Source organism: Humulus lupulus, chromosome 1 (genome assembly GCF_963169125.1).
Source record: "Humulus lupulus chromosome 1, drHumLupu1.1, whole genome shotgun sequence".
Taxonomy (NCBI): Eukaryota; Viridiplantae; Streptophyta; class Magnoliopsida; order Rosales; family Cannabaceae; genus Humulus; species Humulus lupulus.
Genome location: NC_084793.1, coordinates 212,340,318 through 212,412,406, shown reverse-complemented (window position 1 = coordinate 212,412,406; position 72,089 = coordinate 212,340,318). Strand labels below are relative to the sequence as shown.

General features: G+C 36.1%; 2 protein-coding genes across 2 annotated transcripts; both read left to right on the top strand.

The window, feature by feature from the left end:
* Positions 1-29,386: 29,386 nt before the first annotated feature.
* Positions 29,387-54,841, top strand: LOC133828766 (probable DNA helicase MCM9). The gene is made up of 14 exons (XM_062258873.1): positions 29,387-29,392; positions 29,639-29,813; positions 30,599-30,698; positions 31,201-31,298; positions 31,468-31,533; positions 31,639-31,731; positions 32,828-32,944; positions 33,568-33,640; positions 34,364-34,430; positions 34,989-35,070; positions 35,265-35,386; positions 35,475-35,542; positions 53,932-54,151; positions 54,257-54,841. The coding sequence occupies exons 1-14, from the start codon at positions 29,387-29,389 to the stop codon at positions 54,839-54,841; spliced, it is 1,872 nt and encodes a 623-aa protein (XP_062114857.1).
* A 73-nt stretch (positions 54,842-54,914) lies between these two features.
* Positions 54,915-55,439, top strand: LOC133828749 (uncharacterized). Its single transcript, XM_062258869.1, has one exon. The coding sequence runs from the start codon at positions 54,915-54,917 to the stop codon at positions 55,437-55,439; it is 525 nt and encodes a 174-aa protein (XP_062114853.1).
* Positions 55,440-72,089: the final 16,650 nt, after the last annotated feature.

The following is a 72,089-nucleotide window of genomic DNA, read 5'->3' as shown; positions in this document are numbered from 1 at the left end:
AACATGGAGGTGTATGTCGATGATATGCTCGTTAAATCAAAGACTTCCAGTAACCATGTATCCGACCTAGAAGAATGTTTTGGTGTGCTAAGGAGGTATGACATGAAGTTAAATCCCCAGAAGTGCACTTTCAAAGTTTTGTCGAAAAAGTTTCTGGGGTTTATCATCAGCACAAGGGGGATAGGGGCAAATCCAGAGAAAATCATATCGTTGTTGGAAATGTCTTTGCCTAGGTCACGCAAGAAAGTAAAAAGTTTAACTAGAAAAGTGGTAGCCCTAAACCCTTTGTTTTAAAATCCATTTACAAGTGTCTCCCATTTTAGAACTTGCTCAGAGGAAACAAGAAGTTTGAGTGGGCCGAAGAATTCGAACAGGCATTTTACAACCTGAAAGCTCATCTGGTTGAACCCCTCGTACTATCAAAACCAGCGTATGGGGAATGTTTGTTTCTATATTTGGCCATGACGGAAAATGCAATCAGCGTTGTGTTAGTACGAGAGGAAAATCAGGGTCAAAAACCAGTGTATTATGTGAGTAAAAGACTCCTCAGAGCTGAGTCCCGGTATCAATTAATACAAAAGCTTGTGTTCTGTCTTATTTTGGCATCAAGGAAGCTCAGACCATATTTTTAGTCCCACACTATCCACATCTTAACCGACCAACCTTTAAGACAAGTTTTGCAACAACCTGAAACGTCGGGACGTTTACTAAAATGGGTCATCGAACTGAGTCAGTTCGAAATATTATATATGCCACACACAACAATCAAAAGGCAAGCCCTCGCTGACATTGTGGCTAAGTGCACAGGTTTTTAGGACGAGCCGATAAGGGAACCGATGCAGGAATTGTGGAAAATCTTCGTTGATGGATCCTCTAATGAAAATGGATCGGGAGCTAGGATTTTCTAAAACTAAAAAACTGAACACGAACTATGATTGAGAAATTTCTAAAACAAAACCCCTGGATATAACTAGGTCTGAGGCCTGATTCCTAACAAGTACAATGTTATTAAGGAGACTAAAACCCATGGATATTACCACGTCTGAGGTCTGATTCCTAACAGGTACAATGTTATTAAACCCACTAAAACCCCTGGATAAGACTAGGTCGGAGGCATGATTCCTAACAGGTATAACGCAATTAGGTGGGCAAAATCTTGGATGCAACTAAGATATCAACTAAAATTAGTTAGTCGAGCCACCAAAAACTATCCCGATCTAAAGATAACCCCTAAGATTTCGAGTGTACAAGAATCCAAGAATTCACAAACATGAGAAAACAATAGAGTAAGGGAAACACAAATAGATCACAAGTTAAAATGTTTATTAAAAAACATATAGTTATCTCGAGGACGAAAAAACCTCGATCTGAGCTCGAAGGAGATTGTTTTAGTCCCTAGGGACTTAGTAACAAAATATAAAATAAAATAAAAAAATCCATTGAGCACCGTTGACTCGCTCGGAGGATGTCACTTCCTCGCCATCCCCTTCAGCAACATCAGAAGCCTTGATGGTCTTAGACGGTTCTTGTGAGAATCGAATCTTGAATTTGGCAAGATAAGGATCCCAAAACCCTGGCATCATGAAAGTGAAGTTCCCAGCTGGTTGAAAGCCCATCACTGGTAAATCATCTCCTCCATTTGATTTGATGACTCTGCAATATCTAACCTCGCCCTCTCGACCTCCTCCCTGGCTTTGGCCTCGACCTCGCCAAGCTTTTTTTTTAGGCTGTCATTCTCATTTTTGAGGAAATCATTCTCAGCCCGCAGATGGTCCAGTCGACGACCCACTTCCACAACCTGATTCTTGGCAATTCGCTCACCTTCCTGGGAAATAATCAAGGTAGCCTTTACAGACTGCTTGCTCTCTTGGGAGGCGACCAGGGCGACTTGGAGCTCATCAATCCTAGCTCGAACTTGAGCAATTCTATGGAGTTGAGCCAGGACAGACTGCAAAAGGAAAAGGTAAGTCAAGGTTAGTAAAAAAAATAGAAGGAAATAAAAAGAAATGCTAGAAGAATGAGAGGGGCTCACGGTGAGGTTCATGCCCATGGTGGACTGAAGGACATCTTCAGAAGTACGCTCCTCCATGGCCCTCAGATCCTTAACATTGGCCCTATACACATGGCCCACCATATGGCTTGCCATCTCGTATACAGTCCCCTAAAACGCTTCGGGGATCCTTGCCAGCTCAAGTGGCTTTACTGGGATCTGAACAGAGGGAGCTTCGCCTTGAATCACTTGGGGAACTAAAGGAGGTACATGTCGAGAGAGAGGAGGAGGAGCCTCGAGAACTATGACTATTGTCACCGGAGTTGGGGGTTGAGTGTGTTGTTGTTGTTCTCGGGTGGAGCTGGCACCTTTGTCTTTGACTGGATACTCGGTGGAAGTTCCAGTCTTGGAGGCATGTTTCTTTGGCAATCTAGGCCTCTTCACCATCGGCCCAGCTCCGGCTCCGTCAGCCTTAAAGGCACCCCTTAGACCCAAGGGGTTTGGCAAGTCCATCTCCTAGCCTAAAAAGTAACGAGCAGGAGATTTAGATACAAGGGATAGTTAGTTAAAGTAATGCAAAGGCAAGAACAAGAGAAAGAACCCTACCCTCCGAGCTAGGGGAGGAATCTACTACGATCAGCTTGAGGTTATGGATTGGAAAAGGTATAACCCCTAACTCTTGGATTACTGAAGGTGGGGGAGAGTCTAGAATTATTACATCCTGGGTCCTAAGGGGTTCAGGCTCTTCTTCCGAGCTATACTCATCTACATACTGCCTAAAACAAGGGGAGAATACACCCTGACGTAAGGAAGGCCATGTCCTACGATTTTTCCCATATTCCTAAAAAATGGAGAACCTAAACTTGAGAGTGTTGTCAACCACAATGGTGCATATGTGGTAGTTATGGTCATAGCGAATCACCAGATGATCCACACACTAAAGGAGTGTTGTCTTTAGGTTTGGCTCAGTAGGATGGAAACTAAGGAGCTGGTGGGGGTTGAAGTGAATTAGCCTAAAACTGGCAGCAGCCCGGTCTAGTTCTCTATATGGGTTACCTTGGCCAGAGGTGTCGGCTGCTACCATGGATGCAGCTCACTCTGGATCAGGACCCTGATTATCTTCAGGAGCTCTCCTTTTGCGCACCAGCAATGCCACATATTCTTCCTCTTTAGTGTCTTCAATGGCGAGCAAGACTTTTTGAGGAGGGGGGAGCTCGTGAAGAACGGGAGGTGGACCTCGAATCCTGATAGCCAGCGACTGGCCTTTGCTGATCAAGTTGCAGGCCACCATGGTAGCATCATTCACAACCTGACGGAAGTCCTTTTCCTTCGAAGGAAGACGAGACAAAGTCTCGTATTGACCCCCAAGGGTCTCAGACTGCTCGGTCCTCTTGAGTATAGCTACACAAGGACAAACTCAATTAGAAGGATTAAACAAAAAAAAAATGATAAGAGAATTCGTGTACAGAATTCATAAAGTTAGGAGACTTACGATGGCAATTGAAGAATTAGTGATCGCAGTTCTTGAACCCATTTGACAAAAAGAATTGGTCTTTATAGTCGTCTGGGTGGCTGGGGAAGTCAATAACGGAGGCCGAGTTGGGGAAGCGAGTGGGGTAGTAAAAGTCGTCACCTCGCCCCTTCTGATCAGGACTGGCCTTGAGGGAGAAGAAGTACATAATATATGTCGGGGTGGGGACCTCCCACTCATGCCTCATAAACAGATATTTCAACCCTGCCAAAAGTTGATACAATTTTGGGGGAGAGCTAGAACGGAGCCAGTTCGACATAGTTCAGAAAATCTACGAAGTACTGATCTAATGGGAGGAAAGTGCCTGCCTTCAGGTGCTCATCACTCCAAGCCCCAAAGTCATCTTGCAGAGAGGCACAACTCTGCTCTCCTTCCAACGGAGGTCGGGTGAGGAGGCCATCAATTTCAATCTCGATCCCATGGCTCAATAGTATTTTGTTCACTTTCCCCTGCAACGTTATTTGGGACACGGTGTACACGACCTCAAAAAAAGCATTGGGGTCGACAACAAGTTCCCTCTCCACCACTGGGACAAAGTGAGAAATTGGAGATTCGGATGTGATCTCTTTGCCTTTATTCTTGTTTTGAGTAGAGGAGCTTGTGATGTTTTTCTTTGTTGGGGCCATGATTTAGCTCGCTGGAGGACAAAACGGCCTATTAGTGATGACCTAAGACAATTACAAGCTACGGCAAAAAAGGTGTGACCCGAGGGTTTAAGTGGTTTAATTGTGACGAATCAAAAAATTACACGAGGTAAAATATGTCCTAGCATCAACGCGTGGTCCCACACATAGTCCTAGGCGATGCGCTATGAATTCGGGAAATTCCCTCATACTTCGGGATTCGTGTGTCAGATTCGTCAGACCCACTACTTTTCTTTTGAAAAGTGATTTAATGCAAAAACGCTTAAGGAATCGTGACCCTTAAGCTACCCAGGGCCAAACCTAAAAACCTCTCAACTTCTACATCCAAATAGGTATCCTAATCTATTCATCAATGACATTTTTCTTGCAAAACCTATAAAATTTTCCCAGTTTTGACTACCTTATTTCTAAACAAGTTTAGTATCGTTCTTTTAGCCTAAACAAAACCCTATTTAAACTCAGACATGGCCAGAACACAAAATGGTACTGAACAAAAAATGTTTTTCGAAGCTAAAGATTCACTGGAAAATAAAGAAGTGAAAGATTCAAAGCCAGATGAGGATATACTTACAGTTTATACGCTAGTTCGATGAGAATGTTGATACGTCCACAGGCAGAAGCTTGAAAGCCTCTGAGAAACTGAAGTGTGGTGAAGGGTCATGGAAAAGGTTTGAGAGAAAAAGGAGATTTTAGTTTCTAAAAGGAAATTTTTTGAATGCAAAGGTTGTAAGGTTCAGGTCTGATCTCTCTATTTATATATAAACTTTGGGAAATAATTCAAACCATTTGATTAGGTCAACTCGAGATCTAAAGGCCAGGACTAAATGACCTGTGCGGCGGCAAAAAGTTGACAGGACAGTTGTCACAGTCTTCGAAACCCGAGAAGACAGCAATTACAGATGGCCATGTGTACAACACTAGAGTAGTAAGCAAGCACGATTTTAGATGACAGAAGCCTAAAAGCTCCTACTGTGCATGTCAAAAAGCGATGATGTCAAGCACGAGCAGGAGCTTGGGGGTAAATGTTGTACCCTAAAAATTAGAACGAGTTTAATCATTCAGCTAGGGGTACAGTTGGCAGATGAATATATGGGAAATTTTGACGAGTAGAATATATGGCTAATGATGATGTGAGCATCTCGAGTTAAGGCTTGACAGGACGGCATTCAGGATATTGGCAGGTCGCCGCTCATGGTGACGATCCAGTTCGAGACATGTAGTGGTCGTATCCCCTTTAGGGCACTCTGAATATGTTCAGCTCATGGAAACCTAGTCACGATGCATGCTGAAGGATCCTGAGAGACTCGGAGACACTCTATACGCGCATTAATGCTCAGATTGTATTGCACATTTATTATTTATTGTCAGAGAAAACATGAGTATATTCTGTTAGGCAATCATATCCCTATGTAAATGGGAATTATCTATATTAATTGTATACCATATTTATGCACACAGTTACCCAAACCTGTCCAAAAAATTCCACTATAAATATCATAGATAATGGACAAGAAAAGGGACGGCATTTTTGTATTATTGAAACTGTGCAGAAATTGTGAGAGAAGAGCAATAATATTGTCTAGTGGACTAGGTGGATTTTAACTACTGAACCACGTAAAATTGTGTGTGTAAGAAATGTTTCATATAAGTTCATTACGGTTTGCAAATAAACACTAATACTCTTATTAGATTTCTAAATCTACTGTTGGCGAAAAACCACGTCAACATAATGTAATCACACATTTCATGACACCGAATGTAACTATTGATATTCTTCTTTTTTTTCTCTTCTCACATTTTTTAATTAATTAATTATTATCAAATATAATATTTTGATAAATTAACCTAAATATCCTCATCATATATTAAGAAATAATAAAAAAATACCATAATTCTAAAAGAATTAATATATCACTTATATATTTCTATTATTTTATCATTTTTAATAAAAAAAATACTTTAATTTTTAGAATAACGAAAATTGAATATTTTTATTTTACTAATGATTTTGATTTTAATAATATAATTTTTTTTTCTTTAAAATTAGTTATGTTTATGTTTTGTTCTTATTTTGATTTAAAAATTATAAAACTTAAATTATGGTTAAGACTATATTCTTACTTATTATTTTTTAATTAAGAGTGTCAAAGATAAATATATATATATATTTAAATAGTAAATTATAAAGGTGGAAAAGATACAAATAAAGTTTTTACTAATGGGCAATTTAGTACTTAAAATTATTTGAAGGTGTGTGGAAAGAATTCTTAAAAAAATTATGAGGGGTTTATCTTAAAAGGATTATGGGAAGAAAAAAAAATTGGGGTGTAGATAGAAGCACCTGACACTAATTTAAACTTTTATTGGCTTTATTAACTTTTGATATTATTTTATTATTATGAATTTATACTATTTTAGTTTCTTCTAAATTCTAACATGCACTCTATTAAAAAAAAAATAGAGTTTGTATTATGTCAGATAGTTAAAGTTTAGTCCCCTGAATTTGATTTTTCCCAAAATATTTTCAAATATGACAAAAATGCTTTAATGAATTCATTAGTTATACAAAAATAAAAAAGAGAATAATATTATTTTAGATCGTCTGTTTTACTAAATAACGTTTTAAATCCTATAATTTGAAAATTATTTTTTTTGACTATGTATTTTGTAAATTGAATCAAAATAATCTCCTAAACTTAATTTTAGTCAAAATTGTATAGAGCTAGCTCACAATAAAATAACTTCCTAATTTGTAAAACTCAATTCTTTTCATCAATAACAGAGATTTGTGGAATAGATTTCATTAATAGTTTGTCCACATAAAAATCGTTCAATTTAATTATCATAAATTTCTTAATCATTCTCTTGTATTAGGTTGACAAAATTTTACATCAACAATTAGTAATTACATTTGAATTCTTTTTGTCATGTTTGAGAAAAAAGGTATTAATTACACAATAAAATAAACATTGTATGATAATTTATACTTAAAATTAATAATATTTAGTACAAAAAAATTTAAATGAATTTTATCTATTTAAAATGAATTTAGAATATAATTTATCATTCAAATAAATATATAGATTGGCATTGATATTAACTTTTTCTGTTATTTTTTGCTTGAAACTATATTTTTTTATTAAAAAATCCAATGTAAACATAAATTTTAATAAAGTAATCATGATCTTCTACAATGTTTTATAACGACTCTAGAAAATTAAATAAAATATAAATATACTAAAAAAATAACCATGAATAATAAGTTTACTAAGAAATATGAAAAATAGAAAATAGTAACATTTGAAAGAAAAAAATTAAATATATATATTTGATAAATAATATATTTATTGGTGTAGTTACATAAATTCTTAGAGAGTGCTGTGAGTATTAAAGAGTGTAATTACAGCCCACAATTACACGTTTACAGTGTAATTACTTGGTCAAATGTACATCTAATTCCAATTACCATGTAATTTTCCAAACACACTCTTAATTTGAGAAACTTGAATATGGAAATTATTGCTTAATAATAACAATAATGTCGACAATTTTAATCTAACTTTGTAATACTAGCATTTTATTTACATGTATTTTATTCTCAATTACTTTACGATGTTTATTGATATTAAACTTTTTTTAATATTTATGTTGATATTTTAGTTTTATTCAATAATTTTTTAATATTTTGATTTGAAGAAATTCCTCATGCTGCTCTACTCTTGTAGCTACTGATTATTATGAATAAAAGATTTCAAATTTCTTTCAAAAAATTAATATGATAAATACGTAAAATTTATTTTTTTTTATTAAAAAAAAGTAATAACAAATTGACAACAATAACAATTATGCTCTTTTCCCCTGACTCTCTTTCTTTCTCCCGTGGAAAAAACCCTAGATTTTTGCCTTTCTTCCCTTTGGTGGAAGCGCTACATGCGCTAGCTCACGCTCTAGCTATGCTTTTGCCAAGAGGATCATTTTTCATTACTTGTAGTGCCTGGGACTCGAGGACGTTTCTCTAGGTGACATTTGAACTTTCTTCATAGCATTTTGGCTCTGATGGGGTTTCATTTTCCTCCCTATATAATTGTTTTGGGTTGGTGTAAGCGATTCATGGCTTGTTGGTTGTGAATCCTGTTGATGTGGGGCTCGTGGTTTTACGAGTTGTGGCCTTAGGTTTCTATGACATTAGCATGTAATGTTCTTAGGGCAAGTCAGACAAGCATGGCGGGGCTCGTGGTTTTACGAGTTGTGGCCTTAGGTTTCTATGACTTTAGCATGTAATGTTCTTAGGGCAAGTCAGACAAGCATGGTGGCTAGCGATGGTAGATTGCTCTTTGTAATATGTTCGGTGGGAGTTCATTTAGATCAATTGGAGGATGGTATGTTATTTCAAGGGTTATTAGACCACTGGTTTGGTTTGTTTTTTTTCATTGTAGTTCTATTTTTAGTTTTACTATTTTAGAATTATTGTTGTTGTTTTTAGTTTGGACCTTCTATTTCCTTTTTTGGAATTATCCTCAATGTGGGTTTCTGTAGTAAGTACCCTACGAGGAGTTTCTTTACCTACTTGTTGATGTTAAATTTTTCCAACAAAAATATAAAAAGAGAAGTTCTCATGATATGTGCAACAAAAATATTTGAGAAATGAGTAAAATTGCCAAAAGAAAAAGGCACACGCGATTTTATAGTGGTTTGACTAAATAATAGACCTACATCCACTATATTAGTTTATTTTTTCTCTAATGAAGTTTTTTTAGAGCTTTTCAGAGAATAAAAAAATAAAAAATAAAGAATACAATTAGAAAATCGAATATCTTTACAAATTCACCTACTCCATCTATTTATAGGACGGATGAGGCATTAACTATCTCCTTTAAATGTTGCGAATCAATTTGCCCACATTTTTCTCATTTGATCAGATTTTTCTTTAAATGCACAGTTGTTAGTATCTTTACCATAAAATCTTCCAATCTCATCTTGTGGGGGTGATCTAAATTGTTAGGTTGCATTTGTTGATGGTCCTTGTGATAGCCCAAGTTGTATATCTACTTGTATGGTTATCTCTTTTCTTCAAGTTGAGCATATATAATGTTGTCGAGCTGAGGGGTTCTTTTACACACATCTTTTGTTGTTTTTCTATTCTAGAAGAGTTGACTTGGAGTGATCATCTTCTACCTTTGTTTGATTGGTTCTCGATGTAGTTTATGTTCATGGCATACTAGCTCTTTGATAGTAGAGACTCTCTTGAGCTAGCTTTTGAGTTTCATTTTTATCATTAGAATTTCGTTCATCGAGTGTGTGGGAATCATGGACAACATCTTCCCTCTACGTCTTTGCTTGTGCTTTACATAGTGAAGAATTTTTTATTTTGTCTGTCATTGTGATCTCTAGTGAGAATTCTAAAAATATTTCGAAGCACACTCATCGATGTTCGATTTTTGGAACACACTCTTTGGTTCTTGTCAATTGTAATTATTTGGTGGGGCTATTGAGCGTTCTTCTGGGTGGTCAGCTTCTAGAATACACTCTTGGTGCCTATTGACCATTCTCTATGGAATAGGTCTAGTGTTTGAGTACGTGCATGGGTACCCACTAGAACTTTGATCCCTCATGATGCCTTTATTATAGTTCTTGAGCACACTCCTTGGCATTCAACTTTTGAAACTCATTCTTAGGTGCTCGATGGTTTACCACACTTTTAGGTGCTTAGCTTGTGCAACTCTCTCGGTACATTTAACCTTAGCTATTAGGTAGTTAACTTCTAGATTGGCCCTTTGGGTATTCATTCGGCCTTTGAGCATATCTTTGGGTGTTCAACTTTTAAAACGTCTTTCTAGGTGATCAAAATGATGTAATTTGTTTAAATCTTCTCTTACAAACAAAACATTTTTCATAGGCTAAACTAAATATCAAAAATTATTTTTTAACAACAAACATTATTCAAGTTGTCTTTAAAAAGGTAAAACATAAAAATAGTAATGCTAAAAAATAACATAAAATTTTTGTCGGCACCCTGCAAGCTTAGCCCCCAAGAACATAACTAGCTCATTATTTTTCACCAGATTTCTCTTTTCATAACTAAGGCATCCCCTCCTCGAGGTCCTTCATGCTGCTTGCCTTGAACATAATATCCAAGGTACCTCCTTCAGATGAGAAGCTTAATCTCATTTTTGAGGTGTCAATAGTCGTTGGTGTTGTAGCCAACGCCATCATGGAATCAACCAAAATTTGTTCGGATCCTAGTCTCGTTTTTCCTTCTTGGTCACTAAAGGTTTCTAATAGGGGAATTGGTGCGCCATGATGATGAAAATAATCTTGTGAGTTTCAACCAGATTGGTAAAGGTTGTAAAGTGAGGCTTTTCAGAGTTGATCTTTAGTTGCTTTTGACTTTCATGGGGAGAGTCATTCCCTTTTGTAACGTCCTACTAATCTAGGTTCGTTACAATGTGTTTAAATTAGTGCTTATTTCGTTAAGTGAGTCTCTTGGACTTAAAAGTGTAATTAAAGTTAACAAAGATTTAGGTATTAAAAAATTTGGTCAAAAAGGTATAAATTTTTCTATTGAAACTTCAAATATTTTAAAGGGATCCAGAAAAAAAAGAGTTTAAATGAAAAGCAGTTACAACCAAAGTTACAAAAGTAGCTGGCCTAAGCGGAAAAATTAGACTCATGACCTAAATGCCTCAAAATAACTCGATTGTGGCGGCTGAGACGATCGAATATGTACTCGTCTCCCAGAGCCCTCGAACTCATGGCTGGTCTATCTTTCCTTTGCCCTTACCTGCACCACAGAGCACCCGTGAGCCAAGGCCCAGCAAGAAGACAATCATGGCATAATAAATATTCAATAAAGCATAAACAGAAGAAAACATGCTTCACCAATAATAAGCAATCCATTCTAACATATAAATCAATTACACAACCTATGTCGAGTAAGGTGCTTTATTGGGGCGCCACGCTTACGGCCTGTGTTGGGCGAGTGTGTACAACACCCCCATAGTGGCCCTGCCATCGCGGCCTACATTCTGCATGTTTATCGTCGAATACGGCCCATGCGGATCAGCCACAGACATATCTAATGTAATCATATACAACAACACAAATATAAGACATGGTGCATAACCCTAACTATCATTCAAATAAACAGTTATAACCATTGCATTTCAACGTTTGGGCCAGTGCCCTGCTCTATATGCATATGCCACTTTTCTTACCTTGGGTCTGATGCAAGAATCAGGATGACCTTAAGTGTGATCCTCTCACGAGCCCTTCGAAAACTCTAGTCACAACAATAAAGTGTAGGTTTAGTCTCCCTTAAACCAAAACCCATCATAATTTCTATATGAACTACACTAGGCTCAAAATAAACTTTAAACATGCCCCATAATGTCCTAGGAACTTTATATTTTGATCCCATAACGTTACCCATCTGTTTATCCATAAATTAGTTGCTGATAACGTGGCAAGGATTTTTGACACGTGGCGGACACGTAGGAGAGATACGGCTCGCCTATCGACCAGCATTATTTCTGCACGATGAGATCAAGTTCTATGTACGACCAGCCTAGTCGCATATTCATTCATTTATGTAAAAATCTGTACAGTTGTGATGATATCCAAGAATATCTCTTCATTATGACTTGCAGATCTGATCATTAAGGATATATATTGTTTCCTAATTCATGTAACCCTTCCTGAGCCTATAAATACACAAGAGATAGCTCAAGGAAGGGGATCAATCTTTTTTGCTTAGAGAATTACATTACTATTATCCATCATTGTATTGTTTTCTTCTTCTAAGGTCCGTGAAACTCAGGAACCCTTGTTCTTTGATCACACCTTGGGAGTTCAATATTAATAATAGTATCAAGTGGACGTAGGTCATTACCAATTACTGGGGCTGAACCACTATAAATCACTGTGTTCTTTATCTTTCCATTAGATTATTTCCAAGTTCTATATCATTTTCTTGTCGTTTCCTAGACTCCGTGTCGTTGACCAAAATCAGGGTCAACATTCTGGTGCTTTCATTGAGAGTTGAACTCAAGAAAGTTTAATGGCAAAGACTACCAAGAAAACTGGACAGGCTGCTGCCGCTCCATCCCAGCCTCCTCCACCAAACATGGCTGAGGACGAACCTCATTTGGAGTTCGATGAGGAGGAAGTAGACTCTGAGGCCCTAAAGACAACACTGGGGGTGTTGCAAGATGAATTGGCCGCTCTGAGGGCCAATCAAGAGAGTGCCGCCGAGAGAATGGCGTCACAGCAGAGAGAGATAGAGCGCCAGGGCCAAGAGCTGAGCGAGAGACAGGCGGAGATGGACCGTCGTCAAAGGGATGCCATGGAAGCCCTCGAAGAAGCCCTCTAATTCGCTAGGATTCAGGCTACACCTGCCTCGCAGCCTGATCAACCCCCAAGTGGACCACCTCAAAGAGTTTCCAATCCTAGCCCTCTGCTCCTGCCGACAAGCCCTCAAAGGCCGGAGCAGCAACCAATGCCTCAGGATGATGTCCCACCTAGGGACCCTGAGACGGAGCCTCCATCCCAGGTTGATCGAGGCAATCCCCCGCGTCCCAGGCAGAATAGGGTTGGGCAACAGCCCCAAAGCCCTAGATGCCATGGGGTGAAGAACTGCACCCACCGAGAAAGGGGCAGCGTCCTTCTGCCAACAGAAGGAATTCAGAGACAGGCTCTGCGGTCATGGGCCCTCCATGGCATGACAATGCATGGGGACCCACCGACTAGCTCAGGCCTCCCCTTAACGCTCGGGAAGTTCCAGCCTAAGGAGGCAATAGAGGAAACAGTCAGTCCCACCATAGTCAATCAAGGTTCAGAGATGGTCACGACTATAATGAGGCCGACTCAGGCAGAGGTAATGTTGGTCGGAGAAACGAGGAGAGAGGTGGAGGCAGAAGCCCACCACCTATAGAAGACCAACAAGCAGGACATAATGCTGGGGGGCAGCCCAGACAAAACAACGTCTTTAGTCAGCTCGGAGCCAGCAAGCAGCGGCGAAGAGACGAAGACTTGAGGGATGTACTCAACAATTGCCGAGAAAGGCACGATGAGTACATTCCCCCGACATCAGAAGCCCCAGCAATTCTTGAAGCCGTTCAAGCTCAAATCGATGCCCTGAACCAAGATGTACAACAACTGGTTGGGGGGCGGACATCGCATATTGAGTACGATCAGAGGAGAGGTATCCCTTTCATCCAAAGGATTGCTGTGGGAGAAACCCCCAGTAAGTTCAAGATACCGACCCTGCAAAATTTTGACGGGTACGGAGACCCGGTATCTCATGTAAACAAATTTGAGATACAAATGGACATTCAGAAAGTCTCTAAAGACACTCGCTGCAGGATCTTCCCAGCAACCCTTTCTGATGCCGCTCAGGAGTGGTTCTTTAAGTTCCCTCCTGCAAGTATAATATCCTGGGAAATGTTCATGTAGGAGTTTTACAGACAGTTTTATGCAGGTCGTGTGCACCCCACTGAGTCAAACCAACTGGTCGAGATAGCCAGAAAGAAGGGGAGCCTTTGAAGAAGTATGTTCAGCGCTTCATGTGAGCCGCAGCAGGAGCCAAGACTGTGGGCGATGAAGGGAAGATGATGGCCCTAACCGTTGGGGTTAGGCGCCACTCTCCTCTCTGGAGTAGCCTCAGGAAGCATGGGGTTAACACTACCCATGAATTTTTAGATCGAGCTGATCGGTACATCAAGTTCGAGGACGCGATTACCAACGTAGGCAAATCACCTACAAAGGACAAGGGGTCCAAAGAAGAACCCGCCAAATCCGCCAACGAGTCTAAGCCCAATGGCAACGGCAAAGGCAACGGGAATGGCGCCGGTAAAAATGATGGAAAGCGAGCGATTGGCGAACCCTCGACCTCCGAGAGTAAGCGCCCCAAGAATAATCGGTACGAACCGAAATTCACCAATTACACCACCCTTGTCGAAATCCGAGCCGAGGTTTTTCAAGCGACCATCTCAAGCATGCCCTATAGACGACCCGCGCCTATAAGAAAAGATATCTCCAAGAGAGATTCGACAAAGTTCTGTTGTTATCATAACGACTACGGACACGACACCAATGAGTGTAACCAGCTGAAGGACGAGATTGAGTTCCTGATAAGATAGGGACACTTAAGACGATATGTACGAGCCGTGGGAGGTTCTCAGCGAGAGGCTCAAGGTGGCAACGAGTCGGCGCCTGCACACCAGCGCTTGCCACCTTTACATCCAGCTCCTGTGGTGGGTACCCTACTCACCATCTACGGAGGTCCACATCTTGCAGGAGATAGTGGAAAAGCAAGGGAACGATATGCTCAAACCCTACGCCATGACTAGGACATCAAGATGATGAGTGTCGAGGATCGTGCACCCAAAAAGGCTCAGACAGAGGAGGAACCGATCACCTTCTCTGACGACGATGCCCAGCATGTGCGATTCCCACACTTCGATTCGTTGGTCGTGGATGTCTAAATCGCAAATATGACGGTGAAGAGGGTGTTGGTTGATATAGGAAGTTCGGTCAACATCCTATATAAGTCCTCGCTGGAAAGGATGAAATTGTCCATCAAGAACCTAGAGCCATGAAACCAAACCATTTATGGTTTTTCGGAGAAGGGCTCGCCACAGTAGGGTCGATTAGACTCCCAGTCACAGCAGGTACTGCACCTGCTCATTACTCACTACTTTTATAGTGGTTGATTGTCCTTCGGCATATAATGTCGTGATAGGGAGACCAATTTTGGTTGACCTTCGAGCCGTCACTTCTGTATGGCACCTCGCCATGAGATTCCCAACAGACACAGGAGTAGGATGCGTGCTGGGACACCAGCGTGAGGTGAGAGAATGCTACAACGCCTCGATCACCAAGGCAAAAAAGGGTGTATCGAGGGATGCCGTCGGAAAAGAGTTGCAAATGGCATCTGATGTTCAAGCCCGCTCAGGTGATAATCTCACCAAATAGGGCGTTGCCCAAAGTGAGGATAGAGACTTAGATCCTCTCTTTGGGGATTTCGAAGAAGAAGTAGGCCCCATCGAGGACCTTGAAGAAGTCCAACTCGATGAGGGAAATCCGACCAGAGTTGTTAAAGTCAGTAAAAACTTAGAAACAACAACAAAATAAGCACTGGTGGAGTTCTTAAAAATGAACCAGGACGTCTTTTCCTGGTCGAATAAAGTCATGGTTGGGATAGATCCTGCAATCATCAGCCATGCCCTGAACATTGACAAAAGCTTTCCACTTGTGCAGCAGAAAAGGAGGCCGCTCAACAAAGATCGATCGAAAGCTTTGAAGGAAGAAGTCGAGAAGCTGAAGGAGAATGGGTTCATCAGGGTGGCATTTTATCCATCATGGGTCTCCAATCCCATACTCGTTCCCAAGCCAAATGGCAAGTGGCGTACGTGCGTGGATTTTACAGACCTCAATAAAGCCTGCCCTAAAGAGTGCTTCTAACTCCCGAGGATCGACCAGCTGATCGATGCCACTGCAGGACACGAGATCCTCTCATTTATGGATGCCTACTCTAGGTATAACCAGATTAGTATGCATCCCCCTGATGAGGATCACACTAGCTTTCGAACTGATACGGGGCTCTACTGTTACAAGGTGATGCCCTTTGGTTTGAAAAACGCTGGTGCGACTTACCAGAGACTCGTCAACCACATGTTTAAGGAGCAGATCGGGGCAAACATGGAGGTTTACGTTGATGACATGCTGGTTAAGTCAAAGAAAGCAGAAGGACATGTGAGGGACTTGCAGGAATGCTTCAAGGTCCTTAATAAATATAGGATGAAGCTGAATCCCCTCAAATGTTCCTTCGGAGTTGGATCAGGGAAGTTCTTGGGATTCATAGTTAACTCAAGAGGAATTGAAGCTAATCCCGAGAAAATAAAAGATCTGATCAAGATGAAGTTGCCAGTAAAGATTAAGGATGTCCAAAGTCTGATTGGGAGAATTGCCGCCCTTAGTAGATTTATTTCAAAATCAACGAACAAATGTGTCCCATTTTTCAATCTACACAGAGGCAACAAGAAATTTGAATGGATAGATGGGTGCGAACAGGCCTTTCAAGCACTGAAAGCACATATGGCACAGCCACCCATTCTGTCGAAGCCAGTCGATAAAGAGACTTTATTCATCTACCTGGCAATCACGGATTATGCTGCTAGTGTTGTTCTAGTGAGAGAAGAAGAAGGAGTGCAGAAGGTTGTCTATTACGTAAGCAAAAGGCTGATCGGAGCAGAATTGAGATATCCCGCCATCAAAAGGTTAGCCTACTACTTAGTATTGGCCTCTAGGAAGCTACAGCCTTACTTCCAAGCCCATCCAATTACGGTATTAACCGACCAGCCTCTTCGGCAAGTTCTACAAAAGCCGGAGGCTGCCAGAAGATTACTAAAGTGGGCAGTCGAGCTCGGGCAGTTCGAGATATCTTACCTGCCGCGAGCAGCGATAAAGGGACAAGGCTCAGGTAGCGAGCAGATCGAGGAGCCTAGTGAGCCTCAATGTCAAACCCAAGCACCCTCGTGGAAATTGTTCACCGACGGATCATCTAACAAATCCCACGCAGGAGCAGGAGTGATATTGATAACGTCGAAAGGGCATCGATTTCACTGTGCAATAAGATTTGACTTCACTGCCTCTAACAATGAGGCTGAATATGAAGCACTACTCACTGGAATGCGATTAGCCAAGGATATGAACATAAAAGCGCTCGACATTTACAGTGATTCTCAGCTAGTTGTGAATCAGGTCTTGGGAGAGTATCAAGCGCGAGGATTAAAAATGGTCGCCTATTCGAACAAAGCAAAGGATCTGTTAGCCCAGTTCAACAGATACACTCTATAGCAAGTGCCTCGTGATCAGAATTCCACTGCAGACGCTTTGGCAAAGTTGGCAAGTGCAAAAGATGCTGATACTCTGAACATAGTGCCAGTCGAGTGACTGACCGCACCCAGCATCCAAGCAACAGAAACCTCTCTAGTCATCCAAATGGCGGATACATGGATGGCGCCATATGTAGAGTATCTATCAAGCGGCATGCCAAAGGACAGAAACAAAGCTAGGACCCTTCAGCGGCAGGTTGCTAGGTATATCCTGGTCGTTGGAATTCTGTACCGAAGGGGATACTCACTGCCACTTCTCAGGTGTATTACAAAGGAGAAAGCCAAAGAGTTGATGAAGGAGGTACACGAAGGTTTTTGCGGGGACCACGCTGGGGGGCAAAGCCTGTCGAAAAAGTGTTAGGAAAATTTGTTTTGCCTCAATGGAAATTGATAATAATATTACAACTCTATGCAATATATTACAAATAAATAATGATTGATTGAATAAGATTTCAACTCTATAACTGAAAATACAAATAAACTAAAGAACAAGAAGAAGAGAAGAAGAATACAATGGTGAAAATACAACTCAAAGCAAAATGTTACAAGTAAAGTAAAATGTTTGAAATAAAGAAAAGAAGATTACAACTCAAAACTATAAATACAAATAAACAAAATAGAAGAATATGAAAATGAAGAGAAATAGAATAGAAAGAAAGAACAAACAAACTAAAATAAAAGCAACTCACACTCACACTACCAAAGTGAAGAGTGTTGGGGATCACCAACTTGAACAAGGTTTGAAACTTTTGTCCAAAAGCTTAGTTCCCCCTAACTCAAGCACTAAGGTATCTCTCACAGATTATAGGAAATGCTTTCTGGAATTATCAAGCCTCAAGGTGTTTCTAGCCAAGTTCTCTAATGGATAGAAATGTTGTGTCTTTCAAGTGAGCTATAAGCTCCAATTTATAGAGTTTAGAGACACCCTTTGAATTTCAAATTCCACCAACCCCCATGGCTGTTACCAATGTTTAATTGGATTAATATGGAATTAAAAATAAGATTTGGGAGTTATTTGGGGTTTTTGAGCCGTTCAACAAAGAATGAAAAAACTGAAAAATTGGTCAGTTTTGGCCTGTGATCGTGGCCTGAGACATTAGTGGCCGCGGCCACTGAATGTTGGTGGCCGTGGAGTTAGGAGTGTGTCCTAAAAGCATGTAAAGACATTTGTTTTTTCTGTGAATAAATAAATACAATGGTTTATTATTATTGTCATATTTAGATTGTTAAATTATTGTTTGAATAATTTTGTAAATTTCAGAAAAATTCCATATTCATTATTGAGGATGTGATCCTGTATTAGTACGAGAGAATTAAGATCACATGAATGAATAAAAATGGTCAACAACGACAAATTAAAGTTATGGAATTCTTTAATTGGAGTTGTAAGTACGGTTTACTGAGTGTCATAATGATACAAATAATCTAGATTCGGATTATTGATGAGGTAAGACATCTCGGTAAATGTGCTTTATATAATATGATTATATATGACATGGATCGATGTGAATTAAAGTCTTTATCCAAAAACCATTTAACAATAAAGACTTGTAATTCATATCATAACAGATGATCATTTATAGATCAACCTAAATCCTGAGTGTTCATGAACTCCTGTTCATGTTTATTAAATCTTTTGATTCACTCGTTAAGGTCTCTTCAAAGAATGAGGCTAATGACTTTTGTTTTGGAGATTTAATATCATGGATGGCTGGGAACATGTATCAACAACACGGAATCTAATCTTTCCTAACGGATCGTATATTAGTTCCCTTAAGGGTTAATTCTGGAACTGAATGATTTTGAGCTCAAATCTATAATTAGATTATAGATCAATTATTCACTAGTGAATTAATGGTACTTAAGGAATAAGAAATAAATTAGAAAGGTTAAATGGTAATTCTTCCATTCTAATTTATGAACTAATTAATTAGAGGGTTGAACTATTGTAAGATGGTTATATCAATGGACGACTTAAGAAAAAGATTTCTGTAAAAGTATATCTATAACATAAAGAGTGCAATTCTGAATTTATAGTGGAGTAATATCAGAATTAATAAATTAACTATTATAATTAAAGAGTTTAATTATTTAGTTTCAATTTATTGGAGCTTAATGTTATAGGTCCATGGTCCCCAGAATGGCTCAAACAATCACTGTCAAAGGCAAATACAAAAATGGGTAAAAAAGGACTTATGTGATAAGTAAAATAGTTTTCTATGTATCAAACATAATTATTGTTTAATTTTGTGTAATTAATTAATTAAGAATTAATTAATTATTTGATTTAACAAAAATATAATTAATTTATTTTTGGGATTTTTGGTATTTAAATAATAATAAAAATTGGGAAAAATCACATGCATGCACATGCATGTGGTACACGTGTGGCACAGTGCACATGCACTGTGCTACACGCATAAGAGATAGACTTGGTCTCTTGATTCCACAATTTTAGTTATTTAAATATTAAATAAATAATGAGATATTTTGATTTGATTTAAATATTATTATTTAAACAAAAATCTGATAACTGATCAGTTATTTTGAATTTGTTTAAAATAACAAATATTTTAATATATTGGATATTATTAAATATTGGATATCAGTTTTCACAGAACGTAAGTTTTCAGGGATAGAAAAATATCTAGGATTCTCTCAGAGAAAAAGATCAGTGACAAAACAAAGGTCATTGTTCTTCACAAAACCTAGGTCCAAACTTTATCAAATCTCATGTGTTGAGAATATCTGATAAATAGTTATTGCCTATTATTTGTATAGCGAGCCCACACTCGTTCTTTGGGTGACTGAGAACATTTTGGAAGATCTTGGTGTGAGATCTCAAGGATTCAGCCATACGAAAAGATAGCAGCAAGGAAGGACCTGAGGTAATGTTTCTATTCTTGTCCTTGATTCAATATATATATGAGTGTGAAGAAGTAGATCTAGAAATCTTATGGGATTAATCTAACAATTTGATTGTTGTTCCGCTGCGCATAATCTCTGATTTGATCAATAGAAACCAACAAATGGTAGCAGAGCCATCTTCACATATATATGTATTGAATCTGTGTGGGTTTAATTTTATGCATTTATTTATGAATGGATGGCTTAATGTGATTGAATGCGTGGGAATGTTGAATCGTTAATTGTATGGTGTTTTTGGGTTAGGATTTGTTTATGATTAGATCATTGTGTAAGCCATTAAAGGGCATAGGATTTATGTAATTTTATTTGGTTTTTGATACCATAAAATTGTAATTCCGATCACACAAAAGTCAGAACGGAGCCCGGAATTCAGAAATCAGCCACCGCACCTCCGAGGCCAACCTCCGAGCCGCTGCCCGACGTCGTACGGACGCCGTACGGACGGCCGTACGGACGTGTCCGTACGGACGTGTCCGTACGGATCCGTACGGTCCGAGCCCGGCGACCCCGTTTTGACGCCGTGTGTCCCCACCTGTCGGTCCAGAATTTTTTTTTTTTTCTGAAATTAATCTGTTATTTTTTTAATTTTAAAATGTTTAAATATCCTATTTTTGAAATTTGATATTTAAATAATGAGATATTTTTGTTGTCTTAACAAACTTTTTTGAATATCTTATTTAAAATTTATTTTTTACAAAATAACAGATTTTATTTTAAATTCATTTCAGATTTAATTAAAAGTTGTTTTAATTAAAAAGAAAAAGGAAAATATTGATTATTTAAAAGTTTGTTTTAATTAATCAAAAATAATTTGAAAATTGTTTTCTTATTATTGTTCTGGACCAACAATGCCACAAATCCTACCGACAGTAAAGTAAAGAAGCCTGATGGAGATCAAGGCATTTTATTTTATTTATTTTAATTTTATAAAGTGGTTGTAAAATTAGAAATACCCAAAAGCACCCGGTTCAACATTTATTGCTTATTTATTTATTTAAATAATTATTTTCATGTGGTTGATGTGATTGATAACATGTTCATGCATTGTATGCCATACATAAAAACCCACACAGTTACAATCATGCATCTCATCAGTAGAAACATGATTATTAGGATTGTCCTATATGTTTATATGAATTGTTTTGTGAAATCAATTGCATGTAAATTACTTTGTTTTATTTTGAAAACTTGGTAAAATATCACACCAATTTTTTTAAGTCTTTATGACTTAATTTCTTTAAACCAACTTTATTTTAAAAAGTGTTTTTTTAGTAAAGTTTAGATGAACATGATTGGTAATTTAAAATTGGACATGGACCTAGAAACTCGCTTTCTTTCCAATTTTAATTGTGTTCATAAAGTTTAAAGAAACTATAATTAATTTGGAATTAATTAGGTTAAAAACACTTATTTCAAAATAGTGAGTGGGAGAGGGTTGATATCTCAAACATAACCCATGGTCTCCATTATTAATATAACACTGTGAGATATGAATAGCGCCTCCCGACGGCTTTGTTTTCGTCCCCCTAAGGAAGGTGTCTGGACATATCAATAGCAAGGTTATATTTCTTACATAGATAGGAACTAATGATGTATTTTAGGCTTGACCGACCCTAAGGCGGCATGTCCTAAGTTAAGTCATGAACTCCGAAATAATGGATTACACTCACAAAGTTACGATTACGCTTGAGAGTGGATAATCATAACTTGACCAAACTAAGCGGTACTTTAATGTTTAAAAGAGAAAATAAAGAGTTATTTTAAGTATTAAACAATAAAGATAATAATGTCTTATAAATTCTCTAAAATTAATTTGACCGACCCTAAGGCGGCACTTTAATTGTTAGAAAATTTTATCGTGGAAATTAATCTTTATTTTATGTGTTTTAATTTTGCTCATGCATCACGTTTAATTTCCGAAACTTTGATATTTATTTTTCTAAATATAATAATAATATTTATTTGTGCTTATTTATTACCAGAAAAAATGTCTATTGGTGAATTACACACCGATGCCTTTCTCAAATCCTTGGTTTTTGAACCTGGAAATATGAAATACTGGTTTCGAGGCATGTTGACTATTTTTTCTTACAAGAAGATGATGTCAACAGTCTGTGAAAAACCTCCAACAGAACCACCTCTGGCTACTAGCTATGAAGCAGAAGAAAAATATGTAGATTGGATGAAATCCGATCGTATGGCACGTTATTGCATGCTTTCCACCATGCCTGACGAAACAAAGGAAAAATATATACACTATGACTCAGCCCATGAGATGTGGAGAGCAATGACAGAGGAAGTCTATGCTGAGAGTCGTCGTTTATATCAAACGAAAAAGGTGAATAAGATTCGCATATATTTTTTCAACTTTGAATAATAGATTCAAATACAAAGAATATCAGATTCAAATTTTTGGATAGTAGATTCAAAAATATATGCCACTAAACTATTTTTCTTTTGTTTTTCCTTTTGCAGAATCAAAACCCTGAAAAGGAGGAAGAAACTGATGAGGATTATGGTAGCAAGTAAGGAGCTGGAGAAGTTGGAGAGCAGTAGTTTTTATATTTTTTATTTAGTAATTTTATTGTTAGTTGAACAATTTTAATTTCTTTATTTTGTTTTAGAAATTTTAGATTTCTTTAAACAAAGAAAACTACAGTCTAGAAATTTAGTTTATTGTTAATAATTTTGATTATTAATGTTTGGAAACTTATTTCTATTTTGCATGACATTTATTTCTTTTATTAATAAAGTAGTTATTATTTAAAGAAATTATCTATTTACTTGTTATGCAAATACTTTGGGATAAACAAAGTTTACATACTTATAAGGAATGACAAATTTTTATAATTTTGAATTATTTAAAAACAACTAATCCTAGATCTATTAAACTGATTCCGATAGTGAAACATATCTGTGACACTTGAGATTGGACCATATTGGTCTAGACAGAATAAATAGGCTTGTAAAGGATAGTCCTTTAAGAGAACCATTTAATTGGATCTCTCCCTATTTATGAATCCTGTCTAGAAAACAAAATGACCAAGAGACCTTTCTTTGCTAAAAGGTTCAAGAGCCACAGAACCACTTCATCTAGTACACATGGATGTTAGCAATCCACTTAATGTACAAGCAAGAGGAGGTTGTGAATATTTCGTCATTTTCATTGACAATTATTCCTGATATGATTACCTACATTTAAAGCAAAGAAAATCTGATACTTTTGGAAAGTTCAAATAATTTCAAGCAGAGGCTGAAAAGCAATTAGGTATATCACTAAAAGCACTTCGATCTGATCGAGGAAGAGAGTACTTGGAATGTGAATTCAAAAACCATCTAAGTGAGCATGGCATTCAATTCCAACTCACTACACCTGAAACAACAAAGTAAAATGATGTTTCAGAAAATCGGAATAGAACGTTATTAGATATGGTTAGACAAATGATGAGTTTTCCATCTTTACCACTGTCATTCAGGGGCTATACGATTCAATGTGCTCTATACACATTGAATGATGTTCCACCTAAGTCTATCCAAAAGACATCCATAGAATTATGGAATGGTTGTAAACTTAGTTTACACCATTTTAGAATTTGGGGGTGTCGTGCATACGTGCTTAATAGGAAGACCGGGAAGTTGGAAACGTACTCTGAAGTATGTATGTTTGTGGGATATTCCAAAGAGACTAGAGGTGGAATTTTCAATAGTCCAAAAAGAAAATAAAACATTTGTATTGAGAAATGCTACTTTTCTTGAATAAGGCTATGTTAATAACCACAAACCTCACAGTAAGATTGTACTAGAGGAGATGGTCTCAAATAAAGTCGCAAAGTCACAGTAATAATCAATGAAAAACGACAACAGGAAACTACTAGTTCTAGTCAGAATAGTAGAGAACTTCATTGTAGTGGGAGGGTTAGTAAGTAATCCACATACTGTGAACACGAAGTTCAAATGCTAGTGTTTGACACAAACAAAGACGATCCATTGACATTAGAAGATGCAATGAATCATTCTGACAAAGAAAAATGGCAAGAAGCCATGAACCAAGAAATGGAATCGATGTATTCCAATTCAGTCTGGGTTCTTGAAGATCCACCTAAGAATATCAAACCCATTGGTTGCAAGTGGATACTCAAGAAGAAAAGAGGAGCGAATGGGAAAGTAGAGACTTTCAAAGCAAGGCTTGTAGCCAAAAGGTTACACACAGAAAGAAAAGGGTTGACTGTGAAGAAACCTTTTCTCCTGTAAGAGGGGTTGACTATGAAGAAACCTTTTCTCCATTAGCCATGCTAAAATCCATTCGTATACTTTTGTCCATAGCTGCGTGCATGGAATATGAGATTTGGCAAATGGATGTCAAAGCAGCTTTTCTGAATGGTTGACTTGACAAAACCATTTACATGTCTCAACCAGAAGGGTTCATAAAGAAGGATCAAGATAAAAAGGTATGCAAATTGTTGAAATCCATATATGGATTGAAACAAGCATCAAGATCTTGGAACTTAACATTTGATGAAACTATTAAAACATATGGTTTCGAACAAAATGTTGACGAAGCATGTGTTTATAAATACATCAAAGGAAAAATTGTGGTTTTCTTAGTTCTTTACGTTGATGATATCCTACTTATTGGGAATGATGTAGAGACATTATCAAATGTAAAGAAATGGTTGGCTGACAAATTCCAAATGAAAGATTTGGGAGAAGCGAGCTATGTTCTAGGCATTAAAATTCTAAGAGATAGAAAGAACAAGCTCCTAGCACTTTCACAAGCAAATTATATAGATAAAGTGCTTGAAAGATTCTCTATGGAGAATTCCAAAAAGGGTCAATTACCAACCAGACATGGAATTTCTCTTTGCAAAGATCAGTGTCCAAAGACACTACAAGAGCAAGAGGACATGAGAAAGTATCCCTATGCATCAGCTGTAGGGAGCCTAATGTATGCAATGTTATGTACTAGAACTGACATATGTTATGCAGTAGGAATTGTCAGTCGTTATCAATCAAATCCAGGTTTGGAACACTGGATTGCGGTGAAACATATTCTCAAGTATCTCAGGAGAACGAGAGACTATATGCTAGTATATTCGGGTAGTGACCTCGAACCTACTGGATATACTGACTCATATTTTCAATCTGACAAGGATAGTAGAAAATCTACTTCTGGGTCAGTATTCACTCTTGGTGGTGGAGCAGTTGTCTGGAGAAGCATTAAGCAATCCAGTATAGCTGATTCAACCATGGAAGCTGAATACATAGCAGCTAAGGAAGCAGTTTGGCTGAAAAAGTTCTACACAGATTTGGAAGTAGTTCCAGAAGTGGAGAAACCACTTGTTCTATACTGTGATAACAGTGGAGCAGTGGCCAATTCTAAAGAACCAAGAAGCCAAAAGAGGGGAAAGCATATAGAGCGCAAATACCACTTAGTCAGAGAAATCGTACATAGAGGAGATGTGACCATTCTGAAAATCGCATCAGAACACAACCTGGCGGACCCATTCACGAAGACGCTTCTAGCAAAGCAATTCGAGGGTCATGTACGTAATATGGGATTGAGAGAAATGCCTCACTTGCTTTAAGTACAAGTGGGAGATTGTTAGGAGTGTGTCCTAAAAGCATGTAAAGACATTTGTTTTTTCTGTGAATAAATAAATACAATGGTTTATTATTATTGTCATATTTAGATTGTTAAATTATTGTTTGAATAATTTTGTAAATATCAGAAAAATTCCATATTCATTATTGAGGATGTGATCTTGTATTAGTACGAGAGAATTAAGATCACATGAATGAATAAAAATGGTCAACAACGACAAATTAAAGTTATGGAATTCTTTAATTGGAGTTGTAAGTACGGTTTACTGAGTATCATAATGATACAAATAATCTAGATTCGGATTATTGATGTGGTAAGACATCTCGGTAAAGGTGCTTTATATAATATGATTATATATGACATGGATCGATGTGAATTAAAGTCTTTATCCAAAAACCATTTAACAATAAAGACTTGTAATTCATATCATAACAGATGATCATTTATAGATCAACCTAAATCCTGAGTGTTCATGAACTCCTGTTCATGTTTATTAAATCTTTTGATTCACTCGTTAAGGTCTCTGCAAAGAATGAGGCTAATGACTTTTGTTTTGGAGATTTAATATCATGGATGGCTGGGAACATGTATCAACAACACGGAATCTAATCTTTCCTAACGAATCGTATATTAGTTCCCTTAAGGGTTAATTCTGGAATTGAATGATTTTGAGCTCAAATCTATAATTAGATTATAGATTAATTATTCACTAGTGAATTAATGGTACTTAAGGAATAAGAAATAAATTAGAAAGGTTAAATGGTAATTCTTCCATTCTAATTTATGAACTAATTAATTAGAGGGTTGAACTATTGTAAGATGGTTATATCAATGGACGACTTAAGAAAAAGATTTCTGTAAAAGTATATCTATAACATAAAGAGTGCAATTCTGAATTTATAGTGGAGTAATATCAGAATTAATAAATTAACTATTATAATTAAAGAGTTTAATTATTTAGTTTCAATTTATTGGAGCTTAATGCTATAGGTCCATGGTCCCCAGAATGGCTCAAACAATCACTGTCAAAGGCAAATACAAAAATGGGTAAAAAAGGACTTATGTGATAAGTAAAATAGTTTTCTATGTATCAAACATAATTATTGTTTAATTTTGTGTAATTAATTAATTAAGAATTAATTAATTATTTGATTTAACAAAAATATAATTAATTTTGAATTAATTTATTTTTGGGATTTTTGGTATTTAAATAATAATAAAAATTGGGAAAAATCACATGCATGCACATGCATGTGGTACACGTGTGGCACAGTGCACATGCACTGTGCTACACGCATAAGAGATAGACTTGGTCTCTTGATTCCACAATTTTAGTTATTTAAATATTAAATAAATAATGAGATATTTTGATTTGATTTAAATATTATTATTTAAACAAAAATCTGATAACTGATCAGTTATTTTGAATTTGTTTAAAATAACAAATATTTTAATATATTGGATATTATTAAATATTGGATATCAGTTTTCACAGAATGTAAGTTTTCAGGGATAGAAAAATATCTAGGATTCTCTCAGAGAAAAAGATCAGTGACAAAACAAAGGTCATTGTTCTTCACAAAACCTAGGTCCAAACTTTATCAGATCTCATGTGTTGAGAATATCTGATAAATAGTTATTGCCTATTATTTGTATAGCGAGCCCACACTCGTTCTTTGGGTGACTGAGAACATTTTGGAAGATCTTGGTGTGAGATCTCAAGGATTCAGCCATACGAAAAGATAGCAGCAAGGAAGGACCTGAGGTAATGTTTCTATTCTTGTCCTTGATTCAATATATATATGAGTGTGAAGAAGTAGATCTAGAAATCTTATGGGATTAATCTGACAATTTGATTGTTGTTCCGCTGCGCATAATCTCTGATTTGATCAATAGAAACCAACACGTGGCCACCGACCAATTTCAGCACAAAAAATGTGATGTTTTTCCAAACGGCTCCAAACCCTCCCAAATGATTTTGTAACTCCCAAAACACATTATTGGGGTTAAAATCATATCTCTAACAGCCATATCACATATGGCTTTATGAAATTCATCTCAATATTGTGTAACAACAAATTTACACAATAAAGGGTAATATTTGGAAGTTACAAATTTTTAGCACTAAATATGTTACATTATTTGGATATATCTTATATATCTAAATATTGTAACTCTCTATTATATGTTACAATATGTGACACACTTTATCACATTTATTTAATCTAAAACATTATATTATAATACAATATAATATTACATTATATTATAAAATAATATAACATTCCCCCACTAGATTAAATAATTATCTATTCTAACACGTATTTAATCAATCATTATATTTTGAAATATAACATATCCCCCACTTGATTAAATAAGAACTCTCTCTTATAGGAGTCATTGCATTAGTGCATAAAACAAAGTGTTTTTCAACTTGAACTTTACTATAGTGTAATTATCACAAAATTTGTCGAAAATTAGGCTGCACTAGGCATTGAACCATCTTTTCACGATGACAAATCGATGATAGCACACAAACCTTTGCGATGTTCACTTGAGACCTCTATGTCTCGATTTACACCGTTAATGGTCATGTGCACTTTCCATTCATGGACGTTCTTGAGAATACTCCCAATTCTCATGAGAGGCGGCACCACCCCTAGGTCCATATAGATAGAATTCTTACAGTATTTCGTTACCAAAAATACTTGTCTTTACAAGACTGAATTCTATTAAAAAACCTTTCAGTTTTAACCCTCCACTTGGTAACACACAAGTACTCAATATCTCAGATGGGACTTGTTTTGAGTACAACTAATATTCACTTGATTGACTTGTTGTTACCTATTGAACCTAACACTAGTTGAATAACTAGTGTTAAGATAGGCACTACACCAAACACCCATTACCATAACACATCATTATAATAGAATTTAAAAAGAGTTATTGTAAGTGAAAAAAATTTCAGGCGGCAACTTAAAATAAAGTACCGCCAAATGACTTAACTTTTTTCAACCCGTGTACCCAGTTCCCCTATACCCATTTCCTCAATCATTCTTCGGTCTTTCCCTTCCTGGTCTCTCGGTCCCTTCAATCTTCAATCGTTCTTCAGTCTTTCCGTTCCTGGTCTATCTCTCTCGGTTTCCCGTAGACCTATCTCTCTCGGTCTCTCGGTGTTTCCCGTAGCTTGCTCTTGCAGGTCAGCCCTCTTGCATGTCTTCCCGTAGCTTGTTTTGTTTTTGTTATTGCAGTGTGGGTTTTGTGTAGATTGCTGCTCTGTTTTATCGACCATTTGTTTCTAATCTGCATTTCTTCTGGCATTTCTTCTGCATTTCTTCAATCTTGCAGGTCCCGTAGCTCGCTCTTGCAGGTCAGCCCTCTCTTTGTACCAAGTTCTCCTTTGCTCTATCAATGGAGGAGCCTCTTCTATTGGCATTTCTAATTAGTTAGAATAATCAAATGTCTACACTTTTAGAATTTGAAAAGTGACTTGTTTAGAAACAGCTATTTCTGTTTTGCGTATTGCCTTGAATGATGGTTTAATGCCATTTTGATTAGTTTGACAAAGATAATGTGAAATATTTTAATCATGCAGCTGATGGATGATTTTTAAATATATATCGACAAACAATTTGCGTAGTGTGAAGTATTCATTTCATTCATCTCTAGGGTTTATGTCTCTTACTTTGTTGTATTAAAATTAGTTTCTTTTGATGCTAAACTTTGTTTTTGTGCCGCTTCCTAGTTTATCCTGAGTTAGAAACTAGAAACTCCATTCAGTTGCCATCTTATTGCCCAATGCAGGTATATATATTCTCCAGCACTAGCTCAACCAGTTAATGTTGCTATGCTGTGACTGTTACTTATAAGATCTTTCTAAGCAAAAAGATGAAAGTATCCTAATATTTTGATTGAACTTCAATTTCAAAGATCATTTGTTTCAGAATTTACATTTTGAAATATAGTATTTTTTTCTTATGTGCTACATGTCTCTTTTGGTACTAGTAGCTTATTTGAGTCTAATTATAGCTCTGGTCCTTTGAACAACAGAGATTGAAAGTCTGTGGTGGCACAAAATTCAAATATTTAGAAGGTTCGATAACATGCCATGATTATCAGGAAATCAAAATTCAAGAAAGTACACATGTATTAGGGGTCGGGGCTATTCCTCGTTCAATCCTCGTCATCCTAAAAGATGATCTTGTTGATGTTGTTAAAGCAGGAGGTACCACATTCTTGTGGTTTCAGATTTTCAATTTTCTTGAATTTACTTCCTATTATCACTGATTTCTCGTGTCCTTTTGGGAAACTTCATCTTAGATTACTTCTATTTTCATTGTTTGAAACATCACTATGAATTATTGGGACACTTTTTCTTGCTTTACAGTTATTTGTTCATACAAATTAAAGTATAACTTATTCAGCAGATATCGTAGAACCTCCTTAGCTCTCTTAATATCTTCCTGAACTTTAATTCATATCATAAATGATCTTTCAACTTTCTTTTACTATGTTTGATCCAGATTTTAGAAAATGACAATAATGTGGATGGAAAGCACGCCACCTTTCCTTCCCAAATATTGGAAGATTTATAACTGCTAGACCAAGAACAGTATAATAGTTGATTAATGAGTTTAGGGACTTGTGATAATACAATTTAAACTTCAAGAGAAATTTAATTTTAGAAGTAATTTGTGTCTACCAGTTTGATATATAAGAGTATGAAATTCTGTTTATTCAAATCCAAGGTAGAACTTTTTATTAGCTGGATAAAGAGCAGTCCAAATTTATTAGACATGCTGTATAATTTGATGTTCTCAAAAGTATGTTTGGCATTGTAAGTGTTTCCCTATATTGAATCTATCAACTAATTATATTTATATTGTAGGTGAAGTTTCTCAAATATGCTTGATATTTTCCTATTTAATTCTGCATCACATTTTGCTTTATTATTTATCCTTTTTAATTCTATTGTGTTCATAATGGTGGTAATGATATGTTGCTTTACAGATGACGTTATAGTCACTGGGGTCTTAACTGCAAGGTGGTTGCCTGACTTAAAAGATGTTCGCTGCGACCTTGATCCTGTGTTGATTGCTAATCATGTGAGGTAAATGTAACAGCTCTGTTTGAAAGAAGAAACATTTTTCATTGTTGAGATGGTTGTTGTTCCATTGGAGTCATACATGGTACTAAAGAGAGGTAGTTCTTTTAATTTCATAAACTCTGCTTAGCCTTGGTGAACCTTGATCCCATCTTTCTTATGATGCATGGGATTTCACTTATGCAGCTAGTTGATGTTTCGAAGGGATAGAAAATGATTTGGTGGTAACTCTTTTAAGGGATGCTAAAGTAGTATCAGATAGATTGAAATAACTACCGATACTGAAAAGAGGCTCAAAACTTGTTACAAACTTACAAATGTATTTCTATATTAAAATAATGCGAATAGGTTTTTGGAAAAAACCATAAAGTAGAAAACAGTTTTGTATTTCAACTTATCTAAGTATCAAAATTGGTTAGAAATTTTTTTCTTTCTTTCTTTCTTTTTTTTTTGGAGTGAAGCTTTGGTTACTATATGCACTTGACATACTTTTTATACACATATTTAGGAGAACAAATGAGCTGAAATCGGATATTACTATTCCTCATGATGTCATTATGAAATTCAATCAATTTTGGAACGAGTTTAAGGATACCCCTTTGAAAGGTAAGGCATCGTTGATTAATATATATCATTTTATAAATGAGTGTTCTTCTATCAATTCTTCAGCATCAATCAATTAGAGATCTTCATTAAAAAAGAAAATATTGGAAACTAGGCCCCCTTATATGTAAGACTGTTATGACTTCAATTTTTTTTAATGAAAATTATTCAGGGAGAAATGCAATATTACAAGGTGTTTGTCCACAAATTTTTGGACTCTTCACTGTAAAGCTTTCAGGTACATCGGTTTCTCATATAAATTCATGATTTGTTTATCTTAAGTTAAAGATTTTGAATGACTGTTAAACATTCACCACCAGCACCTTCTCTTTTTTCAACTTAGTTGCATTAACACTTATTGGAGGTGTGCAACATGTTGATGCTTCTGGAACCAAGGTACAAGGAGAGTCTCATTTACTTTTGGTTGGAGACCCAGGTACCTTTTCAATTTTCATTGCATACTTATAGGGTTCATTACTTAAATAAAATTCTATCAATTCAAGACTACTGCATTTATGCTATGCTTCAGTTGAAGAAGCTTTCTTTTCTTCAAAATTCTGATAGGAAATTAACAATCACTTAAATCTAGAAAAATAAGAACACCATTGTATTTTGTCTAACTGATTCATGATATTTTATGAGTGTCTAAAGCCTGTAACCTATATGAATTTTCCTGTACAATACAATTAGGGTTATTACAAACAAGTTATCCATAGTATTGTATTGAGTGGTCCTTTAATGAAAATAATAGGTAGGGTAACTAATGTAAATAGTCTAAGGGTGGGAAAATATAAATTTTAGAGAGAAATTTTTAGAGCAAGAAAGTATAGAAGAAAGCTCCAGGACTGGACTTAAATAGTTCAAAACTTCAGGGTTTTATTTTCTCAATAGAAGACATTTCTTTGCTGGTTGGATCCATGGACAAATGCAATATTTGCCAAACCATGTTAAATATTGGTATTGATGCTTTTGATATGTTCTTGTGCTCTTGATGTGTTTGTTGGGTGTTATTCTAAAGGTTATTAGTATAAGAGGTATTTTCTCCCTTATAACAATTGAGATATGGATTGCACGCCATTTTATAACTTGTCTTTTTGGGTAACACATGCATTAGCTACATTAATTATAACTACAGAAAATTAGAATTACTGAAATTTTCCTTGAAAAATAGAAAATTGCCCAACCATTATTAATTTTTCCAATAAAAATAGTTTTTCAAAGCTGAAAATTCTTCTCTAGTCCTTGTTAATTTATTCTTGTTTGGCTTGAGTAATGCAGCTCAGTTTAATTATTTGTTGCTTTACCCTTCCCTTGGGGTTTCTGGTCCTTTTATTTTGCTCATTATATAGGTGGGAGTTATCTTATTATTTCAATATACCCAAATATATATATTTATATTACTATCATTGGTGAACAACTGCTAATGAGTTCAGATTCTTTTTTTGAATCTATATGTAATCATTAAAGCATTATACGGAAAAAGTTACATGTATATGTATATATGTAGTAAAAAATTTTAAGGCTTTTCTCAGGTACTGGGAAATCTCAGTTCTTGAAATTTGCTGCAAAGTTAAGTAACAGATCTGTTGTCACTACTGGCTTAGGAAGCAGTAATGCTGGACTCACTGTCACTGCAGTCAAGGATGGAGGTATGTTTCTCATTTCTCCATCCTAAACTTGTATCCATGGAGTAAGGAATCTGACAGAAGTTGTGATTATTTTGCGTTAACTTTTTGCATGGTTTGCCACCACCTTGCACATCCTAGTTCTGTTCCCCATCTCATTGTCTCTGCTCTTACTTTTCTCTCTGTATCTCCCCTTTTGCTCACACTTCAAGTCAGTAACTCTCTCAATGACTGAGAACATCTTTGTTATGATAACCAAATCTTTCATCATAAAACTCCAATTCTTGCTTCCATGGGGCTAAATAATCTGATCAGATGGTTGTGATATGAAAGTAGTGATTTTCTGTCTTCATCTTTTGCTAAATTTGGGTTCTTGTAAGCTTGTACTCTGTGTTCACAATTAATATTTTAGAAAGCATGTTAAAATAAATGTGGTTTGGTCTATCTTTGATATAATGTTTTTGTATTTTCGTGACAAATTGTTTTAGTTCCTTGGCTTCAAATTGTAGCTGTACTACATCTTTGTTCTTTATATGTTTCTGGAATTCTCCTTGTAACAATCAGCTATTATATCATATTTAAATATTGTACGACATTAATGGTAATATTTTGATTAAATAATTTTACTATATTTGTGCTATATGCAGGAGAATGGATGTTGGAAGCTGGGGCTCTAGTTTTAGCAGATGGAGGACTTTGCTGCATAGATGAATTTGATAGGTATTTGAGATGCCCCTCAGGTTTCTGATGACACTACTCTTTCTAGCTTGCAATTATCTAAACCTAGCATACATGATGTGCATCATGATATTATTCCTACTTGTATATACTAGATTTCTTTTCTCAATCTCTTCATCTTTTTTCTTGTTAGAATTGCTTGTAGTATCATTGATATGATATTCTATTTCTTATTAGAGAGATAAAAGCATTAAGGAAAAATTGAAGAGGAATGGACATACAACTCAAAAAATGCAATTAACATTCTCTAGAAATATTCCAATATAATATGCATGAATATATTTTCTGATTTTATGTCAATACATAGAGAAGCCATTTGTTCACATGGTTTCTAAAGCATAGACATTAAGAAATCCTAACTTATTTTTTTTAATCTTTTCATGGAATCTATTACGATGTTTCTACTTGTTAATAAAATATTGTATGAATTAAATCAATAATTATATCATCATTGAATTTTTAATTCTGCTTGCTTAATGTGTTTTTTTCCTTTTTTGTAATTAAACATGTTTTAGTATTTTTACTAGTTACAGAACAGGAAATTGCTTGGATTGTATCATCCTCAGTCAATCTAAATGATATTTTCAAAACCATTATACAAAAGAGAATATATCATTTGATGATTTTATTTTAATCTTTTCATAAGTTTCATCTGTTTTTTTGTTTGTGTGAAAATATCAAGTTTAATATCACTTTCTTTAACAGCATGAGAGAACATGATAGAGCAACCATACATGAAGCAATGGAACAGCAAACTATAAGTGTTGCCAAGGTAACATTCTTTGATGATCTACGAGTACTGGTGTTTTTGGAAAATTTGTTTTGAAGTTGATAATTAATTGTACTTTAACTGAAACTGCAGCCTATGATAGTGTTTTAGCTTAGTTACAATCATAACAGAAGTTTATGAAAGTCTCATTTGTGGGAGTGGAGGGGAATTAAAATAGGGCTTCTAATTGTGTTCTCCCCTGATTTGATCTATGATACTGTCTCCTATTGTTCCCTAGCCCTCTCTAATATGCAGGGTTGACAGTTCAGTGTTTTGAACATTTGCATGATGAGTTATTTTGGTTTGCCGAGATAGAAGGTTCCTGTAATTTATTATCAAATTAATAATTTTTATATTTGCTTAAGTTGTATCTTTACGTGCTCTTAACAACCCAGTTCATAAATTACATTTCATCATTATTATTAATTGCTGATGTAGTGCTTGAAGTTGTGCTTTCATTATTTTCTTGTTGAATTTCATGTGATTCTCTTACCATGTTCGTGTCAGCTCATTAAAATACTTGTCCCAATACTTTCCTTTAATTCTCCCTTTTATTTTTAGGCTGGTCTTGTGACAACTCTAAGTACAAGGACCATCGTTTTTGGCGCAACAAATCCAAAGGGACATTATGATCCTGGTCAATGTATTATTTTGATTATGTATATGTATTTACTAATTTTGTTAAATTACTAAATATGAATTTTCCCCCATTGTAGATAACCTTGGTACTTTCTAATGTAATATTTTCAATGAATATGATTTTCTGTTGTGTCAATCTTTTGTTAGTTATGTTCAAATCTCTTTCTACTGATGATATCTTTATGTCTTTTTTGTTAGCTCTATCTGTCAATACTACACTCTCTGGTCCCTTATTGAGTAGATTTGATATAGTCCTTGTCCTTCTAGATACAAAAAATCCTGAATGGGATGAGGTTGTGTCATCTCACATTCTTTTTGAGGTATTCCACTCATTAATACCACCTTGTTGTTTTCTGTAAAGCCATTTCATGACTCTACATTGTGATTTTTGTGTGATTACTTTTACAGGGAGAACCTGAAAAAGATGCGACTAGCGAGGACTTGTCAAAAATCTGGCCCTTTCCTTTGATTCGGAGGTAAAATGACATACAATGAACATTGTTTTATGTACTTTCATTTCTTAGAGGTACAAGATTAACATTTGAAGGAATTTATTTCTTTGTCATGCTCCCTTAGGTATTTTAAATATTCCTCGTAAACAAGAAAGCTTGTGAAATAGGTAAATAAATTTTGACTAATGAAACTTTGAGTTTTTGATCCATAGAAGAAAGACTCTTCAAGACCAAATAATGTTCTAACTAAAGTTTCAGACTCTTTATACTAATTTATATGCAGGGTTCATTGAATGAGATTCTCCTTGAAGACCCAAAATCTGGAACTACAGACAACGCTGATGAGGATGCCTTGACTGAAATATCAAATAGCAAGATCTCCAAGTTAGAAGAAGAGCAACATAATATGAAGCTCAAAATGACTGAAATGATGAATCTACTTAAAGAACACTTGGTGGTATTTCTATCTTGCACTTATAAATCTTAGTTTTCTTTTCTTCCAATAAAACTTATCTTGGTTTTATATTTAGGTTGGTGGTAAAGTGACACCAAGCGAAGGACAGTCTCGCAATGTACCGCAGTCAAATAATATTCAGTCCCCTAAGGTAAATTATAAAAGTTGTTATTGTTTTAAATTTTCATTTTAGAAGAACAATTACAGAAACTAATATATTGTCTTTAAAATAAATTTGGTAGAGTATTACACTAGAAAAAAGACATAACTTTACAGAAGGGAAGAATGCTTGCTACTTGCTTGACTGGGCAGATGCAATTGTTGCTGAAGGTCGTTGGGATTCTAGTGATCCAAATATAACTGTACATGGAAAGCCTCTTGGACCAGACTTTATGCGAGTATGGGTTGAAGTTGCTATTGTACCAGAGTCTTACTTATTTCGTCCTAATCATGCGATGCTTACAATACAAGAAGCAGTTGGTTCCACAATTGCATGGCCTTCTAAAAAAGTTATTCCAAGAGGTACATTTTCATACTCAAAAAATAACTGTCTTATAATTTAGTGTTTGGTTTCTTTGTTTGCTTTGGTGTAGTTGTGAATCTATTATTTTGTATGTGGTGTCCTTTCTTGGATATAATTTCCATAGCATTTTTCTAGAAGTAATTTGTGATGCTAGATAATAACAATAAAATATTTCTTTGTATATTTTGCAGATATGACAAGCGAAGCATAAAAGGATACTTAAGACTCCTTGAAAGTAGTAACTTTGTTTATTTCTTTGTGTTGAAAGTAGTAACTTTTAGAATCATTGAATACTTAAAGAATATTTTGTTGTTGATGACAGTGTTGAATGTTTTAAACTAAATAGTGGATTGTTAATTTAATGTAGAATGTTCTTACTTTTTGTTATTTGAAAATCAAGTTCATTTGATGATGCTAGTATATATTAGAAAGCTAATTTTAATTATATAAAAAAAATTAAAATATAATAGAATAAATTAGTGTAATATAAATAAAATATATAATGAGAATTTAAATATATCTAAATATAACAATAATACGAAAATTGAGTTATAATATATATTACAATAACACTTTTTATGCAAAGAATTATGTTATGCAAACTTCATTATATAACACAAATAATGTGTTATACTAAAGTGTAGTATAACACAAAAAATGTTATAGTAAAGTGTAGTATAGCACAAAAAAAGTATTATACTAAAGTGTAGTATAACACAAAAAAAGTGTTATACTAAAGTGTAGTATAACACAAAAAAAGTGTTATAGTATCGACTATAAATAACATAATTCAACACTTATCTATATATTAAAATAACACAGAAATTGTGTTATCGTTGATAGTACAATAACACATCGGTATAACACTGATAAAGTGTTATGTAAAGTACCCTGACCTACGATAACATAGTCGGTCTTAACACATCAGAAAGTGTTATCGTGGGTTTTGATAACACATTTTCGGTGTTATTAAAAGCATTTTTTCTTGTAGTGAGGTTACCGTCAATCGTGAATCTCTTTAGGGAGTTTAAGTCACATCCCTCGAGATGATGTAGCCACTAAATCCCTCGTTAGTGGCTTAGTGAAAGGATCCGCCAGATTTTCACTTGTTCTCACATAGGATATTGAGATGACTCCTCTTTGAATCAATTCTCTTACATATCCATGTCTTATACTAATGTGTCTATACTTCCCATTATACACTCCGTTGTATGCTCTAGCCAATGTCGCTTGGCTATCACAATGTATCGATATAGTAGATACATTATCTTTGATTAAAGGAATCTCTATCAACAAATCCCTTAACCATTCGGCCTCTTTGCCGGTAGCAACTAGAGTTATGAACTCTACTTCCATAGTGGAATGAGATATACAGGTTAGTTTCTTGGAGCCCCAAGAAATTGCACCTCCACCAAGTGTAAATACCCAACCAGTTGTGGACAAGTTGTCCCCAAGATTGGATATCCAACTTGCATCTGTATATCCTTCTAATATCGAAGGAAATTTGAAGTGGTGAAGGCTTAGTCCTTTGGTTTTCTTGAGATAACCTCGGACTCTTGCAATTTCCTTCCAGTGATCCACACTTGGATTACTTGAAAACCTACTAAGTTTACTTACCGCAAATGCTATATCAGGTCTAGTACACTGGGCAACGTACATTAGACTCCCTATAGCACTAGCGTACTCCAATTGAGCCACCGCTCTTCCTTCATTCTTCTCTAGTTTTACACTATGATCGAATGGAGTATTGGTATCTTTAACCTTGAGATGGTTAAATTTGTTCAATACTTTCTCAACATAGTGGGCTTCCCTAACGCAAAACCCCCACTATGTTTCTTTACTTTGATACCGAGTATGGTATCAACTTCTCCAAGATCTTTCATCTTGAAGGTTGATGATAGAAACCTCTTCGTTTCTTCTATCCCTTTCATGCTATTACTTAGAATAAGCATGTCATCCACATATAAGCAAACAATGATCACATATCCCTTGCAAGTTTTGGAATACAAACACTTGTCTCCATTGTTATGTCTAAACCCATTAGACATGATGGCTTGGTCAAATTTCTCATGCCATTGCTTAGGAGCTTGTTTCAATCCATATAAGGATTTTACAAGTCTACACACTTTATGTTCATATTTTGGTAGGACAAACCCTTCGGGTTGTTCCATATAGACCTCCTCATTAAGGTCACCATTATGGAATGCCATTTTGACATCACTTTAATGAACATACAAGTTGTGTATAGAAGCTAAAGTGAACAAAATTCTTATAGAAGTTGTTCTTGCAACAAGCGCATAGGTATTGAAATAATCGATACCCTCTTTTTGCCTAAACCCTTTAGCTACTAATCTAGCTTTAAAGGTTTGGATAGTACCGTCAGTGTGATATTTTCTCCTAAATACCCACTTACATCCAATTGGCTTAGACCCCGGTGGGAGGTCTACCAATTCCCAAGTGTTATTGGAAAGAATGGAATCCATCTCATCATTGATGGCTTCTTTCCAAAATGCACTATCTCTCGATTGCATAGCATCTCTATAAGTCTTAGGATCATCCTCAATGAGAAGTACAATATGAATTTTCCTAATGACAAATTGTTTTGCCTCAATGGAAATTGATAATAATATTACAACTCTATGCAATATATTACAAATAAATAATGATTGATTGAATAATATTACAACTCTATAACTGAAAATACAAAAAAACTAAAGAACAAGAAGAAGAAGAATAGAATGGTGAAAATACAACTCAAAGCAAAATGTTACAAGTAAAGTAAAATGTTTGAAATAAAGAAAAGAAGATTACAAATGAAAACAAGAAATACAAATAAACAAAAGAGAAGAATATGAAGATGAAGAGAAATAGAATAGAAAGAAAGAACAAACAAACTAAAATAGAAGCAACTCTCACTCATACTACCAAAGTGAAGAGTGTTGGGGATCACCAACTTGAACAAGGTTTGAAACCTTTGTCCAAAAGCTTAGTTCCCCCTAACTCAAGCACTAAGGGATCTCTCACAGATTATAGGAAATGCTTTCTGGAATTATCAAGCCTCAAGGTGTTTCTAGCCAAGTGCTCTAATGGATAGAAATGTTGTTTCTTTCAAGTGAGCTATAGGCTCCTATTTATAGAGTTTAGAGACACCCTTTGAATTTCAAATTCCACCAACCCCCATGGCTGTTACCAATGTTTAATTGGATTAATATGGAATTAAAAATGAGATTTGGGAGTTATTTGGGTTTTTTGAGCCATTCAACAAAGATTGAAAAAACTGAAAAATTTGTCAGTTTTGGCCTGTGGCCGCGGCCAGAGACATTAGTTGCCACGGCCACTGGTATCTTACCCACAGGTCGTGGCCACTGAATGTTGGTGGCTGCGGCCACCGACCAATTTCAGCACAAAAATGTGCTATTTTTCCAAACGGTTCCAAACCCTCCCAAATGATTTTGTAACTCCCAAAACACATTATTAGAGTTAAAATCATATCTCTAACAGCCATATCACATATGGCTTTATGAAATTCATCTCAATATTGTGTAACAACAAATTTACACAATAAAGGGTAATATTTGGAAGTTACAAATTTGTAACACCAAATATGTTACATTATTTGGATATATCTAAATATTGTAACTCTCTATTATATGTTACAATATGTGACACACTTTGTCACATTTATTTAATCTAAAACATTATATTATAATATTATATAATATTACATTATATTATAAAATAATATAACAAAAAGATCCTAAGGCAAGGATATTTCTGGCCAACAATGAATGAAGACTCCATGGAGTTCGTGCGAAAATGTAACAAGTGTCAAAGGTTTTCTAAGATCTCGCGAGCAGCTCCCAATGAGTTAAAGCAGATGCAGAGTCCATGGCCCTTTGCGGTTTGGGGAATAGATCTAATCGGATCTTTGCCTACGGGGAAAGGTGGGGTAAAGTACGCAGTGGTTTCCGTCGACTACTTCACCAAATGGGCCGAAGCTGAGCCACTCGCGACCATAACGACGAAGAAAGTGCTTGACTTCGTGGTTAAAAAAATCATCTGTCACTATGAATTGCCAAAAAAGATAGTCTCAGATAATGGCACCCAGTTTGACAGTGATCTATTCACAGACTTCTGCAAACGCCACGACATTATTAAAAGCCTTTCTTCAGTTGCTCATCCCCAGGCGAATGGACAAGTCAAGGCAGTCAACAAAACGCTAAAGGATACACTGAAGAAAATACTTGAAGAAGCTAAGGGAGTATGAGGCCATGTTACCTGTTGAGTTAGATCCACCTTCTCACCGCAGATTAACATACGACCAGGATTCAAACAGCCAATTACTCATGGAATCCTTGGACTCAATTGATGAAAGGCGAGAACAAGCCCAGCTCTGAGTAGCTGCATACCAGCAGAAGGCCACCCGGTATTTCAACTCCAAAGTTCAAGAAAGAAAGTTCAATATTGGAGACCTTGTACTCCGAAGAGTTTTCTTAACACCCGCGACCAAGCTGCTGGAGTACTCGGGCCAAATTGGGAAGGACCATATCAGATTGATGTATTCCTTCACCCAGGCACTTATAAACTTGCCTGCTTAAACAGAGATCTCGTTCCTCGATATTGGAATGGAGAACACCTGCGCAAGTATTATCAATGAAAAATTCTTCTTAAAGAATTGGCTTGTATAAATTTTACTTTTTACAAGTTTTGTGTAAGATCTTATTGATCACTCGTAAAGACATGATTAGTCCATTTACTACGAGAATAAAAGGGACTGTGCTCAGCCAGTCATTTCTTGCCAACTATTGTATTTATTACAAGTATTTGCTCATTATGTGTGTTGTTTTGCTGTATTATAATTCTAATTGCATTGCTACGAGCAGTAACGTTCGGACAGGTTCTAGTCAAGGCAAGTGACCAAGGACAAAAAGGTTCCCCGATCACTTGGGGGGCATACAAGGTACAAGTAAACAAAGCATATCGTTAAAAGGTATGTAAACACATGAGCAAAATAAGTGAAAGCATGCTAGGGCACTTAGAGTATTTTTCACAATTTTGATATTTTGTTAAATCAAACCAAAGTGCTATGCAAATTTCGGTCATGCGAACAATTAGATGTTATAATAATATGCAAATATATTGTAATATCAAAGCAATCCTTTTACACCGCAAGTAGTAACTGCTTGGATGTAATTGTTTAAAATAAAAGTAAAAGCTGCTCGTGCTGCAAACCAAAAAATTATATTGTCTTTACATCACGACCCATAGGTCGTGTAATTAAAAAAGAAATATAAAAGGAAAAAACCAAGGAGCTTGAGGAGTTGGAGGATCCTGGGGAGGGTTCTGGTCGACAGCTTCATTATCTGCACCCTCCATCCCGGCAACGAGTGAGCTTTCAGGGGAAGCAGGGTATCTCGATCCCTCTTCTTCAGCCAGTTGAGCTGCGCAACGAGCTAGCTCAGCTTCCCTTGCGTTCTCAGGAAGATAATCAAAATTGGCACCCTAATTGTGCTTACAGAACTCATAGAAGCACCTCAGGGAGGCATTTTTGTATCTCTCTAAGTTGGCAGCATTAGTATTCTCCAAGTCCTTAACTCGGTCCTCCATGTCTCTGGTTTCTAGCCTGCTTGCGATCAAGTCCAGCTCGAGCTCCTTGGCCACTTTATAGTTAGAGCGGTTGGACTCCTTGTATTGGTCCCTCAGCTCGCGGGCTTTTTTCAGAGACTTCAGCTTCTCCTCCAACTCCTTGGCCAGTTAGGCCTTTTCCGCAGTCACCACCGCTAGCTGATCAGCATGTTTGGCCTCGGCAGCATTGAGTTCATCCTCGTGTCGTTGATCCGAGGTTCTGGCCTCCTCAATGATAGTACCCAGGCGGATGCAGACAACAGTAAGGGTCAGCATGGCCTGCATTTAGAGCAAATATTAGACAAACAATAAATTACCAAAGACCTAATTTCACAAAGGAGACAACTTACACTGGTGAACTCATTAAAGGCTCGGTTCAGAATTGGGTCAACGCCATCGTCTCCGTAGCCGTCATTGCCGCTCGGCAGCGATCGTGCTTGGCAATTTTGGTAAGCCTCTCCTTGATCAATCTAAAGGAGCGGCCAACCATCAGGTTCCGGTTGAAGCAGGACCTTCCTGCTGGGTTTGGTCAAATGGGGCAGCAGGAGAAGGAGTTGACCCAGCTGTAGAAAATGGGGTCTGCTGCTCACAGGGGGAAGCTGGAGTCGCGATGGCAGAGGGCTCAACCTTTGAAGGGCTAGCATTCCAGACCTTCTCGGCTCAGGTGCCTTGCTGCTCTCCCCAGCATGTCTCTTGCTGGCTTTCTTTTTGCTCTAAGGGGCAGCAGCAGCCTCTGGGGTGCTATAAAGGTCGAATATGTTGGTGGAGTCCATACCTGAAAAGCAAGAACAAAGTCGAACCATGAGATAGCATGAATAGCCAAACACATTACATCAGAAAAAGAAACAAAAAAGGGATTGCAAAGTCCAATACCCAAGATATTATTACTGGTCACTACACTACAGACTCTACTAGTCTCACACTCATTCTTTGACACGAAGAAGTCTGACCCTAAGTGTGGAGCATATTTAAAATTGTCGTCCCTGCCAAATAGATGATAGGGAATTGGAAAATTGTTTAAAAGCAAAATTACTATACCGTTGTCATCCGACGAGTCGTCAAAGAGTTCGGTAGGCTCGGTGGCCTTCTGCTTTCCTTTCCCCTTGGGGGCCGAGGGCCTTTCTGCTCGAGGAGTGCAAGCAGGTTCCCTAATCGTGACCCCAGTTAGTCTCCTCCGTGGAGGAGACGCTTGAGGTTGCTGCTCAGGTTCCTCTTCGGCGCGAGTACTCCCTGCCGAAGGCCCCCTCATATTTGATTGAGGGGCCCAGAGGCCAGCCAACCTAAGGTTAGCCTCTGTAACCAGATTTTTGACACTCTTCTCAGCATCAGACATGCTGGCTAAGAGTGCCGATCTGGACTCCATTCCCAGAGTTGGGTTTGGTCGCAGCCACGGGCCTAAAAGACATTAAAAGTTTAAGACATTGTGGAGGAAAACACTAAGTGAAGAAGCCAGCCAGCGATACGAAATTTTTACCTCCCCGTGCGAAAGCTAGGTTGTCCGCGACCAGGTCAGGCTTAAGGAAGTACTCTTGGTAGTACCTCCCAACGTTGGAGATGTGATTCGTGTCTGTCAGGAAAGTGCGTCCATTTTTCTGATGGCAAAGATGGAAGAACCCCGTGCCTCCATGGTTGGGGTTAGATTTGAGGTCGAACAGATAGTTGACCTCATGAGGCGATGGCACAGGCCATTTTTTCTGGCTGTACAGGATATAGAGTGCAGCAAGCATCCTATATCCGTTTGGGGAAATTTGGAAGGGGCAACTCCGAAATAGTTGGCCACCCCCTGAAAGAATGGATGAAGAGGCAAGGTGGCCTCTGCCTCAACATGAAACCGCGACCAGGCGCTGTAGGAGCCTCCAGGAAAATTAGCCCTTTGGTCTGGGGTGGGCTTGACTAGGGTCACCCTTGTCAGACTGTATTTTCTTAAGTAGTTAGCGATCATTCTGACTGTCACCCTACTCTCAGAGACTACATGCCACTCGACATCCAGCTGAGTAGTGTGTCGAGGGCGGGCGTGTCTTTCGATATTTGGATTAGGAACATTTTCCTCCCGACCACTGGTCGAGGGAGCATCAGCAGCAGGCTGATGAGAAGTGTTGGAGGATTTTCTTTTCTGGGCCTTAGTTTTGGTGCGAGCCATATTTCGGGTCAGAACTAGGGAAGTGTTTGGATTAATACGAGAAAAAGGAATATCAGGTATCAATATCTAGGGTTGTTCTTCGTCCTCGAGTAGTTGAGCCAACAGATCATCGTCAATGGGTCTTTCTCCTCCCCACGGGTCTTGCATATAAACTGCAAACAGACAAAGGGGGAGATAAGATGCACAGTCTGGGAGCTTATGTTGAAAGTTGGAATAACGTTGCTCGCGTCTATCGACCAGCAGCATTCTAACCGAAACACTAAGTTTTATACGAGCAGTTTGAAAAATGGATCAAAAAGTGAAAGTAAAAAGTTTTTCCTGAAAAAAGCTTTTTCAACTCCAAAGGGGCGGGAAAAACCCAGTTTTTCAGCTAGCCTAAAAATCGAATTTTTTACTTCGATTTTACGCCCTAAATCCATGATCCTGACTATCAAACTAATTCCTAACTTATATAGAGAAAAAGTACACTACCCTATCAAGCATCAAACGGTATATGCAAAATCTTCACAAATTTCCACCCAAGAACACAAAAAGTCTCAGAGCACAGAAGCAGCATGCATGGCATCTCAAAGGGTTAAATGTCGAAGAAAGTTTACCTGAGTGAAGATTGGAGATTCAAAGAAGGAAGAACTTTGAGTTTGCAGGCAAGAGATCCTCAGCAAAGCGTCTGAAAAACTTAAAGTTCAAGGCTTTGAGATATATTTCTTGGGAGTTCTTGGAAAAAAGATGGCGTGTAAAGAGTTAAAAGAAGATTGTGGGGATTATTTATAGAGCTGATGTGTGCCGAAAAAGGGTAATCATGAGTTACCTTTTTCAAGGCATGGGGGAGTGTAATAGTCGTCAGAATGGTTTCTTTAAAACTGAAAAGGCATGATTAGACGTGATTAGGTCACTGTTTTAAAAACGCACGAGGGTTCTGACAGATTTCGTGGGGCATATGAAAAGTTGTTTTCCTAAGTTTACTTATTGCTGGTCGCAATAAATAAACTTGGGGGCAAATGTTTATCCATAAATCAGCTCCTGATAACGTGGCAAGGATTTTTGACACGTGGTAGACACGTAGCAGAGATACAGCTCGCCTATTGACTAGCATTATTTCTGCACGACGAGATCAAGTTCTATGTGCGACCAGCCTGGTCGCATATTCGTTCATTTATGTAAAAATATGTAAAGTTGTGATGATATCCGAGAATATCTCTTCATTATGACTTGCAGATCCGATCATTAAGGATAGATATTATTTCCTAATTCATGTAACCCTTCCTGAGCCTATAAATACACAAGAGATAGCTCAAGGAAGGGGATCGATCTTTTTTGCTTAGAGAATTACATTACTATTATCCATCATTGTATTGTTTTCTTCTTCTAAGGTCCGTGAAACTTAGGAACCCTTGTTCTTTGATCACACCTTGGGAGTTCAATATTAATAATAGTATCAAGTGGATGTAGGTCATTACCAATTACTGGGGCTGAACCACTATAAATCACTATGCTCTTTATCTTTCCATTAGATTATTTCCAAGTTCTATATCATTTTCTTGTCGTTTCCTAGACTCTGTGTCGTTGACCAAAAGTAGGGTCAACACCATCAAATATCAATAAAAAAATTCCCAAAGCATAGCTGCCTGCATAGGCCAGTCGACCGCCTGGCCAAGCCTGCCAAAACCGCAGACTGGTCGACTGATGCAAGTCAAAGAGCATTTTCTGCAACTTTCTGCAATTTTCAAAAACTCAATCTTACTCAAATTTGATCCGACCTATTCCAAACCCAGAATTTAGGAATTGAAACAGTTGTAATACCTCATATACATCCTATAAACATCACTTTCAACTCAGAATCAAGAATTACAACTTTAGGGTTCCAAAGCTCTAATTTTCCCAAATCAAACAATTCAATCTAATTTCTAGTTTTTAATTCAAGTTTAGAGCTCAAAACCATCATTTAGTATGTATCTAACCCTCATATGCCCATCCAAATAGTTCAACATCACTAAATTTTTAAAATTATTCCAAAAGCCCCAAAAACATCAAGAACAACCATGAAGAACACAAGGATGGGTTCATACCTCTGAATTTCAAAAACCCTAGGCTGCAGATGACCCCTTTGCTGATGTCAATCCTTCTTCTAGAATCATCAATCCAAGCTAACAATTAACAATCCAAAGAAATTTTGTGTTTTTGGTAGCTATGAAGAAGGAACTAGAGAGACAGTGAGAGAAGGATATAAGTCTAGATCATGTTGTCAATGTGAGCTTCAGCACTTAATGTTTTTTATCTAATTATTGGTCAAATGACCATTTTTCATTTTAGTCTTTTGGCTTAAAATTCTAATTACACCACTAATCTCCCATTTATCAACTAAACCCACCAAATACAACTATTTCACCAATAATTTTATCTCATTAATAATTCCACAACATTTAAATTCCAAAAATACTTCTTAGCCCGACCCAAGCCAGACATTTATCCCTATTGTGACTTTTCCGCTTACACGCTTGAAAGGGTCCACTCATGCTGAATATTACACATATACCCACATAATAATGTGGTCTCAAACACATAACACATAATAATGACAGTTATACCCTCAATGGGTCAAAATTACGAGAATGCCCATTTTTAACAAAAGTAGGTCTTTAAACACATATAATACACATACACGTGTAAAAATAGTCTAATAGTAATATAACTCACACAATTCACATAATTACCCCACGTGCCCTTCCAACACGTTAATCAAAGTATTTGCAACGTCCTACTAGTCCATGACTGTTACAATGTGTGTTTAAAACAGTGTTTAACTCGTTAAGTGAGTCATTTGGACTTAAACGTGTGATTAAAGTTAACTAATGGTTAGGTTTTAAAAATTTGGTCAAAGAAGTAATAATTTTTATTAAAAACTTTAAGTTTGTACACAGGATCCCAAAAATATTTATAAGTTGAATACAAAGATGAGAAAAGTATAAAAGTGGCCAGCTTAAGCAGCAAAATAGGGTAAAACCCTAATTCCTCACGAGGAGTCCCGGCCGTGGCGATCTAGCAGGCGGCATATGTACACACCGCCTCTAGATCTCTCCAACTTATGGCTGGTCCAGCTTCTCTTTGCCCTTACCTGCACTACATCGCACCCGTGAGCCAAGGCCCAGCAAGAAAACTCAAATGAGGAGAAACAATTAACCAACAGAATATAAATCATAGATAACATGCTTAGCAGTTATAATCAGCTTAACCCCGAACTCCTAAAGTGGCCCAGCCATAATGGCTTGCATTCCACATGCTATTGCCGACCATGGCTTATAAGTCGACCTTTCCAGAAAATACAACCAAATATGCATTTCAGGTATAACACAATTCAACACAGTCCAAGGACATTCATATTTAAACAGGCATTCAAAGCATGGTTATAACAACATTCAATAACTGGGGTCAATACCTTAATCTTAGAGTAGGTGCATTTTTCTCACCTCGAGTCCTGTGCAACTAATGATACAACTCCGAGTGCGATCCCTATTAAGAGCCTTGCAGAAACCCTAGTCATAACGTAAGTAAAGTACTCATTAGGGATTAATTCCAGATCCCAAGTTCCAACCTAACTCTAGCCCTTGGAACCACTAACTTCAGTCAACGGGGTTATAGGAACGTCCCCCGAGCTCCCCAAGCCCCGAAAACCATTCTTATAAACCTTGAGCTTTATACCCAAAATTAAGAAAAACACCAATTTGGGGCACCTGGTGTGGTCGCGCCCTTACCCAATGCGATCATGCCAAGGATTTCGAAACCCCAAATTGGATCCAATTTCAAACTTTCTGGGACACTAGCGCGGTCGCGCTATACCCTAGCACGATCGTGCTAGGTCACTAGAAACCCCAAAACATACCCAGGTTTTTCAACTTTTCACCCAAATTGTAATTCTGTGATTTCAGAACCTAGAATTCGATTTCCACATGACCCCAGACATATTTTACACAAAATTTACCTTAGATCCCTAGCATAACCCACATATCAAACCTAAATACCACATAACACAACAAAAGCACATAAAGAACTCAAATTCCCTATATTCCTATTAACACTAAGAACTAAAGAGAAGCAATCATCAGAAGGAAGTTCATACCTGAGAATTCGAATCTCAGTTGATTGATGGTGCCCTTGCAAACTTGAATCTCAGTTGAATGTCTCTAGAGATCCTCCAAAATTTCAAGATAAATTCACAAAGTTGATGGTTGTGCTGGAAAGGTTCAAGAAGAAGTTAGAAGGGAAATGGGGTCTTCAACGTGTGATTCATAACCAGCTGCCTTAGCCAAAATCTCACCAATTAACAGGTCAAATGACCAAACTACCCCTTGTTGGGGTTTATGCCCTAATTAAAACCCAAATTCTTTGTAATCTCATTTTATTATCAATAAAAGAATAGAAATCATTTTTTTTACTTGGTCAATCACTTTGCTCACATGTTTTATTTTCATGATTATTTGTTTAATATAAACTTCTATTAAATCCCGAGCATATAGCTAATCTTATTTATAGTGACGTAATCACAGTGGAATATAAATATGATTGTATGTTCAAAATAAGTTAGTCCTAACATTAGTCAGTGCACAGGATTTACACTGACTTGCCAATCTATGATATGATCTACTTACACATTACAGTGTTATGTTCTTTCTAGAACATTAGCAAAGTAGATAAGATCGAATGTATTTGTTACATCGGACAGGACCGATATTGACAGTTGATAAGATAAGTAAACATACCGTTATTATCTATTCTAGCCATATCATATAGTTGACCATAGCTCAATTCAATCTCAATTCTGAGTGGTTAGTATTCTAACTGATAGTATTATTTGAGTTCTTTGACTTGTTCATTACCAACTAACCCTACGGACTAGCCCATACTTACATCTTGGGAACTCGGTAGTATAATTGAGTGGGAGTGTTAATCATAGATATGAACATCTATAGCTACTGATGAAGAAGTGAAACGATGGCTTCCTTCTAGTTTGGTTCATGGTGTTAAATGATAGAGATCTCATTTCAGTAATTAAATTAGTTTACTGAAATATCATTTACAAGGAACTGAGTGTTTTAAGGATACAATACAATGAGGGGTAAAACGGTATTTTAGTCTTATCTCCTTGTAGACCGTCTATAGAGGATTAAGTGACAATTATGGTTGTAACAATGGATAATTAATAGTGTATCTATATTTATTATAGAGCATTCTATGAATTCAAGAGTGAAATTCCGAGTCTATAGTGGAGTCGTGAGGAATTAATGAGATAGTAAATTTATTTTTTAGATTTATGATAACTTATTGGAGTTTGATTTCATAGGCCCATGGTCCCCATTGTACCTTGGATAAAATCATCTAGATAGTCTCAATTAATTGATTTGATTATCAATTAGAATTATCAAAGTTGACCGAGTCAATTTTGGATAGTTTCACAGAGTTATGTAATTTAAAGAAGAAAAGAAAAATTATGGCAGATTTATTAATTAAGATAAATTCGTATCTAAATTAATAAATAACTTTAAATCAAAGTTCAAATTATAAATAATTAATTTGATAAAGGATTTAAATGATTATTTAATTAATTAAATCAATAGAAAATAATACAGGCATTGATTTTAAGTCCAATGGGCTTATAATCAAATGGGAAATTTCACGGGCCTAAAACCCATGATAATTTCAACCAAGGGCTTTAAAATGGCTATTATTTTATTGATTTTTTAATTAAATTAAATGGCCTAATTGAGTCTATAAAAGGAGTGCTTAGAGAGAAGTCAAAACACAAGTTTGATAAGTCACAAGTCAGATTTTCTGATAGTTTTAGATTCTCTCTAAACACAAGTCATTTTCTAAGCCTCTTTGTTATTTTATCTTCTTCTCTCTATATCTATCTCATGTGTTGAGAATTGCCCACACTAGTCTAGGTGATTCTAAGAATACATTGGAAGACTGTGAAGAAAATAGAAGATCGGTTCAGTTTCTTGATAATACTCTGCGACAAAGAGGGTACAAGAGTTAGAGAAACTGAAGGAATGACTCTTTAATTTCGCTGCGTATACTGTAAGTATTCTATTCATTGTTTCTCTTTGAATTCAATTTTTGAAACATGTTTTAGGCTATCTCATATTAATTTATTTAATATTAGATATACATGAAAATAAATTAAGATCTTGTATAGGTTTTCCTAACACCCCTCCCTTCACTTAACCTCCAAACTATCCTCAAGGGCAAAATGGTCATTTAGCTTAAATTTCCACTAAACCTCAAAATTCTCAACTAAATCCACTAATCTCACAAACACCAATATTGTTTTCCCAATTATACCTCACATTCCATAATTTCCCAAAATACATAAAATTACCAAAATGCCCCTTGGCTCATCCCAAGCCGGACATAAATCCCCATTGTGACTTTTTCGCTAAATTGCTCAAAAAGGTTGACTCATGCTGAATATCACAAATATATCCACATAATGATGTGGTCTCAAACACAACATATAAAATTATAGGTATACCATCAATAGGTAAAAATTACCAAAATGCCCCTTATTAACAAAAGTGGGTCATTAAACACATAATCAAGCATACTAATTCATATAAGCATATAAATCACATAATTCAATTAATTAACACATAATTACCCCCACGTCCCCTCTTGGAACGCTAATCCATGCACTTAATTCTATTAGGGATTTCGGGGTGTTATAGTATTAATCCTCATATAGGAATTTTGGGACGCTACACCTTTCTTCTTACTTTTTCATGTGTTGAAAACTGTGCTCAGGCTTCAAGCTCGCAGTTCTTCTCTTGCCTCCTTGAGCTTCATGAACCCTTTTTCCCTCTTTCAATAATTATTCCATGGTGTGGCAACTCTTCCTCTACAAATTCTCCTAGACGGGTGTGTCAAGTTGTAAGCAAGGTGTGGTCAACACAGGCATCAACTTCCCATCACTCCCTACTCGCTTGGCTCGAGCAACTTCCTTGTTGAATCTCTTGATGAACTGCTTAAGAGATTCATAGGAACCTTCCTTTAAATTATAAAGGATAGATATTCCCATCTTTGGGGTGTGTCCGAGAAGCATAAGAATACTCGTTGAAGTCGTTGAACAACTGTGACCAGGGGTAAATTTTATTTGAGCATTACTTGAGGTACCATTGCTTCATGACTTCAACCAAGGTGGCTGGAAAACACCTGCAACTTGCATGACCTCTAAGATAACCTAAATTGTAGTAAGGAGTGTTGTAAAAAAAACAACAACATCACTTAATAAGTAAAGAGGTAAAGTTATAGCCAAGCCCAATTAGCTTAATGCGATATTTGTTTAAATGGACCTCGAGTTATAAAAGCTAAAACTTAAATACCGAGGAAAAATTCTAAAGTCCACAAACGAGCAAAGATACATATTCATTAAGAAAATATAAAATGTTTCTCTTCCCTTCAACTTCAAGCTGTCCGTGTTCGACAAGTACAATGGGTGTTGGTATTAAATATGAAAATCAGAATACGCAGCAGAATGCGATCTTTTAAAAATTTATTGATACCAGCCAGGATCATACATATATAGATATATTAAATCACATACAAATAGATAAAAGATTACCTCTTGAAGCCTATCAAGTGTCCTTGAATCTTTTTGTATAAATCAACGATATTTCTATCCTTACTCTGAAAGCTCACACCTTAGCCTTCCAAGTCATCCTCAAACACACAAAGATGTGAGTGGGCACGTAGGATTCAAAGGTTGATTTATACTCTCTAGATTTACTCAACACATGAGATCTAGAGAGGATTGAGAAGAGAGAGGCTATAGTAAAAAACAACTTAAAAACCTTCTTCTGAAAGTATCGCTTCTTTCACGTTTATAAAGATAATTAACTGATTTAATTAATCTTTATTTTATCTAAAATAAAACTGAATACTTACAACTTATTTAATTTAAATCATATTTAAAAATAATAATATAATATAATTAAATAAACAAATAAATTTGAAATTCAAAATTCAAATCCAATGATATTTTCTATCCCTGGGTGGTGTTAGGTCTATTTTAATGTTGTTCTATACAATGTTTTGGGTATGTTTTTAGTCTTTTATGTTGTTTTGTGCAGTGTTATCCTTGCTTTGTTTATGCTTTCAAACTTAAGCGACAAATATGTGGATTGGCATGAAATTGGTGAAAAACTAGCTAAAATGATGATAAATATGATTATTTTGTCAAAGTTATTGTGTAAAGAACCCTCGGGAACTTCAGGAGATGATGAAATCAATTTGACATTGAAAAATGTTGAATTATGTGAAAAAATAATTTTGAGCCACGGTGCTTGCATAATGAGCCGCGACGCGAGGATAAACAGACATGACCATTTTCTAGAAGTGGTGGATCCGTGACCCTTGGAGGTGCGCCGTGGCGGTAGGAAAAAAAGGCACCATTTTGAGCCGCGACTCTTGAATATCAAGCTGCGACGCTGTCGAAGTCAAAGGCGAATTGGTTTTTGGCATATCGCAGGGGCGTCCCCGCGCCTGATATCTGAGTCGTGGCGCTTGAGTCTGTACAACCTACGAAACCCTATTTTTATGAGGAAAAATGGTCTTTTCACGGGGAATCGCTAGGTTTATTATAAAAACATAATTATGAGTGATTCAGATCACTTTTGGTGGTTGGAGAACAAGAGGAACTTAGGGATCAAGATTGGGAAATTCATAAAGAATTCTTCTTCTTTTCTTCTTTAATTTCTCTTTCTATGTTATTTTCTAAATCAATGGATCTTATGAATTCAATTATGAACTAATTTTATTTTCTAGGGTTTTAATGTAGTCTCTTGATACTTTATTATTAGTTAATGCAATCTCTATGATTTCTTTTTCTTCATTGTGATCTATTCGATTTTGTGCTTAATGAATGTGAATAATTTGACATCGTTATTTGCATTACTTATGAATTTAATTCAAAATCTGAGAGGTGGGAGTTAAATATGCTATAGTTGAATAGACATAGATTTCGATATAGGACGAGAGTACCTATATGGTTTGTGTAGCTTTTAGGATTTCTATTCTTAATGCTTGCCTTATGTTTGGAATTTATTAGAGAGATACATATAGGTTGAGTCATTTATATATCTTAATAAGAATATAGATTGCTTTAGTAAATCTGCTATCAAAAAAAGAGAAAGAATAATGGGAATTGTATTGATGAAATAATAAAATGGATAGATGATGAAATTAAATACCCTAGGTTTTCATCCATTTAATTAATTTTTCTTTTGTTTGTTTTTGTTATTTGTTAGTTTTGTCAATTCTTATTTCTGTTCTTGAAATTCTTGAATCTATGTTTTATTAGCCAAATAGAATTGGAAAGTTAATTATTGGTAGTTAATAACAATCTTTGTGGGACGATACTCTATTTAACTCTATTATTACTTTTCTACGATTATGTATACTTGCACATTGAAATTATCACAACAAGTTTTTGGCATCGTTGCTGGGGATTGTCTTATTGATTTCAAAATAATTAAATTATGTTCTAATTTGGTTGTTTTTCTTTTCATGATTCTAACTTGTTTGGTGTCTTAATTCTCTTATCTCGGGTAGTTTTGGTTTATGCGACGTGGTAAAAAAGCAAAGATATTACCGATGAATCTTGAGAATTAAATAACCTGTAGACAAAACCAGAAGAATAAGATGTTGGAGGCAAGGATGGCTTCAAACCAAGGGAATGCAGTAAATAATGTCGCCAACAATGTCAAAGGGGCAGTGGCTGTTGAGGTCCCTCCTGAACAAGAGGCAAGAACTTTAAGAGATTATGTACTCCCTACTGTTACGGGAGTGCATTCATGCATCAGACACCCCACAGTTGTTGCTAACAATTTTGAGATCAAGCCGGCAATACTACAAATGGTCCAATCCACCGTTTAGTTTGGTGGATTACCTACGGAGGACCCAAACATGCACATAGCTAATTTCCTGGAGCTGTGTGCAACTTTTAAGATATATGAGGTGAGTGACGATGATATTAGATTGAGGCTGTTCCAATTATCACTGAGGGAAGGAGCCAAAAGTTGGATAAACTATCTACAGACCAACCATATAAACACTTGGAAGGATCTAGCACAAAGGTTTCTCACCAAGTTCTTTCCTCCATCAAAGGATGCAAGATTGAGAGGAGAGATAATTAACTTCTTCCAGAATGATGGGGAATCATTATATGCCGCATGGGAGAGGTTAATTATTGAGAAAATTCCTCATCACAGCATTGAGAAGTGGATGTTGGTCCACAATTTATGTAATGGGTTGTGCAATACTAAACGCACCATCATTGATGCGGCAGCAGCGAGAGCATTCATGGGTAAAAGGTCTAATGAGGCCTATGCATTGTTGGAAGAAATTTCCATGAATAAATGCCAATGGGCTGATGAACGAGCCACTAGTAACAAAAAAGTAGCTGGGATTCATGAATTAGATGTTATCACAGCATTAACCACTCAAGTTTCCACCTTAACTAAGCAGTTGCAGAAAAACAATATTTCAACTCAAGCCATGCAGATGAAGGCAGTGTGTGAAAGGTCACCCTAATTTTTCATGCCAAAATAATCAAGGCCCTCAACAATAATTTTAGCAGCTCGTGTCTCAAGCTCCGCCTCAAGAAATGTCACAACCACAAGTTTATCAAGAAAAGACTAATGAATTACAAGCTGCATTGTTGACCTTGACTAATACTCAAACTCAGTTCATGACTGAAACTAGAGCATCCATAAAAAATATGGAGAGTCAAGTTGGTCAATTGGCAAGTATGTTGAATAACATACCACAAGGGAATTTTCCTAGTACTGTATTGAACCCAATGGAGCAATGCAATGCGATATCATTGAGGAGTGGTAGGGAATTAGAAAAGCTAGCCAAGATGACTATTCGGTTACAAAAAGTGGTTGATGAGAAGAAGGATAAGGTGGAAGAAGAGGCTAATGAAAGCCTCGATAAGAAGCAGTCACCTGTGAGTTTTAAGCACCACATCAAAATCCCATATCCTCAGAGGCTGGAAAAGAAGATGCTTGACAAGCAGTTTTCCAAGTTCTTAGATGTTTTTTCAAAACTTCACATCAACATTCCCTTTGCTGAGGCATTTGAACAAATGCTGAGTTATGTGAAGTTCATGAAGGAAATATTGTCGTAGAAAAGGAAACTGGAGGACTATGAGACAATGACTTACTGAGGAGTGTAGCACAATACTCCAAAAGAAATTATCTCCCAAGTTTAAAGATCCGGGTAGTTTCATCATTCCTTGTACTATAAGGAATGTAGTTTTTCAGAAGGCACTATGTGATTTAGGGACAAGTGTGAATCTGATACCTCTATATATCTATAGAAAATTGAAATTGGGAGAAGCTCACCCTACTAACGTGTCCTTACAAATGGCGAATCGTTCAGTGATACACCCAAGAGGTATTATTGAGAATGTATTGGTGAAAGTTGATAAATTCATCTTTCCTGCAGACTTTATTATTCTTGATATAGAGGAAGATGAAAATATTTTGATTATTCTTGGAAGACCATTTTTAGCTACTGGAAGGGCGCTAATTGATGTACAAAAAGGGGAATTAAAGCTGCGCATGCAACAAGACGAGGTCACTTTTAATGGTTTTGCTGCAACTAAAATTCCAACTTGTTGTAAAGTGGATGTGATAACAAGAGGCTGCAGCAGGTGGAAGTTATCAAGAGAAAGGTAATTGCTTAAGAAGGTAGTCGAACAGTGCGTAAATGTGTGAAAAGGTTCTTTAGTGGGAAAGCTAGAATGTTACATATGCGGTGGAAAGCTCCAAAAAGTTTCAACATCATAAGACAGGCTCCCACCTATGACCCTATGGCTCTTAAGGATTCAAGGGGTGGACTTGATCCAAGTTAAGTTTGAAGATGAACTCAGCGTCCAGCTAAATGACATTAACGAGGGCGCATTTGGGAGGCATCCCAATCTTTTATTTGTATTTTATTATTTTTATTCAAGTTTTGGATTATGAACATTTTAATTTTAGTATTTTTTTAGGATTAGTTTTAATTTTTTTTTTCATTTACTATTAAATTTGTAATGTTGAATCATGAAAATCGGGAAAAAGAAAAGAAAAGAGTAGGGTCGCGACCAACCAATTGGATTCGTGGCACTGAGGAAATCAGAGAAGACTCAAACTAAACTAGAAAATTTTGACCCGCAGCACAAGATGAGGAGCCGTGGCGCAATGAGTTCCAAAGAAGCTTGCCAGCTTTTAAAAAAGAAAAAGAAAAGGACAGGCTACGGTGCTACTTTGGACCTAGCTCATAAATTACCACGTTCGATTCATATCATCCACCGCATTTTGGCGACACTAAGGAAGACGGTGGAAAGGGTCCTTTGTCGTGAACAGTCTGATTTTGTCAGGTCAGTTTCTTTTCCTTAACTTTTATTTAAACATTTGGGACAATGTTTAGGTTAAGTTTGGGGGGAGGGATTTATTGTTTTGCATATATTAGGTTGTTTGTTGTGTTAGTCGTGTTGTTTTGTGTTTGTTATGTTTTATTTTGGGTTTTCAGAGTGTAGTTGAATTAAGTTGATAATGATTAGTCAATGACAATATGATTGAGTGATGTGTTGTGCTGTATAAATTGAATGGAAATAAAAGCTATAAAATTTGTGTGCTTGGTTGAACTTCTCTTTTGGTTTACATAGGTCCACTTAAATAATTGAGAGCTTAATCATGATTTTTTAATAAATTTTGTGTGATTGAATATTATTTATGCTTGTTGAATTTTGAAAATAAAAAAATTATGAAAATGTTGTTATCTTAGAACTTGTTTGCTAGCTATTAGAGACGAAATCCTAGATGATGCATGCTTATGAAGATTATTTAGGTAATTCTTTGGGACGATTGAGCCTTTCAAGCTAACATTGATATATTAAATCCATAGTTACCCAATTTTTGAGTTTAATGTAAATCTTTTTGTTGATTGACACTTATTTTTAGCCTATTTGAAACTTTGTTATTTTTCCTTCCCTTTGATTTATACCATGAGCATATGAAAAGTGATTGGGGATGGCTTGTAATGGGGTTTATATTTGGAAATTTGTGTCAATGGAAGAAGAAAAATTGAGAGAGAAAGAAAAAAATATTAAAAATTGTAAATCCTATAATCAACATTTTTATAGAAATATCTTTTTCTTAAAAGATAAATTGGTTGTTTCCCTTTATTGTAATTTTTGGAAATTCACTTTCCCTTTTTGTGAATTTCGGATAATAATTAGCTTCCTTATTTAGCTTTATATTGTCCCAATTTGATTATAAAGAGAAGTTTTATATTGCAAATATTCAGTACTTACCCAAAGTCATTTCTGGATTATTTGTTTATATATTCATGCAGCTCAAGAATTGAAAAACAGGAAACTGAATCCTTAATGTCATTAATTGTAGTTTCCTTTTTGAGCTTGTTTTTTATTCGACACAGGTCTGAGCTGTCCCCACCAAAATCGTATCTGTCAGATTATCATCTTCTAAAAAAGGCAACTCTTCATCAATCAAGAATATCTTCAATTATTCGTGCCTTTATTAGAAGAATTATTTCTCAGCCTTTATCAACACGAAAAAGGACTCTATAAATAGGGCTCTAAAGGCAGTGAGAAAGGGGAACTCTAAGAAGCATAATTGGTGAGCATAATTATAATATTTGTGAGAGTTCCTCTTTGTATTCAAGATCATAAGTATTCACGTGATCTTGTAGAAATATGTGTGTTTAGTTTTTAGTGGTGAGTTTATACCATGTTCATGAGTGAATACACATTGTAATTTGAACACAACGTTTAAAGTCTTCGGGAGAAGATTTTTACAAGCCTTGTGTCGGGAGGATGCAAGCACTCGCTGACCATTGAAGGGAGTTCCAGTGGTTGAGCGTTTCAATCAAGATCAGATTAGTGAAGAGAAGTACAACAAAGTTGCGGCAAATCTCAAGAGGGACTCTTGTTTTGTTTAAGTCAATATTTTGTACTTGTGATTCTTTATTAATTGGTTTTATTCTCTGGGCGTGGCCCCAAGGAGTAGGTTATCCGAAAGGGTTTCTGAACCTTGTAAAATTTCGTTGTGTTCTTTATTGTTTTGCACTGTCTTTTTATTGTGTTCAGTTTCTGTCGTGACAAGGTCGGATTCTGTCTCGACAGAACTGCAATCTGTTTAAATAGTTAATTACCATTTCGCACTTTAATTAATTCGCATGGTTTAATTAATTTGGTAATTACTAAAAACGAAATTTCAAAAATAAACTGCACTCCAATGAAAATACAAAGAAATAAGTTTGGGGGAGTGTAGTTACATTAGAAAACAATGAAAAAAAAATTAAAAAAAAAACATGTTTATGAATTTTCTCTCAAAAAAGAAAGAATGGGTGATTTGGGATTATTTTGGGTTTGTAAGGTTGATATTAAGAGTGGTTTATTTGTTTTGTGTGCTTATGGTATATTTGAGCTTAAATGACTTTTTCATCGACCTGTACCTAAGTCATTCAATTATAATTCATTAAGGTCCTATTGATTTTTTAACATGTGTTGTCTACATTAGTGGAGATTAGTAAGTATAGCAAGCTTATGAGATAATGATATTAATTTATTATAATGAAAAAAAAATAGTAAGCATAAATTGATTCAATTACATTTTATTTATTAATCATGGTTAAGAGAGCTTTTATTTTTGTTTAGACCTAAGTAACTTGAAATAATGTTTTAGCTAAAATTCTAGATTAGTGGTTGATTTTCCTAAAGATTATATAAGTGTGTCATTCATAATATTTTGAGGCTTGAATTTTTGTTGTGGTAGTTGTTCTAACTTTTTAATTTGGTTTGTGTTTGTCTTTTGTGTTCTTTACTTGAGGGCGAGTAAATGGTAAGTTTGGGGTAATTTGTTAGGTCTATTTAAGTGTTGTTTTAGACTATGTTATGGGTATGTGTTTAGTCTTTTATGTTGTTTTGTGCAGTGTTATGCTTGTTTTGTTTATGTTTTTAGACTTAAGTGACGAATATGTGGTTTGGCATGAAATTGGTGAAAAGCAAGCTAAAATAATGATAAATATGATTGTTTTGTCAAAGTTAGTTTAAAGAAACCTTAGGATCTTCAGGAGATGATGAAATACAATTTGACATTGAAGAATGTTGAATTATGTGAAAAAAGTATTTTGAGTCGCAGCGCTTGCATTATGAGCCGCAGCGCAAGAACAAACAAAGACGACCATTTTCTCGAAATGGTGGAGTCACAACCCTTGGAGGTGTGTTCGACGCTAGGAAAAAAAAGCACCATTTTGAGCCGTGACTCTTGAATGTCAGGCTGTGGCGCTGTCGAAGTCCGAGGCAAATTAGTTTTTGGCATATCGCAGGGGCGTCCCAGCGCCTGATATCTGAGTCGTGGCGCTTGAGTCTGTACAACCTACGAAACCCTATTTTTATGAGGAAAATGGTCTTTTCACGGGGAATCGCTAGGTTTATTATAAAAACATAATTATGAGTGATTCAAATCACTTTTAGTGGCTGGAGAACAAGAGGAACTTAGAGATCAAGATTGGGAAATTCATAAAGAGTTCTTCTTCTTTTCTTCTTTAATTTCTCTTTCTATGTTATTTTCTAAATCAACGGATCTTATGAATTCAATTATGAACTAATTTTATTTTCTAGGGTTTTAATGTAGTCTCTTGATACTTTATTATTAGTTAATGCAATCTCTATGATTTCTTTTTCTTCATTGTGATCTATTCAATTTTGTGCTTAATGAATGTGAATAATTTGACATTGTTATTTGCATTACTTATGAATTTAATTCAAAATCTGAGAGGTGGGAGTTGAATAGACATAGATTTCGATATAGGACGAGAGTACCTATATGGTTTGTGTAGCTTTTAGGATTTTTATTCTTAATGCTTGCCTTATGTTTGGAATTTATTAGAGAGATACATATAGGTTGAGCCATTTATATATCTTAATAAGAATATAGATTGCTTTAGTAAATCTGCTATCAGAAAAAGAGAAAGAATAATGGAAATTATATTGATGAAATAATAAAGTGGATAGATGATGAAATTAAATACCCTAGGTTTTCATCCATTTAATTAATTTTGCTTTTATTTGTTTTTGTTATTTGTTAGTTTTGTCAATTCTTATTTATGTTCTTGAAATTCTTGAATCTATGTTTTATTAGCCAAATAGAATTGGAAAGTTAATTATTGGTAGTTAATAACAATCTCTGTGGGACGATACTTTACTTAACTTTATAATTACTTATCTACGATTGTGTATACTTGCAGATTGAAATTATCACAACAGATGGTGCCACACACACTCACTGTACAATGGGTATGTCTTGAGCCACATATAGGGATTTTCCTGATTTTCTCATTTCTTTATTTAATTAATATTTAAGATAATATATTTATCCCAAAATAAATATCAGTTAATTCAAAAATTAACTTTATCTTAAAATATTAGTTTTAAATAAATAAATAAAATATCTTATTATGAATAAGAAAATTATTATTCTCTCTCTATATTAATCCAAACATGATTAATATTTATTTTAATATAATTGTTTTCAAAATAAAAACTATATAGTTAAATAATTAATTAATTACCCATAAGTATCACATGATTATTTTCTTGCCTCAGAAAATTAATTCCTTTACAATTAAGTCCTCTCTACAAATATTCCTTATGACATCCTTACCATTGACAGTGTAGGACAGAGGTGACATGGGGACAATGGACCTATAATACAAACCTCCAACAAACCAGAATATTAATTAAACGCTTTAATCTAATAATCTTATTTATTAATTCCATGATTAATCTACTATAAATATGGAATTGCACTCTAAGTATTTATAGAATTATATTTACAGAGATTTCTTTGTAGTCCATTGATATAATCAATAAATGTAGTTTTGTCCACCAACTATTGGTTCGTTAATTAGAGATGGTCACAATTACCGTTTTACCCTTCTAATTACTTCTTGTTCCTTAAGTACCATTAATTCACTAGAGAATAATGAATATATAATAAAATTATAGTTTTGAGCTCAATAACTACTCAGTTCCAAAATTAACCCTTAAGGGAACCAATATTCGATATGTTAGGAAAGTGTGGATTCCATTATTGTAAACCATGTTCCTAGCCATTCATGATATTGAATCTTCAAAAACAAAGTCACTAGCCTCATTATACTAAGAAACCTTAACGAGTGAATCAAAAGATTCAATGTGCACAAACAGGAGTTCATGACTACTCATGATTTAGAGTGTTGTACAAATGATCATCTAATATGATAAGAATTAATTCTTTATGGCAAACAGTAAGTTTATAAAGATATTTAATTTATATTGGTCTTATCATATATAATCTCTATTATATACAATACATTTACCAAGATGTCTTTCCACATCAGTAATATGAATCTAGACTACTTGCTTCTCGTATGCTTAGTGAACCGTACTAGTAACCATTCATTAAAGATTCATTACTATAATATGTTACTCACTATTTTATTCATTGTATATGATCTTAATTCTCTTGTACTAATACAAGATCTTATCCTCGTAAATAAATATAGAATTTTCTTGATATTCATATAAATTATTCAAATAATAATTATAAATTTCAAATATAAAAAAATTGTACTTTTATTTAAATCTATAAAATGTCTTTACATGCTTTTAGGGCATATATCCTAACAATGGGACCTCTAGCCAAGGTGGTTGGAAATCACATACAACGTGCATCTTGGGAAATCCTATGTAGTCTTATCATAATGTTGAAGAAACTAAGTTGCTCAACTGGGTTAAAGGGCCTTTCATACTTGTCTAGCATAGCGAGCTTGAAGTTGAATGGAAGAGGATCATCTTATATCTTCTTTGTGAAGGGGTCTCCTTGTGTTTATGCACTCTAGGATTTTTCCCCATTGTTTGCCTTTTAGCTTGTAATCCATTCGAGCAAGTATCTTATTTTAATGATTGGGCTTCTGTACAACTTCATCTCTTTGTTGCTGGTTGATGTTGCTTTCTTGCTCGTGCTACTCCCTGCTATAGTTGCAGTGTTCTCCGAAGTCTTGCCCTCACTCTCTCGAGCTTGACCCTTTAGATGGTAACTTTTCTACCTACCGAGGGCTTTGCTCAAAACTGTTGGGAAAACTTTTATACAGGATCTTTATTTATTTTCATGTAGATCTAATATTAAAAAATTAATATGAGATAACCTAGAACATGTTTCTAAAATTGAATTCAAAGAGAAACAAAGATAAGAATACTTACAGTATACGCAGCGGAATGAAATAGTCCTTCCTTCAGTTTCTCTAACTCTTGTATCCTTTATGTCGTAGAGTATTATCAAGAAATTGAACCACTCTTCTAATTTCTTCACAGTCTTCCAATGTATCCTTAGAATCACCTAGACTAGTGTGGGCAATTCTCAACACATGAGATAGATACAGAGAGAAGAAGAGAAAATAGCAAAGAGGCTTAGAAAAGGACTTGTGTTTAGAGATAATCTAAAACTATCAGAAAACCAGTGATTAAACTTATGTTTAGACTTATGTTTTCAACTCTCTCTAAGCACTCCTTTTATAGACTCAATTATTCCATTTAATTTAATTAAAAAATCAATAAAATAATAGCCAATTTGAAGCCCTAGGTCGAAATTATCATGGGTTTAGGCCCGTGAAATTTCTCATTTGATTATAAGCCCATTGGACTTAAAATCAAGGCATGTATTATTTTCTATTGATTTAATTAATTAAATAATTATTTAAATCCTTTATCAAATTAATTATTTATAATTTGAACCTTGATTTAAACTTATTTATTAATTTAGATACCAATTTATCTTAATTAATAAATATGTCATAATTTCTCTTTTCTTCTCAAAATTACACAACTCTGTGAAACTATCCAAAATTGACCTGGTCAACTTTGATAATTCTAATTGATAATTAAATTAATTAATTAATTGAGACTATCTAGATGATTTTATCTAAGGTACAATTGGGATCATGGGCCTATGAAATCAATCTCCAATAAGTTATCATAAATCTAACAAATAAATTTACTAACTTATTAATTCCTCGTGACTCCACTAAAGACTCGGAATTGCACTCTTGAATTCATAGAACGCTTTATAACAAATATAGATACGCTATTAATTATCCATTGTTACAAATATAATTATCACTCAATCCTCTATAGACGGTCTACAATGAGATGGGACTAAAATACTGTTTTACCCCTCATTGTATTTTATCCTTAAAACACTTAGTTCCTTATAAATGATATTTCAGTAAACTAATTTAATTACTGAAATGAGATCTCTATCATTTAACACCTTGAACCAAACTAAAAGGAAACCATCGTTTCACTTCTTCATCAGAAGCTATAGATGTTCATATCTATGATAACACTCCCACTCAATTATACTACCGAGTTCCCAAGATGTAAGTATGGGCTAGTCTGTAGGGTAAGCTGGTAACGAACAAGTCAAAGAACTCAAATAATACAATCAGTTAGAATACTAACCACTCAAAATTGAGATTGAATTGAGCTATGGTCAATTATATGTTATGACTAGAATAGATAATAACGGTATGTTTACTTATCTTATCTACTGTCAATATCGGTCCAGTCCGATGTAACAAATACATCCGATCGTATCTACTTTGCTAATGTTCTAGAAAGAACATAGCACTATAATGTGTAAGTAGATCATATCGTAGATTGACAAGTCAGTGTAAATCTTGTGCACTAACTAATCTTAGGACTAACTTATTTTGAACATATAATCATATTTATATTCCACTGTGATTGCGTCACTATAATTAAGATTAGCTATATGCTTGGGATTTAATAGAAGTTTATATTGAACAAATAATCATGTAAATAAAACATGTGAGCAAAGTGATTGACCAAGTCAAGAAATGATTTCTATTATTTTATTGATAATAAAATGAGATTACAAAGAATTTGGGTTTTAATTAAGGCATAAAACCCCAACAAAAACTTGACTAGTAAGAGCTCTACCCCAAGTGAATGGTTAAGGCTTGATGTGTTCGACTCTAAGCATTGCCCAAAGCTTGACCGATACCTCCCTTGGCACCATTTTTGTAACACCCTGGATAACCAAGACCGTTACACTGTGTGTTTAAAATAGTGTGAGACTTGCTAACCAAGTCATTTAAATAAAAATGTGAGTCTAAAGACACAAGTAGGTTAGGTTTAAATTTTTTTGGTTATAAGTGAATAATTTTTATTAAAACAAATGTTTGATACAGGGGATCCCAAATTAGGGTTTAAATGACACATTTACAAAGTTTCCAAATGTTAGAAACAATCAAAGCCACTCTAATAGCAAAATACAAATTTTAGGTCTCCGTCCCTGTACAAACCCTCGACCATGGCGACCGAGCAGCTGACAATGTACACCTCGCCCCCAGAGCTCTCCAACCCATGGTCGAACCATCTTACCCTTGCCTTTACCTGCACCACGTAGCACCCGTGAGCCAAGGCCCAGCAAGAAAACATAATATCATAGCACAATCAATATCAATAACCAAGTAGTTCACAGAGCATAACCAAATGATTTACAAGACATTAATCTACTACCTAGCAAGCCATAACATTCATTCAATCCAAGACATCAGTCAATAACCAATGATCCAATTTCCAGACATTTAGCATATCATATACATTATTTAAACAATGGTATACATGTCAAGCAATAACTAGAGTTGACGCCCGTAGGCCACACCCTCTATTTTATCCACTGTCTTTGGCTCGCTTAGGCAAGCCCAGTGTTCACCCCACTGACTCTGGTCCGCTTAAACCAAACTCAGTGATTATTAAGCTGTCCTCAGCTACCAGTGGTTGAGCCGCACCCTGTGCGCAAGTATTGATTTCGGCACTCTTAGGTCGTTTATCACATGTCCCCATGGCATAATATCACCAATGACATTCATACAGTTATAGGGAGCTCTTAGTCCCAACATATTCACATGGTTTATCACAATCATATAATAATGCATACAAATATAGGGAACACTTAGTCCCAACCTATCCACATAAATGGGTGTAGTTTTCTTACTTTTAATTCCAAGTGCTTTGATTAGGAAAGGCGACCCCCAAGCACAATCTTGCCCCGAGCCCAAGCGCACACCTAGTCATAACCATAATAAAGGGTTCCATAAATAATTTTATAAAGGTTTCCGGATAGAGTTCCACCAAACACGATAGTGGGATCGATCCTGAGCACCCTAGGTTAGGTTCCCGCGCTTAAAAACTCCAAAAGTCCAAAAATTCCATTAAGGGTCGGGTCCCAAGCTTGCCATGCCACGACATGCCCTAAACCAGAGGCCTAGCCTCACCCAAAACAGACACGGGTCACGGCTCAACCTTCCCCATGCTGCGGCCCACTTTTTTTCCCCAGCACTCAACTGCTTCAGAGGGTCGCGGCGCACCAAGAACTATGTCGCGGCCTGACCCTTTCGAACTCAGAAAAACCATCATTTTTAACACCCTAACCTCACTCAAAACCACCCATAACCACCCTAATTATATAATCAAATTATCATAAACATTCTAACATGATTTCAACGACATAACCCAGCAGAAACCTAGTTTAGAAACTCATCAAAACAACATTTCAATATTTGAAACCCACATGCTCAAGAACACCAAAACCAGTCAGAAAAACCCAGAATTCAAACATTATTTCATAAATTGAAGCTTACCTTCACTGAAGACTCAATCCTCCAAACAATTACAGAGCTAACTCCCAAGCCTTTTGCCTTAATTCAACCTTAAATACCAAAAACCCATAGTCACTTTAGAACTCATCCATATTCACAGAATTTAACCACCAAAGATAAAACTCATAACTTACCTTAACTCTTGATTAAATCCTTAGCTAATCCCTGGGCTAATCTCCTAAATCCCAGCTCAATTTCTCTGAGTTCTAGCCAAGCTCTTCTTGGTTCCTTGTGGTTTCCCTTGAGAGAGAGAGAGAGAAGGGGACGAAAGGTCAGTTTGGCTCTATTCTACCATTTTCTAAATTTTACTTAGTCTATCCTTAAGCAATTAAGTCAATCCCGAGGCTCGGGGTACCAAAAACGTCCCCGAGGGCAAAACGGTAAAATTTCCCAGTATTCCCACCTAAGCTTCCTAACCTCAAATATATCTCAAATTATTTATTTCCATAATCCGATAACCCAAATAAATGTCCATTGCCCATAATACCCCTTGACTCGCCCCGAGTCAAGTACCGGGTCCCGTTGTGACTTTCCTGCTACTTGCTCCCTAGGATTGCCTCGTGCCGAACACTGCAAATATATATATATATATCCACATAATAATGTGATCTCAATAGTTTATCACATTTATGCCGCCAACGGGCCATAAATTACAATTATGCCCTTACAAGCTAAGCAGGGCCTGCATGCTTATCTAACACTCATAAACATGCATTCCACATATTCATATAATCATGGGATCATGCATATCACCATTAGTTCACATAACTTCCAATTATGCCCTCCCGGCACACTAATCAAGGCCCTTAAGTCTTATTAGTAATTTTGGGTTGTTACAATTTCCATTCGTCTAGATGTTATTTGTTTGTCATTTATATTCCTCACTTCGGTCCTATACCCTCCTAGGATGTTATTTTGCACATTTTCTCATTCACTGGACCCTTCAACCATTGAGTACAGAGGTCTTGAGTAGAACAACCTCTACCAAGTTGACTTCCCTTTCTTTAGTAAGAAGATTTGGGGGCGCACGATGAAAGGCTTATTCTAGGGCTACCATCGTGACTCCTTGATCCACCCACACCCACTAAATTTTTTCCTTAGCCTTAACTAGTGCTTATTGGACCTGCTCCTGTGATTGGTTAAATACATGGTAAAATTGGTTAGGCACAAAGAGGTGCAAAAACCATAACGATTTCACTAAAGTTAACATGTGAGAGTTGAATTTTAGTATAGGCATTTATAAATCATCTTTTTGGGTCAAAAGTGTTTCTTTGGAGTATATAAGAATACCAAAAAAGTTTGGGAGAATTTGGGAATGTTTTAAGACAAGTTTTGGAGTGCCAAGTCAGAAGCATCAACGTTGCGTTGCCTTCTAGAGGAAAAGTGTCGCTTGCCTTTGAAAAGAGCACCTAGGCGACGCGTTTCCTGGTACAGGCGACGAGTCGTCTGGGCCGTCCGTAAAAATTCATACAGTGACGTATTTGGAGGAACTTGCAACTGATAAAATTCCATCACAAACATCATCATCATTGAATGATAAATGACAAACTGAGGAAACCACTATTCTTGAAAGGGAAGCCCCAATGCAACATCATAGTGGGAGGATTGTGAGACAAACTGTTCACTGTGAAAATGAGGCACATGTCCTTGTTTCTAACGTAGACAAGTATGTCCCATTGACCTTTAAAGAGGCAGTGAAAGTTCTTGAAAAGGAAAAATGGCAAGCGGCCATGAACCAAGAAATGGAATTGATGTATTCCAATTATGTCTGGGAATTTATAGACCCACCTGAAGATGTCAGGCCCATTAGGTGCAAATGGATCTTCAAGAAAAAAATAAGTGTAGATGGGAAAGTAGAGACTTTCAAAGAAAGGCTAGTAGCCAAAGGTTACACTCAAGGAGAGGGTGTTGATTATGAAGAAACATTTTCTTCTGTGGCCATGCTAAAGTCCATACGCATATGCTTATCCATAGCCGCCACCTATGATTATGAGATATGATAAATGGACGTTAAGACAACTTTCCTTAATTGATTAAAGTATCTATATGGTATGTAATGCCCCGAAATTCCTAATACGGTTTAATGGCTGGATTAGTAGGCCGGGAGGGCCATAATTATTTAATTACACCATTAAATGATTATATGCATGTTTATGTGAATTATATTATAATATAATGTTAAATGCATGCATGTGGGTCCACATTTGATTACAGGGGTATTTTGGTAATTTGGCCCGTTGAGGGCATGTTTGTATATTTTGGTGCATGCTTGTGATTAATTGTTGAGGCCACATTATAATGTGGATTTGTTCGAGCTATTCGGCATGAGACGATCTCTGAATATAACCTATCGGTTTGGTCATAACAGGTTTAAGCTCGGGGCTCGGGGCTCGGGGTGAGTCTCGAGGTATTTTGGTGATTAAAGCGTTACTGGGAATTAAAGGGTGATGGGATAAGAATAATTGGTATTTGAGAATATTGAGAATAGCGGAAATTGGAGAGCATTTACCCTTGGGAATCTTTAGATGTTTTTAAATGACCTAGGGGCAAAATGGTCATTTCACCCCTAGGATATATATGACCTTGGTAACCTGTAGAAAGAATAGAATAAAACAGAGCCAAGCTTCCTCCCCCACGTTCATCATCTCTCATTTATCTTCCTTGGAGTTCTTGATCCCAAATTGAAGAATTAAGCTAGGAAATCAAAGCTTGGAGGTGATAGACTTAGCTCAACCATTGAAGAGGACTTAGGTTCAAGCTTAAGGTAAGGTTCTAGTCCTATTTTATAGTGTTTTGCCCTATTTTTGAACTGGTTTTAAAGTTTGGAGTTTTGATAATTGAATGGGGAATTTGAGGAAGTTTTGATTGGTGTAAAGCTTGGGTTTTGATGGTTATACGGTGGATAAGTTATGGTAATAATTGGTGGCCTTGGTTAGTGATATTGGGAGAGTTTTATAAGGTTTTGAAATATGTTTAAAGGAGAAAAACAGAGGTTTTTGGATGAATTTTGGGTGGGGCCGCGGCACTGTTCTAGAGCGCCGCGGCCCAAGCTTGTTGAAGAAGAAGAAGGTGGTGCTAAAGAGGCCTAAGGGCCATGACGCTTGGGGAAGGGCCACAGCGCTTGAGGGCCATCTTGGCCAAAAGTGTGTTTTTGACTTAGGGATTCAAACCTTAGGCCTCGGGATCGATCCTACTACCCGATTTAGTGGGATTCGATGTCCCAAAGGCTAGGTCTTGGTCCAAGAATATTTTATTATTCATTTTATTGATGGAATCCCATAATTGGCTATGACCAGGCAACCGCTAAGGGACAAAAAGACAGATCGTTCTCAATGGTCGTTCTTATATTAATTCTCACTCGAACAAGAGGTAAGAAAACTGCACCCTATGTACATGACATGCATGACTGTTGTTGAGGCATGCTGGTTGATAAATGTGGACATTGATTGCATATTAAATGCTAGTGAACGTTTTTTACTTGTGTATGACACTGATTAGTCAGGGACGGCATTGGTCGCGTATCACTGACCTAAGAGTCAGAAATGGCATAAGCGTCCTAAATGCAGGGCAGAATGAAGATTAGATCTAATCGACATCAGCATTGAATGACTCTAAGGCATTAATGCTGCACCGACCCTAAGGTCGATAAAACTTATAAGCGCTTGGCTAGTCTAAGACTAGTTACTCAGAGCCAAGGCCAAAGGCCTAGGTGACTGCTTGTCACATGGCTAGGGAACAGTGTTCCATAGTTATGACTCTAGAGTCATGAGGAAGGTTATGTTGGTGACTAGTCATCATGCACCTATCATGTTTAAGCTAGTGAAAGGTTCACTTATTTGTTAAGCCCCGGTGACCCTATCGTCACATGGCTAAAGGGAGTTGTACCCACCTTGGTGACTTTTGCGAATGTCACTTACCTGTTTTGGACTGAAAGTCCTGAATGATTATTATGATCATTGTTGATATTATATTCATGCTATATTGTATTTTCTTGTTGGGCCTTGACTCATGGGTTCTATGTGGTGTAGGTAAAGGGAAAGAAAAACTCACCCAGCCTTGAGTGGAGAGCTTAGGTGGTGCTGTGTACATATGCGGCCGCTTGACCACCACGGCCAAGGAGTTCTCAGAGGAACTAGCAGATTTACCCTATTTTTGCCGCTTAGGTCTGCGGGTTTGTAAATTTGAAACAATAATGACCATTTTGAGTTGTAAATAACTTGTAAATGTTTTTTATGGGCCCATGTACAGTTTTAGGTATTTAATAAAGTATATCCTTTCCTATTTAATTGGTTTTCCACCTTAGCCTGTTAATAACACTTAAATGCACGTTTTTAACCAAAGGACTCAAGTAGCGAGTCAAATTTCCAATTCACTGTTCACTGTAACTGTTCTGGGGTAACCAGGGCGTTACATGGTAGAACTAGAAGGGTTCGTGAAGAAATGGGAAGATCATAAGATGTGTAAGTTGCTAAAATCCATTTATAGATTGAAGCAAGCATCTAGATATTGGAACAACACCTTTGATGAGACAATTAAAACATATGGCTTCAATCAGAATGTCGATGAAGCATGTATGTATAAATATGTAAAAGGTAAAGTGGTTGTTTTCTTACTTCTTTACGTGGATGGCATTCCTCTCATTGGAAACGGTGTAGATACACTGTCAAACGTGAAGAAGTGGTTATCTGAAAAGTTCCAAATGAAAGATTTGGGCAGAGAGAACTGTGTTCTGAGAATCCAAATCCTAAGGGATAGGAAGAAAAAACTCTTGGCACTTTCTCAAGATAATTATATAGATAAGGTGCTTGAAAGGTTCTCTATGGAGAATTCCAAGAAAGGTCAGTTATCGACCAGACATGGAATTACTCTTTCTAAAGGGAAATGTCCAAAGACACCTCAGGAAAAATAGGACATGAGAAAGTATCCAAATGCTTTAGCAGTTGGGAGTCTAACGTATGTTATGTTGTGTACTATGCCCGACATATGCTATGCAGTGGGAATTTGTAAGTAGTTATCAATCAAATCCTAGTTTGGAACACTAGATTGTAGTAAAGTACATTCTCAAGTATTTTCAGAGAACGGGAGATTATATGCTTGTATATTCAGGGGGTGAGTTAAACCCTACTAGATACACTGATTCTAATTTCCAATCAAACAAAGATAGTCGTAAGTCAATGTCTGGGTCAATTCTTACTCTTGGTGGAGGAGTTGTAGTCTAGAAAAGTATCAAACAAACAAGCATTACAGATTCAACCATGGAAGTCGAGTATATAGCGACTTGTGAAGCAGCTAAGAAAGTGGTTTGGCTTAGGAAGTTCTACACTGATCTGAAAGTAATTCTAGATATGGAGAAGCCTATGATCCTGTATTGTGACAACAGTAGAGCAGTAGCTAACTCTAAGGAACCTAGAAGCCATAAGAGGGGAAAGCATATAGAAAGGAAATACCATCTGGTATGAGATATTGTTCACCGAGGTGATCTGACAGTTACGAAGGTAGCGTCGAAACAAAACATGGCAGACCCATTCTCAAAGACACTTCCTAAAAAGTCGTTTATGAGACATGTACGCAATATGGGATTGAGAAAGAAGCCTCACTTGCTTTGAGGGAAACAGGGAGATTGTTAGGCTTTATGCCCTAAAAGCATGTGAAAAGAGATTTTATTGATTTGAATAAAAGTACAACTTTATTATATTTGAATGTTATAATTATTGTTTGAATAATTATTATAAATATCATAAAATTCCATATTCATTTATGAGAATATGATCTTGTATTAGTATGAGAGAATTAAGATTATATATAATGAAAAAAATAGTCAGCAACATATTAAATTAAGAAATCTTTAATGAATGGTTGCTAGTACGGTTTACTAAGCATATGGGATGCAAGTAATCTAGATTCGGATTACTGATGTGGATAGACATCTTGGTAAATGTTTTGTATATAATAGTGATTATATATGATAGGATCGACATGAATTAGCTATCTTTATAAACTTATCGTTTTCCATAAATATTTAATTTATATCATAATTGTTGAC

Excerpts from the sequence above, each read along its gene's own strand:
- LOC133828766 (XM_062258873.1), top strand. Across the intron at positions 30,699-31,200 it reads TTGATTGCTAATCATGTGAG|GAGAACAAATGAGCTGAAAT; the intron begins GTAAATGTAACA and ends ACACATATTTAG. Across the intron at positions 31,299-31,467 it reads TAAGGATACCCCTTTGAAAG|GGAGAAATGCAATATTACAA; the intron begins GTAAGGCATCGT and ends AAAATTATTCAG.
- LOC133828749 (XM_062258869.1), top strand. The coding sequence starts at position 54,915 with ATGTCACAACCACAAGTTTATCAAGAAAAGACTAATGAATTACAAGCT.